At 42.4% G+C, this 72,089-nt stretch overlaps 1 protein-coding gene across 1 annotated transcript; it reads right to left on the minus strand.

The window, feature by feature from the left end:
• Positions 1 to 19,002: 19,002 nt before the first annotated feature.
• MYLIP (myosin regulatory light chain interacting protein) lies at positions 19,003 to 39,272 on the minus strand. Its single transcript, XM_080656056.1, has 7 exons — positions 38,924 to 39,272; positions 37,605 to 37,795; positions 25,750 to 25,935; positions 24,068 to 24,265; positions 23,426 to 23,590; positions 21,909 to 22,329; positions 19,003 to 20,566 (listed from the first exon to the last, which is right to left on the minus strand). The coding sequence occupies exons 1-7, from the start codon at positions 39,008 to 39,010 to the stop codon at positions 20,477 to 20,479; spliced, it is 1,338 nt and encodes a 445-aa protein (XP_080512182.1). The 5' UTR covers positions 39,011 to 39,272; the 3' UTR covers positions 19,003 to 20,476.
• Between the last annotated feature and the right edge of the window lie 32,817 nt (positions 39,273 to 72,089).

Below are 72,089 nucleotides of genomic sequence, written 5' to 3' on the forward strand. Positions count from 1 at the left end.
GAACTGTGGGCAGAAAGCCCACTCAGAGCTGAGTCCCTACATAGTCACCAATTTTCTTATAGAACAAAATAGAATTCATCCAACCTGTGCTTGCAGAGTCAAAAACTGAACATTGAAAATTGCAGTGGGAAATGGTGGCTGTTTTTATTATGAATGGCACCACCCAGAACTGGAAACTAATGCTCAAAAGTCCAAACTCCTTGGTGGTGTGTAGGTTACAGATACTGTAGGGCAAAATCACAAGACACCATGGGTTAGGGGTTCATGGTCTTACTGAGAGCTGATTGGCATCCCTCTGTCTGATCTCATGGGGAACTAGGGACTTGTTCCACCTTAGGGCTCAGGACTGAAGCATAACATAGGTCAAAATGTTATCTTTAGCCCTGGCCAGCGTGCTAAATGGTTAGAGCACTGGCCTGTGAACCAAAGAGTTGCTGGTTGGATTCCAGTTTAAGGCACATACCTGGTTCAGGTTCCCCACCCCAGTTGGGTGGTGTGTCAGAGGCAACCAATTGATGTGGCTCTCTCACATCAATGTTTCTCTCTCTCTCTCTCCTCCCTCCTTTCCACTCTCTCTAAAATCAATGGAAAATATCTTCCAGTGAGGATTAACAACAACAATAAAAAGATGTTATCTTTAGCCTGCCAGAGGTCCAGATCTTTAGTCAGATCCAGTCAGGTCTGGGCTACTATCTTCTGCTGCCTGAGGGGTAGCTGATTATCCAGAAAAAGGGAGAGAGAGAGTGACGAGGAGAGAGAGAAAGAAGCTAAATTAATCAAAGTCCTAAGGACCCTCAGTTTCATCTGGTTTAATTTTTTGACAATCTAAACCCAATCCAAATTATGTTTCCAGTTATTGTCTATCTCATCAACAGGTCTGAATCATTTTTCATAATTCATGAAAATGCTAGGTTTGCCTCAACTTCTGTTTAAATAATTTACAAAACAAAACAATCTGATAGACAACATTATTTTAAAAAAGTATAGAGCATTTAGATTTCTGATATTTAAAAAAAAAAAAGAAGATCTTACCTATTGGAAAGTCAAATAGTAGCTAGAGGGATTTCTTACATGTGTTCTCTAGAACATAGGTTCTAATAATAACATTTTCTAACTAGTGGCCCGGTGCACGAAATTCATGCATGGGGGGGTCCCTCAGCCCGGCCTGCACCCTCTTCAATCTGGGACCCCTGGGGGCATGTCCAACTGCTGGTTTAGGCCTGATCCCTTTGGAATCGGGCCTAAACCAGCAGTTGGACATCCTTCTCACAATCTGGGACTGCTGACTCCTAACCGCTCACCTACCTGCCTGCCTGATCACCCCCAACTGCCCCCACCTGCCAGCCTGCTCACCCCCAACTCCCCCCCCTGTAGGCCTGCTCGCCCCCAACTGCCCCCACCTGCCAGCCTGCTCGCCCCTAACCTGCCTCTGCCTCGGCCCCACCACCATGGCTTTTCCTGGAAGGATGTCCAGAAGGTCTTTTGGTCTAATTAGCATATTACCCTTTTATTAGTATAGATGTTACCATCATCAAACATTGTAAAGTTCTAATAATCTTTTGTTATATAATTAATTAAAATAAAATAATATTACAAAGCTCTAATAACTTTCACAAAGTGTTATAATTTCAGGGCTACTAAGAATCTCATTTATTATTCAGCCTTCTTATTTTGCTATCATGAAAAGTAAGGACCAGGGAAGTGAAGAGAGTTTCCCAATATCACATCACTAGACTCTAGTCTTTCTATTCCTTGCTGCAAGATACTTCTATTAGAGAACAAAAGAAGGAAATATCTAAAGAATATCTAAAAATAAGAAGTCTTCTTGCCTTGGTTCTCCCTGACTGGTGTGACTATGTTGGTTGGAGCCTTGTCCATACACCAAAAGGGTTGTGGGTTTGATTCCTGGTCAGGACACATACCTAGGGTGTAGGTTCAGCTCCTGGTTAGGGCATGTGCAGGAGGCAATCAATCATCGTTTCTCTCTCACATTGATATTTTTTTCTCTCTCTCCCTTCCTCTCTCTCTAAAATAAAAATAAAAATAATAAAAAATAACATAAAGCCTTAGCTCAAATGGCACCTCTTCGGAGAGGCCATCCCTCAACAGTTTCTTACTCATCCTCATTTATCTTTAAAAATTGAGCTCTCCCTGAGTTTATGGATTTATTATATTCTAATGTCCCTTACACTAGAATGTAAGCTCCAGGAGAGCAGGAGTCCTCTCTGTTTTCTTCACTGATATATGCTAAGCACCCAGAACAGTGCTTGCCCCCAGGTGATGATCAATATGTGACTGTTGAATGAATAGTGAATGAATGAGAAAATGAATGAAATGAAATCTGGCTGCCACCAGAGGTGCAAACTGAGGACTAAAGATAGAAGAAACAAAAGTTAGATGTGAAAGGCTGTATGTTATCATACTACAATTAAAAATAATAATAAACTGAGTGGACATTTTGAGAATCTTCATACAAATTCCATCTTCCTTCCTGCTCCACAAAGGTTAAGAAGATCCTGGATGTTGCAATCTCCTTAACATCCCCAGACCTTAACTCATTAGGGTCAAACTCCTGGCATTTGACTAATTAATTAATTTATGTGCTAGATATCCTATCTAATAAAAGAATAATATGCAAATTGACCATCACTCCAACACACAAGATGGCTGCCCCCATGTGGACACAAGATGGTTGCCACAAGATGGCCAGTAGGGGAGGGCAGTTAGGAGGGACCAGGCCTGCAAGGGACGGCAGTTGGGGGTGATCAAGCCTGCAGGGGAGGGCAGTTAGGGGTGACTATGCCTGCAAGGGAGGGCAGTTAGGGGTGACCAGGCCTGCAGGGGAGGGCAGTTAGGGGCAATCAGGCTGGCAGGGGAGCAGTTAGGCATCAATCAGGCTGGCAGGGGAGTGGTTAGGGGTGATCAGGTTGGCAGGCAGAAGCGGTTAGGGGCAATCAGGAAGGCAGGCAGGCAAGCAGTTGGGAGCCAGCAGTCCTGGATTGTGAGAGGGATGTCCGACTGCCCATTTAGGCCCAGTCAGGCCTAAACAGGCAGTTGGACATCTCTCAAGGGGTCTCAGATTGGAGAGAGTGCAGGCTGGGCTGAGGGACACCCCCCCGCCCATGTACGAATTTTGTGCACCGGGCCTCTAGTTTTATGATAATATTTTAAATATTAGAATGAAAAATGTCAGAGGTGTCATCAGGCAGAAGATGAATCAATGGACTAGAACCAGATAATCCACATCATAAATATTCAGCTCTTGACTGTCTTGAGTTGCTCGAATATAGATATTAGAATCTCAAGATGTTTCTAGTATTAATGTCCTTTCCTATGTGTTTTAAAACAGCCAAATTCATGCATGCTGCCTGTCATCTAGTAGTGACTATAAAAATTCAATTTGATTTAATTCAAAACAATTTAAGTTATTGAGTGTCTACTGGAATTATTACACAAGACATTTTAGGGAGCGATATATAAAGAAGGTCAAGTTCTGATAAATTTGGCTGCTTGATGTATTGCCTATTTGACACATTGCCTGCAGGATGCTCATGGCAGATAATTTTTTATCTTACAATTGTGGGCTGGAAGGATATGGGAGGATTCCTTTCTGTTGGATTAATAAGGGGATAATCAAATCTGAGTTAAGAAAGGACAAAGATGTTGAATCTGAAAAAGAGTTCAATAGCAATAAAGAGGCTTCCAATGACCTGGATGACAAGCATTTCAATCAAGAGAAAAATATGAAGAAAAAATTAAGGTGATGAAAAAGTAGTTTTTTAAAAGGGATAGAGTTTTTTTTAACAATGATTCATAAACATACATCTCAGTGGACAACATTGATTTGATGTCAGATCAAGAAAAGAGGGAAAGGAAGAAGAGTTTTTAGATGACGGTAAAAGCCAAAGCAAGATGAAGCTCTAGACAGATGAAGACAACAAAAGCTAGCAGGAGGCCCTGCTGAGAGCAAACTCAGCAAGAGTCTGCATATATGAGAAGCTAAATAAGAAGTATCCAGCATCAAACAGGACAAAACCTAGAAAAAAAGGAGAAAAAGGAAATTTATCATAAAATTGGAATAATAAAATAGAAAATAAGACAAACTTTGACAACTTTAAAGGCATCATTGGCTTAAGTTTCTAGCATTTGTTATTGGTTGAATTAGGTCTAAGTGGCTCCTTAGGTAGTCCAAGAGACAATTTCTGCAACAAAACAAGCACACAGTATGTTGGCCTTGGTATAACAGACACCTGTTTGTTATTGTGTGTTTGTTGTTGGCCTATAGGAGGATGCCTGACCCATTTATAAGAGCATGGGACCAGTGTATTAATCATGATGCTTTTGGCTGTAGCTAATAGGAAGACCAAATAAACCAGCTTCAACAATAAGAAAAATATGTATTCCAAAGTCAGGAAGAGGTAGGGATGGACTGGTTTCCAGGATCATGAACTCAGCTGCTCAACACTGGCAGTATGTCCTGGATTCCTTTTGCCTGACTGATCTGCTATCCTCTGCATGTGTGCTAGCTCCCCTTATTCACAAGGTTGCTCTACCAGCTCTGGGCATCACATCCTCGCACAATGCCAAAAGCCAGAAAAAAAGAGGCACAAGACTGCCCTGAGGCCCCCTTTTAAAGAGAAAACAGAACCTGAGCTGAAACTTCCAGACCCTCACATATCGGATTGGTAAAGATCCCATGAAATGTCATTCTTAAACCAATCAATGACAAGAGGAATCAGGTTACAAATTAGCTTAGCTAATCAAGATGTATCTCTAAGAGCCTGGAAGGGCCAGCCTCCCCTAAGCCAGATCAATGCTTGAATAGAATCAGGGTTTTGTTAGTAAGGAAGTGGCATTTGGGAGACAGGGTGTTGGGTAGGCAACAGTGGTGTCTGCTATAACCTCTCATTCTTAATCAATACACAATAAATATTCACTTTTGTGATGTACAGGTCTATGGGTTTTGACAAATGCATAGAGTTGTGTAATACAATCGAGATATAGAAATGTGTATTATGAAAGTGGGTGGATGGATTTATGATCAACCAGCATGAACTTACTATCTATACTAATAAAAGGGTAATATGCAAATTGGTCAGGACACCCTCACAGTAACAACTGAACAGCAGGCTGTGTGGGGCGACCAGGATGGCAAGCGGGTTAGTGAGGGGTGACCAAATGACCAAACAGCAGGCTGCATGGGGAAACCAGGCCAGCAGGGGGGGGCAGTTAAGGGTGACCAGGCTAGCATGGGGGGCAGTTGGGAGTGACCAGGCCAGTGGGGGGGGGCAGTGAAGGGCAACCAGGCTGGCAGGGGGGGCAGTTGGGGGCCACCAGGCTAGCAGGGGGGCAGTTGGGGGTGACCAGGCTGACAGGGGGGCAGTAAGGGGTGATCAGGCTGGCAGGGGGGGGGGCAGTGAGGGACAACCAAACGACCAAACAGCAGGCTGCGTGGGGTGATCAGGCCAGCAGGGGGGTTAGTGAGGGGTGACCAGGCCAGTGGGGGGGGGCAGTGAGGGGCAACCAGTCAAGCAGGGGGGGAAGTTGGGGGCAACCAGGCTGGTGGAGGGGGGGGCAGTAAGGGGTGACCAGGCCAGCAGGTGGGGCAGTTAGGGGCAACCAAGTCAGCAGGGTGGGGGCAGTTGGGGGCAACCAGGCTGACAGTGGGGGCAGTTGGGGCGATCAGGCCAGCAGGCAGAGGTGGTTAAGGGTGATCAGGCTGGCAGGGGGCACAATTAGGGGCAATCAGGCAGGCAGGCAGGTGAGCCGTAAGGAGCCAGCGGTCCCGGATTGTGAGAAGGATGTCCCTGCAGGATCAAGCCTAAACTGGCATTCAGACATCCCCTGAGGGGTCCCAGATTTGAGAGAGTGCAGGCTGGGCTGAGGTGACCCCTCCCCCGCCCCCGTGCACGAATTTCGTGCACCAGGCCTCTAGTTGTGGTATAAACAAGAGAGAGAGAGAATCATGGCTCTTATACTTTGTTTCTTTTGCTTTTATAGACTTCCAGGAGATCAACCAGGCAATGTCTAGGTCCAATATAGGAGGTACAAACAGCACATTATGGAGGCTTGAAGAAGGAAGAAACTCCCACTCTGGAGCTATAACCAGTCTTGTCCTGGTGACTGTTAATGATTCCCAGGTACCCACGCAAAAGGCCACCTCTGGTTGTTGCCCTGCAGTTGACCTGAGTGTTTCCTTTGCTCCCCAGGACTCACTACCCTTGCTTCATTTTGCCCACACTTCTTGTCATCTCTCAGCTAGCTGGCTGAGGCTGTGCAGGTCCTGTCCAGAGTCAGGTCCTGTTTTCAGCCTGAGTCTGCAGAGGGCCCCATTCCAGGGAGGACCGGAGTGTTTCCAGATGGTGTGGTGCTCACTTGGGTTTGCCTTTTGATTTTTATTATGGCAGGTACATGATGCTGACGGGCTATTGTAGGAGACAGGCATGGCCTCTGGAATGAGGTTGAACACTAAAATAATATAATAAAATTAAATAAAGAGTATAATAAGAACAGCAAACACAGTAGCTAACATTTACAAACCCAAAGACTGTCTAGCCGAGAGCAGCTTTTCAGCCCCGTTCAACAATACTTACAGTGTTTAGAGTCCCATGAATGAGCCCAACTGTGGCTGAAACCGCAGTCATCGAGCCTGGTTGCTTTCTTCCAGGGAGCTGGCGCCAGTGCTTGTCTTCAATCGCCCAGGGCCAGCGCTTGCCCGTATAGTGCCTTTGTGCAAAGTAGAAAAAGGCTTCTCTTCCTCCTAATCCTGATTCCCATCTATAAGAAAACCATTGTTATATGCAGTAAAATTGTAATAGCATACAAATCCTTGGGTCATGAACCTTGAACAGTGGCCATTAAGTGGCAGTCAGTGCTGCTGTAAACAGTAGTTTCAGGACCCAGTTGTTAGGGGGATGAGAAAATTCCTATTGTGTCAGGAATATAGTAGGGCTGGACCAGTAGTTTGAAGGTGTCTGACGATATATTAATTTATTCATTTGTCAGTTATGGAATGGTTACTATATTGTGGGTGTAGTACTAAGTGCTATGCAAGAATTATCTCATTTAATGTCCACAAAATAACTGTGGACAGGTATTATTTTTATCCCTACAGATGAGGAAATAAAAGTTTAGAGAGTTTCTATCACTTGCCCTAATTCCTGTGGTGAGTAGGTGACAGAGCTTGCCTAGACTCTTGATCAGGCTGACACTAACGCTACCACACTGCTTCTGAACACACACGCACATGTGTGCGTGCATATATAAATTGTTTTTGTTTACATATAACAGATCTGTTGGAATTTATTTTGGTAATCCTAGTGGATATTCATATTTCTTTCTTTTAATATATTTTTGTTGGGTTTCTCAAAAAAAGAGAAGTGGGCCCTGTGATACTTAAAATGCTACAGAAGATGATGTAAACACATCAAAAATTGCAAATATTAAGGGGGAAATATCTCTTTTTAGATGAAGTGATTGAAGACAATACAAGTAGCTGCTTTACCAACAGAGGTCAACTGAACAGTGCTTCTGTCGCTTGCTCAATTAGCAGGATCAGCTCTCCAAATTGGAAGCAGTTGGCATAGATTCAAGCCTCAGAGGCTGATCTTTTACAGGGATAATCCTTAAGATCTCACAGAGACAACGTGGCGGCTTCCTCTCAAACAAATGCCAAAGAGGAACTTGGTGGCCAAAGACCAGATTTTTCTTTCTTTTTGGTTTCTGTAGTCATGGGAGCATAGCGTTGGGTCCAATAAAACACTTGCTAAGTGCTGCTATCTCCCTGTCTTCTCTGAGGAAGCTGATTGGAGTGTGGGATGAAAAATTTTATCCAACAGCTTTTTATTTGGTTCTTTGACACCAAGGATTCTTAATGTAACTGATTTCCTCTTCCTAACTAGATGTAGCAATTAGAGTTGCCTGTAAGAGTTTAACCTAGAGTTTTCTTATGAGAGTCTCACCCTCATGTGTCTGCCTGCATCACAGCACCTCTGCTGTGTAACTGCAGTGAAATTCACATCTTTTTAAAGCAGAGGAGATATTCACAGCCAGATGCACGTAGCTGGCTCTTCAATCCCGCTGGATTCAAGAAGTAGGTGCAAAGCACTTTGCCGGCTACTCTTGGGTGATAGAAAGATGAGCAGGACAGTATGGTTGGGACTGCTAGACTCCCGTGAATCATTCAACAAATATTTATTGAGTACCTACTCTTTGCTAGGCACTGTTCTAGGCATGGGGCATAGAGCAATAAGCTAAACAGACAAAGTCCATGTACTTTCTGGTTGGGGAGACAGACAACGAAGAAAGAAGTAAAATGTATAGTATGCTAGGTAATGATAAGTATGACGCAGGAGTTATTGTAATCTAGGAATATGTATTAGAAACAAACAAACACCCTCTGATGCCATATGTTGCTGCAATGTGCTCTGGGATTATAAGGGAAGAAATTCGTTTTGATAGAGGAGGAGAGATTTGTGAAAGAATTTGTACAAGTGGTGAGATTTAATCTGGACCCCGAAGAAAGTTTAGGCCAGATAACTATAGCCACAGTGCAGGGAGGGAAGGAGGAAGCCTCCCCATTATGAACATTTCAGCACAGGTCCAGGAGTGACAAGAGGAGATAAAAGCACATTCAGAGAAGCTGAATAGCTTATTACATCCTCAACAGTGGGTGGGACGACACATGGAACAGGAACCTGGTCTGGAAAAGTATTTAGAGACCAAGTGATAAAGAATTTTGACTAAAGAGTATGGGTTGAGCTCTGCACACAATGGGGAGTTATTGAGTGTTTTATGTGGGAAGTGGTCTGAGCTGATGTGTTTGTGGATGACAATGTGTCAGCTGGACACTTGGTCCAGGTGCAGGGAGATACCTGGGGTGGTGCTGGTCCTGGTGGCTGGCACCTCATGGGATTGAGACAAGAGTCTTTGGTTTCTCTTAAAAAGCAAGTGGCACTCTCCTATTACTGAGATGATTTCATAATAACAAAAATGTGTTCTTTCTCAAGCCACTTACATTCAAGTTCAAGGATAGTAAATTGAGGCTCTGATAGGTTCACAGATGCATCCTTTTATAGCTGTAGTTGAGCAACTTGGGAGCTGGAAAGCTTGAGAGTTATCTTGTATCAAACTTCAGTGAAGGCTTATGCAGACACACCTTAGAGATATTGAGGGTTCAGTTCCAGACCACTTCAATAGAATGAGTATCACAATAAAGCAAAATCTTTTTTTTTTAATATATATTTTATTGATTTCAGAGAGGAAGCAAGAGAGAGAGATATAGAAACATCAATGATGAGAGAGAATCATTGATCGGCTCCTTCCTGCATGCCCCACACTGGGGATTGAACCCACAACCTAGGTATGTGCCCTTGGCCAGAATCGAACCCGGGACCTTTCAGTCTGCAGGCCGATGCTCTATCCACTGAGTCAAACCACTAGGGAAAAGCAAAATCTTTTTGTTAGTGGAGTGTCTTGCTTTCAATTTGTAAAATAAATAAATAAATAAATAAATAAATAAATAAATCTATATAATAAAAACCCAGTGGTCGTAATGCTGTAACGACCAAAGACCAGTCAGCAGGAGGGACTTGATGCTGGGTCCCACAACCCGCCAGGTCTGGGTCTTGCGCGATTTCATGCGCTGGGCCTCTAGTAAATAAATAAACAACATCTGTAAAGTGCAATAAAGCACAATAAAATGAGATATGCTTGTATAAAGAGGTGTGTCTTCTCTTGACAAATTGCATGTGGATAATTAGGTAACTTTTGGAAAAGAGTGAATTCTACCATCTTCACTCTCCTGATATTGTGATTTAACCTGATACATCCATAAGTATTACAAAGCCTTAAAAAGAAGAGAAGCAGCAGATACTTCAATTTCACTGGTTTATTTCACTATCATTCCTCAGTTGACTCTTCTTTGCTAACTTAGCCAACAATATTTGGTTCACTTGAGTTTAAGGAAAAAAACATTTTTCATTTCCTTGTTCTTTCTCTTCTTCCACATTTTCCTTCTCTACATTTATTAGGCTCATTTCCATCTCCTCTCTTTGTTGGTGTTTAATGGCGATGCTTACATGGTGGGGGTGCGGGGGGATTTAGACATTTTTGCCAAATAGTGTATATAATGTGATTCTTTCTCCATCTTTCATCAGTCTTGAGTGAAGTATCCATTTCTCAGAAATGCGTGTGGAGTTGGCTGTAGTATTTTAGCCTATTTCCTGGTGGGTGTGGACCTGGAACAGGGCTGCTCTTGGGGGGTCTGCTGTCCTGGTTACAGAAAAAGGATGTGATGCACTTTGTTCTCTCCCCAGGGATTAGTAGTAGACATTTGAGGAGGACTGGCAAAGAAATGGGTATTAACATTGATACTTTGAAAGGACAAAGGCTTACCAAGGCTTAAGTCTTTGAGTTGTTTTTGAGGATTGTTTCAGTCAGTCAAACCCACAATGCTGGAAATCCCAGAATCCTAATGCCATTTAGCTCTACCTGCATACCTTCTCAGTCTTTGTTTAAAGTTTTGTTTCTTTGTTTTTCCCCTTGAAAAACAAGTGGTAGTTAAAAAATATGTAAAATTGCTTCATAGGGTGGAATTAGGCTGCTTCAAAATGGAACTGTAAGAACCATAAACAGTGAGGATTATTGCAACCAATAACTGTATCCTCAAACTCAAGGGCACTGGTGGAGAGAATTTGAGTTGTTAGTCACACTCCTTAACACAACAAGCAAAACAGTTTATTTGCTGTTCTGTTCCTTCAGATGTTCTGCATGAAACCATCTGAGGCCATGTGTGATTTTGAAGCAGCATTCGGTGAGACCCAAGAGCTCCAATGGCCTGTGTTTGTAAATTTGCTCTGGTACCAATTCCAATGTGGATGTTGGGGTGGGGGAGTCTTCCCATACAACACTGGGCAATTCTGACACCATCTACCCAGAGAGAGCATCCAATTTTGCAGATTAAGGGTTCAGTCCTACAAGACTACCCTTCCCCTCACCCCCAGCCTAAATACCAATCCAAGTCCAGGCTGTGACTTATGCTCCTCACTGACTGGCTATAAACCAAAGGTTCCCATAACCTCTTCCTCAGGTTCAATTAATTTGCTAGAGTGGCTCACAGAACTCTGAGAAACATTTTACACACTAGATCAAGTATGTCAAACTCACGGCCCACAGGCCGCATTCGGCCCACAAAAAAGGAATATTTTTGCGGCGCAGCCAATATAACAGTATGTAAGAAATGTTTTAATAAAAATTTCATAACTTGATTTTTACAATATCCTGTTATACATCATTATTAATAACGAACTACAACGTTTGCTAATGACTGATTACTATAATCATGTTGCATTCATTTCCCTTATGCACTTTATGCACAGGTGCACCACTCCTCTCCACTAATACTAGCAGTGAATATTTTAGCAGCCAATTGACACGTCATTAGTCTTGGACTGACTTGTTTGGTGTGTGCAACAGGAAATATTTCGCTTTCTGAGAACAAGAAAAATAGGTTTATTTACATTACACTTATTAATTTGTGCAGTTATTCAGTGTCTGTTAAGTTAATGTTCAAGAAAAAATATTAATTTTTATTAAAATGTTCTATTATTTTAATGATTACTCATTTATTTCAGCCCTTTATATTCAGCATGTCTCTCTTGAAATAAAGCTACGTTTCTATGAAAATTGAAGCTTTTGCTTTTTTGCAGCCCACATAAACTTAAACCTTGTTTATTTGGCCCATGTTAGCCTTTGAGTTTGACATGCTAGCACTAGATCACTGGTTTATTATAAAAGGATATAACTCAGGAACATCAGGTGGAAGAGCTGTATGAGCAAGATATGGAGAAAGGGCATGGAGCTTCCACACTTTCCCAGCACCTCCCTGTGTTCACAAACCTGGACACTCTTTGAACCCTCTCCTTTTAGGGCTTTATGGGAGCTTCATTACATAGACATGAGTGGTTAACTATTAGTGATTAATTTAACCTCCAGCCCTTCTCCCTTTCCTGGAGGCTGGGGGATGAAACTGAAAGTTCCAACCCTCTTATCACATGGTTGGTCCTCGAGGCACCAACCCCCATCCATAGGTTCTGTCCCAAGTCACTCATTAACATAACAAAAGACACCTTTATTACTCTCATAATTTAGAAAATTCCAAGGGTTTTAGGAGCTCTGTGCCAGAAACAGGAACAAAGACCAAATATATGTTTCTTATTATAAATCAAGATGGCACAATTTGATTCCTGGCTCTCCCTCTCTCTGGCTCTGTGACCTTGAGCAGTCACTTCACCTCTCTGTGCTTCAGGTTCTCATCTGTAAATGAGGTCAACAAGAGCACCTTTTTCACAAGCATGTGGTGAAGATAAAATGAGTTAATTCCTGTAAAGCCATTAGAACAGCCTAATATCTAGTGCTGGACTTTTATTAACAGCGCCGCTAAGGGACCCTAACAGAGTCTTACGTACTGTTATAAAACAAAATTCAGCTGAGTTAATTTGAAGATCTAATTGGATTTATTCAGTGACTCATAAATTGGGCAGCATCACATTTAGCAAATAGAAAGGAGCTCTTAGGAGCTGTACAAAATGGAAGACTTGTAGAGGCCGAGGGGAGGAAAGGAGTTTCTAGAAGAGTGGATTATTTCAGGCAAGATCATCTTCCTTTGGGAGAGGGTGGGGGGTCTACTCGGATTACGTCACTAATGCAGACCAGGTAATTCCAGATTGACTGAGTAAAGGTCACATTTCCAGGGGACTGAAACTGCAATTAAATCTTAGTTTGCTGATGTAGGGCTTAGCCCAAGTGCTCCATCTTGGGCCTGTTGTTCCTTTTTTAACAGTACCGAGTATAAATGCAGGTTAAATAGCAGAGAGAGAAAGGGAAGCATGGCTTCTTTTCTAAAGGAAATAGAGCTTTCAAGCATAGGGGTGATATGAAGTGGGGAAAGCTTTCTAGAATCAATTACTGAAATGGGGGCTCCCACAGACTTTCTCCTTTTTCACAATTATTGATTCATTTGTATTACGCTTGCTTTTTGTAGAGCTTATAGAACTCAAACCCAGAAAAGTAATGGTTATACATTTGTGGGGACTTGGGCTTGAATAGATAACCCGAATGCCATTTCAGTAGGCACTGCCTAACTCTAGGGGTGTCATCCACAGCCCCCACCTATGACCAATGAACTGCATGTGTAGGGTGGCCTTTGGAGAAGCTTAGATATGGTAGCTTTGTCTGTCTGTCTTTCTTTTCTCTACCCCCTAACTCTCTTCCATGTTACACTCTCCTGCGCCATATCAGCAGCAGCCTCTGGTTTGGAACACAAGGACTTGTGTTGCTTGCAATCATTTTATAAAGCTGCCTGATTTCCATTATAAATAATCATGAAATTGGGGGTGAAGGAGAAAGGTAACCACATTTTAAGCTACAAAAAGGTGGTGATTCAATTTTGTTCTCTTTATTAAGAAGCCTAGTCTCAGTCAGATAATTTGCAGCTAAGTTTTACCTGGAGCATGCTTCCTCAGTCATGTTAAATTCATGGGGCAAATCCTCCTAGGATTTAGACAGTTTTAATAACAGAAATGCTGATATAAAGAGCAGGGAAAGGCAGCATGTTCCGGCCATTAAGGAGAAAAATGGGTTAAGATGTTACTAATAAGCCATGCTATATTTTTACCCTACTATTTTCTTCATCTGAAGGAATATTGAGATGAGATTTTAAATTCCAAATGATTATCTGACAGTTCCTATCTCTAGGATAAATTATTGGCAAGGGTTTTATTTTGTTATTAACTTTACTGAAAACTCAAGAGGACACAGGTTTACCAGAGCCCAGAGGAAGAAGTGAAATCTATAGACAAGAATGCCATGAACATAATGCCATGAACTTCTAGATTCCCTTTCATAACCTGTGTGGACATTGACCTTCAGAGGGGCTGGGGTAGAGATTGGCAGGGCCGATAGCACCTTCCTGGATATGGTCCCGACCTACGTCTCATCTTCATCTCTCACCATTCCACCCAGCCCATCTCACTGCATGCTCAATATCCCAGTTGTGCCAAACCACCCACTGGTGCCAAATAGGCCACGTTTGGAACAGTCTCCTTCCACCACCTTTCCTATTTGGGTAAGAATTGACTCATCCTTTTCTTTTCATGTTACTTTATTTTCCTTTTACAAAACGAAGCATTAAAGCCACCCAACATCTAGATATTCCTATGGTTCCTTACACACTTATTCTACCTAAAGTTAGGTGTGAACATATGGAATGTTTCATGAATTTGTGTCTCATTCTCACATAAGGGCCACGCTAATCTTCTCTGTTTCATTCCAATTTTAGCATAGGTGCTGCTGAAATGAGCACGACTCATCTTTTAAAACTTACCTCCAATGCGACTTTATCCCAGAATTTTTTCCAAGAGAAGTTAGTGGCAACTTTTTCTGCCTTTCCATAGTAGCCAATACGTACTTCATTGTGAAGTTTAGTCTAATGCAATATTAGTTTAGTGTATCAACTCCCCTTGGTAATCCAGAGAGGGCAGGGGCTTAATCTTGAATATCTGTATCCTCTAGCCCAGGGTTTCTCAATAGCAGCAATATTGACATTTTGGGCTGAAAAATTTTGTGGTTGGGTCTTGTGTATTGTAGGATGTTTAACATTACATCTGGCCTACGCGTCAGTGTGACAGTTAAAAACTGTTTGCAGACATCGCCCAATGTCTCCTGTGGGGGAAAACTGCCCCTGACTGGGAAGCACTGCTGTAGCTCTAACACAGCCTGATATATAGTAGGTGCTTAATAAATATTTGCTGGTTAATAAATCAATGCCCAATTAATGAATAAAAAACTGAATTAACAGATGAAAAAAGACCTTACTGTGGCTTTTACAAACTCATCAAACTTAAAACCGTTATGCCAGCAGTCAAGTCTCTATGAACTGGCTCTATTTCCTTTCTTGCTCTTCTCTCATACACTTTGCTCCTTACCTGTAGGCTCTTCTGCATTATCATGCTTTGTTTTCTTCTTGCCAATCCAAACTCTGTTCTACCTTTAAGTCAAAGAGCAACTTATCTATTCCCAAAAGCCTTTCCCAGTTCACCTAATCCAGTGATCTCCTTACTTCACATTCTCTAAATATTTATGAACAGGGTCTCTGATGGAAAATTACAATACATACATATATCTTATATATGTACTAGAGGCCCAGTGCACAAAATTCATGATGGGGGAAGGGCGGTATCCCTCAGCTCAGACTGCACCCTCTCCTATCTGGGACCCCTCAGACATCCCTCTCACAATCTGCGATCGCTGGCTCCTAACCACTTGCCTGCCTGCCTGATTGCCACTAACCACCTCTGCCTGCCTGATCACCCCTAACTGCCTCTGCCTGCCAGCCTGATCGCCCCCTAACTGCTCCCCTGCCAGCCTGATCGCCCCCAACTGCTCTCCCCTGCTGGCTTTATTGCCCCCTAACTGCTTGCTCCCTTGGGCCAGCCTGATCTCGCCCCTAACTGCTTGCTCCCCTGTGCTGGCCTGATCTCACCCCTAAATGCTTGCTCCCTTGCCAGCCTGATCTCCCCTAACCGCCTCTGCCTTGGCCCCCACCACCATGGCTTTGTCCGGAAGGAAGTGGGACGTCTGGAAGAGGTCTAGTTGACCCAGTCTAATTAGCATATTACCCTTTTATTAGTATAGATTATCTGTAATGTATATGCAATACATATATATGTACACACATCTACACATTTACATCTACATGTATATACATACACATGCAGTATTGTTTTGGTCTCAGGACTATTTATATTTTTGTTTCACAAAGTTGTATAGAAATTTTCCTCTCAACTAGAAGAGTCACCCCTTGATAGAGGCTCACTGGTGCATTTGAGGTCTTTCTTCTCTTCGCATCAGCACAAGCTTTATGAACAACAGATGTTGAGCTTTTACTTGAAGTGAAATTTTTCTTTAAGCAACTGGCAGGTGTGATAAATCTGTGTAATTTGTGTGGTCCTGACATTGTTTTGTTTTTAAAAGACATAGGGCTTTTTAATATCTTGCAATTTTTAAACAAACACATTTCAAGGAGATGCAGCAAGTACGAAAAAAGTGATTTGCCATGTTTTCGGGTTTCTGTGAGAAGGCACCATATATGATAAGCAAAGAGAAAGACAAAGTGGCTGCATTTTGTCTTAAATTCTGACTGTGGTCCAACTCCACTGAGGCTTTTTTTGTTGCTTGATGAAACTATTAAAAAAGTTGGCCTGCCAGGTTGACTCAGAGCTCTCAACACCAAGCATCCCTGCACCCCTCCTTCCTCAGGCATTCTTTTTTTTTTTTTTAAATATATTTTATTGATTTTTTACAGAGATGAAGAGAGAGGGATAGAGAGTCAGAAACATCGATGAGAGAGAAACATCAGTCAGCTGCCTCCTGCACACCTCCCACTGGGGATGTGCCCGCAACCAAGGTACATGCCCTTGACCGGAATCGAACCCGGGACCTTTCAGTCCGCAAGCCAACGCTCTATCCACTGAGCCAAACCAGTCAGGGCCCTTCCTCAGGCATTCTTGCAGTGACCTGTACAGACAGCTTCCCCTATGCTTGCATTTGGAAATTTGCCCAAACTTCTGTTCTGCAGGGTATTTCTCAAGTTTATCTTGGAGAAGTTCATATTTTACACAAGAGTAGTCACCTGTGGGGCTTCACTGGCAGGGGTAAGGGACAATCCCAGAATTTACCAGCCTTGCACTTGACCTCCTACTGTGACAGGATAGAGAACAGACATAGTGGGAGGGGTAGAGTGGGGTTAAACAGTCCTAGCATCAGCACTAATTTTTAGAACCTTTAAAAAGAGATAAAAGAATGTTTTGTTTTTTTTCAAGTCTTGTAAATCGTGCCTTTTGGGAGAACAGCCTCTTGAGGCTTCAGGCTCTCCATGTATTCCTCTCAACTGTCTTTTGTGACTCACCCTCCCCATGGCTCTCTCCTCCATGCTCACCTATGGCCTCCCACTGAAAATACAAAACCAAAACACTTCTCTTGACCATGCCTCCTCCTATGATACATAAATGACAGAGGAAGGGAGAGGGAGAGAGAGAGAGAAACATCGATGATGAGAATCATTGACCAGCTGCCTCCTGCACGCCACGCACTGGGGATTGAGCCAGCAACCCAGGCATATGTCTTGACCAGAAATCGAACCATGACCTCCTGGTTCATAGGTTGATGCTCCATCACTGAGTCATGCAGGCTATGATACCACCTTTATTTATTCCACCTCATCACCAAACCCATGTTGGCACCCATTTTTCACTTCCACAACCTCGTCTCACATTTGTATTCAGCTCACCACAATCCCCACTTCTCATAATGCACTCACTCTTTCTTAGAACCTAAGATGTCCTAATACTGCCCCGTCTATGGCCCTTCCTCGGTACTCCCAGTCTTTGACTCTGCTGCAGTCTTTGACGTAGCTGACCTGCTTGTTTGAAGTTGTCTCCTGGTATAGATTTCAGTCTCTTGATTTTTCTTATCCCTTTCTTTTTCCATCTGGTAAAATCCAACTAGAGTGTAAGGGCTCAGCTCAAAGCTCCTGTGTAAAGCACCCTTATCCTTGGTCCGTAAGCAGAATTAATCTGTACCTCCATAGCAGTTTCCTTATAGTTCTTTTATACCATCTTGTAATATGGCGGTTTTCATGTTAGCCGCTAAGCTTAAGGAGTCCAGGGTCTAGTAGGGTTAATAATATCTTACCCATTTGTTGGCTAGCCATCAACCTGGCTAGCATTTTGAAACTTACACACTCTAGGTCTAACCCAGTGCTAATATTCTATGACTTTTGAATATTACTTAACTTCTCTATATATAGAAAACTAGAGGCCTGGTGCACGAAATTTGTGCACAGGGGGCAGGGTGCCCTCAGCCCAGCCTGCACCCTCTCCAATCTGGGACCCCTTGGGCGACCCCTCTCACAATCCTGGACCATTGGCTCCTAATCGCTCACCTGCCTGCCTGCCTGGTCACCCCTAACTGCCCCCCCCCACCCCTGCCGGTCTGATCGCCCCAACTTCCCCCCCTGCTGGCCTGGTCGCCCCCAACAGCCCCCCCTGCTGGCCTAGTCGCCCCTCATGCCTCCCCCCCCTCCCCCCCACCAGCCTAGTCGCCCCACACAGCCTGCTTGTTCAGTCGTTTGGTCGTCCCTCACTAACCCCCCTGCCGGCCTGGTCATAGGCAGCCATTGTGAGGGTTGATGGTCAATTTGCATATTACTTCTTTATTATATAGGATAGTGTATGTTACAGGTTAAGTACATGATACCAGCATCGTGTGTCATTCATGTCTTGACCACTGTTCAATTTCTAGTGCTCAATAACTTACTTAGTAGGGGCTCAATAAATGCGTTGAATGAACAAATGAGTCAATTCCTAGAAACTGATGAAAGACTGACTTAGGTATAGGAAAAGTAGAGAACAAATCCCTGTCTTTCAATTTTTTAAAAATTCTGTCCTTGAAAACACTGTACGTGTACTGAACCAACCTTGTGTAGCAACTGAAATTACCTTCTTCAACTGCTACAGGTAATTATCAGTTACATCTGTTATATGCAGTGTTCTCTACTCCACAAAGCATTTCCTGAGCAACACGAATTAGCACACGTTGGCATGTGTAGAGCAGTTAGGTCCTAGCAGCAGGCTAGTCATTCTGTAAGATACAGACCTAGTAGCCCGTGTAGAATAGCTTCTGTAGTAGCCTGCGACCATTACTGCTAGAATCTGGACAAGTACTTACCTGTCCTGACTAGGCAACTAACCAGCAGCAGCATCCTACAATCAGAAAACATAGAAGAGTGAATAACTGAATGTTCTCTTCGATTAGGGCCAATACCTGAAAGAAATTGTCTATATAGGGCCAAATTAGATACAAACTATGATATTATCAATGCTCTTTTAAGTAAATTATACTGGCTTAAATAACAATAACTGTGATGATACAAACACCGAATTTGCTTTAAAGTCTTTATTATCCTGAATATAAAAGACAGAAGTCCTCTTAGGATATAACAGAGTTCTTTATGTGGAAACATTATTTTTTTTTACAAGTGAAAAAATAAATACCTTTTGGAATAAAGGCTTATATGCTAATATGTGCCATAAAAAAGTAGAGTTTTAATATCTGACAAAATGTCTGTGCAAAGAAACAAATGCTTAAACACATTACTGCTACATTAAGGCAATATGAAAAGTATACTCAGAAATCTCAGTAAAGTGACAGTGTAGCTTTCTAGCTTTAACTCAGCTAGTATTGCACCCAATACGGTCATCTAGGTTTCCCGACGTCCTAGAGAACCTACAAGCTGACCAACGTCCAAAATGCCCAAGTGGGAGTGGAAAACATGGCTACGAATATAGAAACAAAACACCTGAAACCCCTCTAAGACCTAGAGAGAGGACAATCACAAGTTAATGCTTAAGCATTTACAAAAAAAAAAAAAAAAAAGCATACAATATTTAGATACTTATAATAAGGCTGTGAAAGGCTTGATGGCTCAAGCAAAAGTGACCCCTGGGTGAAGCTGGGGTAGAGTGCTTGGGAGAACGGAAGAACACCCTTGTTTGTACTCCACAAAGCTTCCTCTCAGTGAGCAACACTCTCCTTCCCCAGGAACATGCTCCCTTTCTGATCTTAAAATATTCCCCCAACTCAAGAGGCCCAAGGAGTGCCGATTCCTCCACTGAAATCTTTTAGCCAAATTGGTAGCATTTATATTTGGAAGCTTGTGGGTAAGGAGGGGTGGAAAAGGGACAGGAAGCCACCCACATTGAGTTACCTGTTTTCTACTAGCCTGACTGGTTTAAATCTGACAACTTGGTTGTCAACTTTTTAACAGTCAGATGATTGATTTTTAAATGTCTGCCTTCTAATCATTCTTGAACAAGTTACAAAAACAGAAATGACATTAAAACGATGACTATGTCTTTTAAGAAAAAATTTCCTAATAAAATGTTCAGAGCTCTGTGACCATACCAAAAAACAAAACAAAAAAGCCCCCCCACCCCGCCCCAAAGTAACCAGGTAAATTCTTAAAACCAATTCTTACAAAATTGGCTGCAGGTAGGAAACTTACCTTGGGATACATTAAGAGACTTACAACATCACTTCCTAAAAGGTACCCACTTTTTGGCTATGTTGCCACCTAATGACATCAGAGGTTTTACTTATTCCTTTACTTGATCATAAAAAGAATGGAAGTCCGAGGAATGTGTCCATGTTTGAGCTCTCCCTGGTCCCCACCACTGGAGCTGCTGATGGCATGTTTTGGTGGTGAGGAGTGTTGTATTCTTTTTATTCTTCCTTTTTTTAAAAACGTTGCATGGCAGATGGGTGTTGGAGTATTTATTTTCTCCACAGTCTATCATCCTCCTAGTTCGTAATAGCGCAGCTCATGGAAACACGGCCTGTGCAATAAGTGCACAACAGATCAGATGACGGTGAGGTTGAGGAGACTGGTGTGAGTTGGAAGATAGACGTGCTGAACATGCTCTACCCGCGACCTGCAGACAGGACACGACTGCAAAAGAGAAGCCAACAGTACCTGTTAGGTGGATACCTCCGAACCTGTGGCACCCAGTACATTCTGTTCCTAAATAAGCTGCGGTCACAATTGTTTCTAGCTTTCAACTGGTAGAGATCTTAGTTTTCCAACCAGTTTGAAAGTTTATACTTTACAGGGGATTAAAAACAAATATTATGAAAAAGGATAAACTGAAGGAAATGAGGTTTTTCGTCAAACTCTAAGCAAGGCACAATGAGTCAAGTGATTTCCAAAGACTTCTTGCTGTGCAACGAGGCTGCGGTCCCCACACAGGCAGATTGCCCCCCCACCCCCACCCTGGCAGCGATGCAGGGGTTTCGTCCAGAGATTGTGTGCTGGCTCAGCTAGCTGACGCAGGCCAGCGTCACTTGCTTGATGCCACCAGGCCAGCGAGTGTGGCTCTGCTCCCAGGCCCAGTAAGCATGGCCCTTCCTAGACCAGAAAGGGAGCCTTAGGCACGTGAGCAGAAAAAGACAAATCTAGGACCACACCTGGGGAAATAATTTGTCACAGCAGCACTATCTACTCAAGGACACAGGCATTCTGTTGGCTCATGTAGCTCTCAAAACAGCTCTGAAATGAGCACTTTCTGAAGGATTAGCCGTTACTTAGGACTAGTTTTACATAAAACCATAGTGAAATTTAGCAAACAGTTCTCAGAAACGAAAAAAGTTAAAAGAAATTATCCTAAGAGGAAATATAAGGTATAAGAAAGGAAAAAAAAATACTATATATGAGTTGCTTTTATTTTTTGAATTAATACTAAAATTAGTTCGACTAGCTAAGTAAGAGCCACTCCAAGGGGTCCCTAGAGGCAAATGCAGTAATAGGAATAAATTAGTTATAAATAATCACAAAGTAAACAACCTACCCATGGGTAACTGAGAGTTAACTATAACCCAAAACTCTTAAGTATTCTTTCTCAAATATCTTAAGTAAAGACCATCCTCTCAAGTGTCAGCAAATGGGAGGCAGCGTGACACAGAAGGGGGAGCCTGGGCCAGCCCTCCAGAGGCTGGATTCCAGCCCTCAGCTCAGCACCAACGAGATGCAGCACCTTGTGAATCTGAGCTTTGCTTCCAGCACTTGAAAAGAGTCCAGGGCTTAGAGTAATTACACTGTGGAAAATAGTACCCTAATCCAAAATGTTTCAAAGGGCAATGCCTTTCAAGTCCCCGAACACAAAGACCCTTCCAGGTGCAGGTGGACATTCCCGGTTTGTATGTTACCCAGCCAGCACCTGGCAGGTAGCAGTGGCTCACTATGAACCAGAGGGATAAGTGAGGCTGTGGGGAGAGCAGGCCGACGGACCCCTCACCTGGAGCTGGGCTGCGCAGCTCTCACAGCACACAGTGTGGCCGCAGGGGCAGAAGGCGGAGTTGATCTCCTCCTCACAGCACAGCATGCACAGCATGGCCTCCTTCAGCTTGCGCAGCTTCTCCTGCAGCACCCGGGTCTGCTGGCAGCTGAGGCCCTCGCAGCTGCTGCAGTTCATGCTGCTCTCCGAGGCCTTCAGGGGCGAGCTGGGAGGGCTGTGCTCGCTTCTGGAGACCAGGTCCACCACGCCGGCATTGTACAGAGCCCTCCTGGCGTGGTCATACACCTCCTTCGATGTTCTTTTAATGTCGAAGACATACTTCTTGCCGAGATTAATGTTCTCATTCAGAAACAGAGATGCCAAGTGGCCCTTCAAGTCTCGACTATACTGCATCATGACGGCACTGGTCACTGTATCACACCTGCAGGGAGATTGAACAGCCACTTTAGCACAGACAAGCCCGCCATTCCTGAGATTCAGACCATCGGACATTGCTGGGACGCAGAATTTTCATGTCAGCAGACATTCAATATTCCTACTTGCATGCTTGAAAGTATATACTTCCAGTTTCATGAGTGCTAAGGATAAAGCAGTCATAAACGTCGGGGACAGCGAATGTCCCCTCCACCTGCAAGGACATGAGTGATAGACAAAGCAGCTTGTGGCAAGAAAAAGGACATTTTTCTTTGAAGTGTTGGTTTTATGTTAAAAATTCCTACAAATTTTGCCAAAACCGGTTTGGCTCAGTGGATAGAGCGTCGGCCTGCGGACTGAAGGGTCGCGGGTTCGATTCCGGTCAGGGGCATGTGCCTTGGTTGCGGGCACATCCCCAGTGGGAGGTGTGCAGGAGGCAGCTGATCGATGTTTCTCTCCCATCGATGTTTCTGGCTCTCTATCCCTCTCCCTTCCTCTCTGTAAAATATCAATAAAATATATTATAAAAAAAAATTCCTACAAATTTTCCATCCTGTTCCACAATTTGCATGTCTATTTTCGCATAAAAAAAAGCTCAGGGTGCCTGCCAATTAAATTTCTTAGCTCCAATTTTCCAAATATTTGTGGGAAACTCTACTTTAAATCACCCTCTGTAATGAGGGTATCAAAATTGTTATTAAAAACCCTTTAGGATCACAGCTCTGCCAGAAAGGAGAGGACTTAGGTCATCCTGCTGGGAAAGGGCAAAAGGCAGCACCAGGGCGGTGGGGCGGGGGTGAGGGGTTGGGGAAGGTGTGTGTGTCGGGGGGAAAGTGCTGAGAGGAGGTACTGGGAGGAGGCAGGAAGAGGTGAGCTGGGGAAGGGAGTCTGTAGTGATACACATGCACTTTCTGTGGGAAAAGCAGGACGATGTTGCTAAGGACTCCTCTGCTATAGGAAAAGTGAAGTGTTCTAAAGCAGCTGATTTCTTAAATTTGGTACACGGTCTACTGACACAACACCACCAGAAACTGAGGGAGCCTCACTGCCACCTGCAAACCTTAGAGCTGAGGATGGACGCTAAGGTTAACTGCGGTACGTGCCTGTAGAAAGCATGCGTCTCCGTGATTGCTCGGTAGAGCCCGCTGGCAGCCCTGGTGCTGATCATCTTAAACAAGAGCACGATGCTGTTCCCAGACTCCTTGGTGACTGTCAAGTACACATTCTTTCCCGACTGGGTGGCCATCTGCACCACGGGGTACGCTATCCTGGGAGACAGGAAGAGAAAAGTGAGCAAGCCCAGAGGAGAGATCTGTCATCGCGTGCACCTTCATAGGATTCTCTCTCTGTGCTCATGCCCCAATAACAAAATCAGGTGCTCATTCAAGTACTCGATTCCTAGTTAGGAAGGCAACTGTGGGTCAGTGGAGAGAAGTGGTGGAGCAATTTTTTTTTGGGGGGGGGGGAGAGGGGTGTGTGTGCGTGTGTGTATAGATAAAAATGAGATTTTTTATAGCAGTGAGCAACTTATTTGAAAAAAAAACATTCAGCCTGTCACATCAATACACTTGAGTTAGTATTTTAAAAAATAGTTATCAAAGCCTGAATAAAATGAATGCTTGTACCAAAATGAAACACTTCCATTCCTAAAGGATGACTGTTCAGTAAATCCCACTCCATGTTCATGGTTAGAGCTATGAATGTATACATATATGTAGGTCTAAAGAATTCAAGACTTGAATTACCTATTAATTGGGGTAAAGTCATCTTTACAAATTGAGATTCCTTCAGGTCCAACCCCAATGAGGAGCTTCTGCCCTTCGCTGTCCCTCACAGAGTGCCATTCGATGCCGTAGTTTTCCATCGCCGACACGATCTGCAAGACCTGGTATTCCGCCGAGGCCTGGCTGGTCCCCTCCAGCTCCTTATGCTTTGCAACAATGCTGCAGGCCACCCAGAAGGCAGAGAGGTACACAGAGAGGTTAACTTACGCAGCCTTTAGAGAAAAGTCCATCATTTTCATTAGTGAATTCTACTGACACTGTCATTTGTGAATCACAATAACTTAAACCTGTATGTTACTGCTGTTTCTTTTATTTAGCAAATTTACTGTAAAATACTTCCAAGACACTAGTCAAGATCTTGGCTATTAAATATTCAGTAGAAAGACTATTGGGGATGTTGGATGACGGTGAATTGGAAAAATTATGAAAATCTCTAAAAATATATGTAAGAAATTTCTATGTAAGAACTTGTTATGCATTTGTCTACATTTACTTGGTAAATTTCACTAAAACATAGCATTGTAAGAGACTGATTATATTGTTTGCAACTGAAAAAAGACAGGATTTATTTGATCTACTGTGGCAGATGCCCTCTAATCTAGATCCCCACCTATGGGTGCTCTCCCCCTTGGAAATGTCCTTCCCCTGAGTGTGGGCTAAATCGATGACTTGCCTCTAATAAACAGCATATGGCAGTGATGGGATGCCACTCACTTCTGAAATTAAGTCATAAGAAGACTGTGACTTCCATCTTGGTGTTCTCTCTTGCTCTAGCTCGGGTTGCTTGTCCTGCGTGAAGCCAGCTACCACATAATGAAGAGGCCCATGTGGCAAGGAACAAGGCCTGCTGACAAGCCACCTGAGTCAGCCTGGAAGCGGATCCCTCCCTCCTCCACCAACAGCGTAACAGCAACCTCATGAGGGATCCTGAGCCTGAGAACCCAGCCATACAGGACCAGATTCCTGACCCACAGAACTGGGGGATGTTTATTGTTTTAAGCCACTAAGTTTTGGGGTAACTTGTTACTGAGGAATAACTAAGACACCTGTGTTAGGTGTCCTGGTTTAATCCTCGCTGGGATGAAGAGGATTCCAGCATATAGGACAGGCTTTTGATTTTAGGAAATTTGCAATCTTAAAAGGTCAGAGATATTTTTTTAAAACTCCTGTTATATAGCATTTTATATAAGGGCATTTATTTGTGTGAATTATATGCTGTGTTTATAGGTTTCTCAAACAAAAGGCTAAGAATTTTTTGAAAATAACTGGTTAGCCAAAACCGGTTTGGCTCAGTGGATAGAGCGTCGGCCTGCGGACTGAAAGGTCCCAGGTTCGATTCCGGTCAAGGGCATGTAACTTGGTTGCGGGCACATCCCCAGTAGGAGGTGTGCAAGAGGCAGCTGATTGATGTTTCTCTCTCATCGATGTTTCTGACTATCTATCCCTCTTCCTTCCTCTCTGTAAAAAATCAATAAAATATATATTAAAAAAAAAAAAAAAGAAAATAACTGGTTAAATCGGACAACTGTCTAGTCTTAACCTCACAAATTATCTATACATACCATAGATTCATTTTCTCCTGGAAATGCATATACAGTTGCTAGGTCTATGGGCACAAACACCAGCTTTAACTGCAGGCTCACCTGTTCCAGGCTGCACTGGAGAGCTCCTTGGCACACAGCTCCTCGTAGCTGTACTTGGCGGTGTTCTGGTTGAAGTCTCCAAACTTGGTCTGGGCCAGGAGGGCGCTGAGCTCCACTGCCTGCTCTGGGGAGCATTGGAGATGGCCGGCCAGGAGGGCCTCCTTGATGTGTAAGAAAAAGATATGCCTACGAAGCAATGCAAGAATGAGGTTATGCTGGGAACTTTATATCAAACTCAACCTGCTTAGCATTTTCACAACCCCTTTTAAGTATGGAAAACAGCAATTTAAAAAGCCACCCTTAAAATGCTTACATTGAAAACCTTTTTAAATCACGAGTATCCAAGTACAATAAGTCTAAAGACTAAGTTCTCTGGAAGAAAAAGTATAACCCAAACAAAAACAAATCTAAGACAGTTTGGTAATATTCAAGTTACAAAATGTGAAATAATTACACCCAAGTTTCTGCATTATAGTTTTTAAAAAGAAATTACTGTAATAAGAAAAAAACTTTATCTTGATATGGAATCGGTAGCTTAAGCTCCTCACCTTTATTGAAATGACCCCCACATCTCTACTTTTAGCCCAAACTTCTCTCCTAGGAATCGGATTAAAATGTCCAGGTGCCTGTAGATTTCTCCACTGGGATGCTCCCCAGTCTCCCAATTTTAGCTCATTCAAACCAAACTCACCATCTCCTTTCCCAAGTCTGCTTTTCCTCCCAGTGGAAGCCACAGTCTGATTTGCTATTTTTCCCAATAAACTCACTTTTGACTATTAATCTTATTTCCACCTACTTGCTATTTCTGAAAACTCTTTAAATCCAGCTCTATTCTTCCCACTTTTACCTCTCCTGCCCTACTTGCACCTTTACACCTTCAGAGACTTTACAAATCCTCTAAGCGGATCTCGCTTCTAGACTCTGAGCTGATCCACTTTCTAAGCTGCTTGCTCTGGCATGTACTTGTCATTTCTCTGCTCAGAATTCTTCCAGGGGTCCCACGGTTTCCGAAAAAGCAGGCTGTCAGCATGGACCGAGGCTTCTCCACCCTCCTGCCCCACCTTCCTACCCATATCTCCTGTCATTCCCTCTAGCCACTCTGCCCGGGGAAAGAGATACTTCCTCTCCCTGGAAAACCCAACTTGTTCATGCCCGTATGGCCGGTCTTGCTGCTCTCTCTGTCTTGAAGGCCATTCTTTCTTTCCCCTCATTTAGCTACCCTTTCATCTATATCACTCGAAAACTATTTATTCCTCTATTACGGCATTTGACATATTCTAACTTCTTAAGTGCCTCTAATATCAGAGAGCTCCATAAGTGCAAGTAAAACTGCATATAGTCTGTAATTAGTTTATATTAATTCCCACCTAAGTTTCATCCCATTTGACCTGCCCTAATTCTATACAATAGTATCTTCTCCATTTACTAAAAGGTCTGCCATACTCAGAAACTCGTGGGAAACTTCAGGTATTGTTGACTGCTAACCCACATTGCCAAAGATTCTCAAGAGAGCATACGAATGTCCACAGACAGATTGGCCTAGGTCAGTGGTCAGCAAACTGCGGCTCGCGAGCCGTGGTTTACAGCTCTGTTGACTAATGAGTTTGCCGACCACTGGGATAAGGGCTTAATCACAAGGAACAACAACAACCTGTAATTATTGGAATCAAGAGTCTAGGTCAGTGGTCGGCAAACTCATTAGTCAACAGAGCGGCAAACCGCGGCTCGTGAGCCGCATGTGGCTCGTGAGCCGCAGTTTGCCGACCACTGGCCTAGGTTATAAAATTGGTCTCTGGCAAATGTGTGAGTATAACCTCCCTTTGATGACTTGTTATAGCCTCTCAAACTAAGGAGTTGTGACCACTGGCAAAGCTCTGAATACTGTTCAGAACAGAGCTCAAATCAGCTCCCACCTCAGCTGGATACCCCATTCCTGCCCTCAACACTGCTTTTATTCATATACTAGCCCGTGTTTGATGTTCCAGGTAGAGGGCGCAACATGAGCTATGCAAGAAGGTGCGACTAGAAATATGAGGAGGAGCTCTTCTGAGAGTCTTGTCAGGTTGACAAGAGCCATTAATCTCCCGTTAAGAACTGTTTAAATTTAATGTTCCATGCCTTCTATAATGACAGAGAAATGTTTAAAATGATCAGATTCTGCCAAATACTACAGTTTTTTCCCTTTATTCCAAGTCCCTATGAAGAAGTCACAGTAAGAATGCGTAATAGCAATGAAAGAAGATAAGCATGGTTTTTATTAACCCAAACATCTGCTAGTCTTCAAAGTATTTCTGACATACTGCTAAACTGAGAGGGGTTCCCTACTGGGGCAAAGAAATAACCACAGAAATAACTTGCTTTAAAACAGCTCTCTGAGGACTGAGGCCTAACAGCCCCATAAACGTCAGTGTCACAACACAATGTCAGCCCTCTGAAGGCTTTTCAGATGACGTTCAGTAAACTTCACCTTGGCTCATGCGCCTCTGTCTCTGTACTCCTCGGGGGCATGTTAGTAGAAATGAGATCTGAATATATGCTTATATTAAAGAAGGAAAGACGTGCTGAAAGGTTGTAAGGGTATCACCACAAGCTAACTCTTGAAAGTGTCTTTTAAGGTGTTTACCAAGTATCAAGTTAGAGACTCATTTCTGCTTTATTAAAGAGCAAGTATAGCTTGAAAGAGTTTCAAAATCAGTCCAATTTCTTTTTCCAAACTATGCATGCCTACTTCTGAAGAGACCGCTGCCAAGACCAGAGGCGAAGCAGCAGGCACAAAATAGTAACAGGTGGTCGGCAGCCCGAGAGTAATGCTGGTCCTCTCCCGGCCTGTGGGTCGGAATTAAAAAAGGGGTTAGGACAAGTGGCCTTTTCTACACACTCCACATTCCAGGCTGGACGGCAGTCATTACCCTGCAGGGTAGGCAGAACTCTCCTTACTGTTGACATAACTTTCTGACAGGGCCCTGCCTGCATTTTTCAGTTTCACGGCTACAAAGCAACCTTTCATTTCAAGTCAACAAATATTTGCTGTGCATTCCCTCTGTGCCAAGCCCTACGCTGGGGTTACAGGGTGAACAGTCTGACTGTTCCTCTTCAGATGAAACTTACAGACTTTTAGTGTGAAGGAACACATTCTGGCTTTTGGTGGCCACTTTATGCTGTCCAGGAGAAGCACACAATGGAGCAGTGACAGCAAAGGTCACCAGCTGTGACAAGCCATCAGCAGACTATTTAATGTGCTCTTTCCAAGAGGGAGGATGGCAGAGCACGGAGACATGTTTCCAATAAGGAACCCAGTGATGGCTCAATAGTTAGGGACAGTTCTATTACTTTATCTTGAACCATCGGGCCTGTAACTGTCTGGCTCATGGATTTCCCCCCTCCGTTTTTTTGTATTGTGTGAAAAGTTACCAATAATATCAATAATAAGCAGATGTGGTCAAAGAAGCCATGCCTGCAGTGAATTATTTTTACCTCAAGGTCAAAAGTGGTTAACATATCTAATTTAATTTAGGCTACATTCTAGAATCACAAACAGAATAAAAGCTTTTGGAAAAAACTCTTTTCTTTGTCTTAGCAAAGGTCTATGAATATGTCCCATAGACATAAACTCAAAGTGTATTTTCTAAACATTCCCTGGTTACATCTTAAAATTCATGATTCTTCAAGTTTTACCCAGTTACTAAGAAAATGGATATATTCAATACTTGGATAACATTTTGGGGGCCACAGTGAAACATCCTGGATAACTCATATCTCTGCATCATGGGTACATATGAATTCCTACTTACTGTAGCATTATAGAAGATTAAAAAGTGAAGTGAATATAAGGATATACCAAATTTTAATTAAATAAAAGAATCACATATTCTTGATCTATTTTTGTTTCAAAGTACTTCAAATTTCCTCTGTTCTAAAAATTAATTTATTTCCGTAGCTTTAAGGAATTAAGGCATTTATCTTTTACGAATTGTAACCAGAGAATCTTCCTCTAAACACTGGCTTGACTGATAAAGAAATCACCTGAAAATCAAAGTAGAACTTTCTGCAGACCAGTTGGGAGTCGGGAGTCGTGTATCTGCTCATCACGGATGGTTACTCTCAATTACTGCCCCCCAGGCATCTTTCCAGTTACATCATTTTAAAGAGCTTTTTGTCACACAAATATAAGATAACTATATCTCTGCACTATTAAACTCAAAATTTAAGTAACTAACCTAAAACATCTTTCAAATGGCTAACTAGCTATTTTTAAAAACTCTTTAGTGCCAATAATTGAACTGTATTTTTGCCTCCAAAGACCTGACTGACCCTGGCCATCTGTTATTAATGGTTGGTTTGCCCCTCACCTAGTTAGACCCCCATTGAGATCACCAGTATGCCTGCCTCAGTCCAATGAGTCACTTAACCACCATCAGTTTATTTTAAACCAAAGACTGCCAAGTTATACTTTAAAACCATCAAATCAAAACAGAATTGCTGTAAGAGTTTTTTGTTTTGTATCTTAAATTCCAGGGAAACAAAAATCATTTCAAGAAGGACCATAGGCCTAAACATAAAAGCGATAACCATAATGCTTAAGAAATGAAACAGAGGAGAGTATCTTCACGACATGGGGTAGGCAAAGGTTTCTCATAACAATCAGCAAAAATTACAAAAGAAAAAAATGGATAAATTAGACTTTACCAAAATGAAAACCTCTACTCATCAAAAGGCATCAATAAAAGAAAATATAGTATTTACAAAACACATATCTGACAAGCATCTGGTATATGTAAAGAATTTGCAAAGCTCAAAAATAAAGGCGCCCAGCCGGCAGGGCTCAGTGGTTGAGCGTCGACCTATGAACCAGGAGGTCAAAGTTAGATTCCTGGTCAGGGCACATGCCCGGGTTGTGGGCTGGATCCCCAGTCTGGGGCATGCAGGAGGCAGCCAATCAATTATTCTGTCTCATCACTGATGTTTCTATCTCTTCCTTCCTCTCTGAAATCAATAAAAATATATTTACAAAAATAATAAATAAGGCAACAACTCAAAAATGGGTAAATGACTTCAACAGATAATTCACAAAAGATGTACAAAAGGCCAAAAAGCACACGAAAAGGTGTTTACTACCACGAGAAACATACATATTAACCCTGAAGGCGGGGAGGGATGTGGAGGCACTGGACTCCAATACATTCTCGATGGAAGTGCAGAATGGCACATACAGGGTTTTGGGAAGAGGTCTGGCAGTCAGTTATACAACTAAGCGTCTGCCTCCTCTATGATACAGTTATTTCAGTCTTAGGTATTTACTGCAATGAAAACACATGTCTAACCCAAAGACTTGTACTTGAATGTTTATAGCAGCTTTATTCATAAGAGCTAGAAAACAAGTCTTCATTAAGAGGAGCATAAACAAACAATAGTATATTCATACCATGGAATACTATCCAGAAATAAAAAGGAACAAACCACTGATATATACACTGGCTTGACTCATAAAGAAATCACCTAAAAATCAAAGTAGAACTTTCTGCAGACCAGTCGGGAGTCGTACATACAATGTGATAGATCGCATAAATTTATGATGAACAAAAGTGTGCACACTGCATGATTCCACACATGAAGCAGGACAGGCATAATTAATCTATGCTAGAAAAACATACCACCCAGTTGTACAGCCGGTGGGTGGGGGAGGGTGGGGACTGACTGCAGAAGGGCATGAGGACACTTTCTGGAGTGATGGCAATATTCTAAATCTTGATAAGGGTTTGGACTACACAGGCACATCCACTTGTCAAAAACCCATTAAATGGTGCAATTAGAATTGATACATTTCATCATAAGTAAATTTTATATCAAAAGGAAAAAAAAAGAATTGTAGGCAAATATTGAGGTCTAGTTAATGGTATACATACTGAAATATTTAGGGGGAGGTGTACTTACACCCAATTTATTTTGAAAAGCACCAGAAAGAGTGATAGAAGGTAGAGGGATCAATAAATGGATAAAAATGCGGTAAGTTAAGTAAAGTAAACTGTTGATAGTAAAATTTAGAGCATTGGGTGTTCACTGTAAAAATCTTCAACTTATCTGTATGCTTGAAAATTTTCATAATAAAAGACTGAGGAAAAAAATACTAGCGGAAATCCCTTAGGGTCTAGAGGTTCAGAATTCAAATGAATAGCTAGCTATACCTAAAATGAACCATCAAACCTACACTTCATGGAAGGCTTGCAATTGAGAAACCTGTCACAGCCAAATAATTACGAAGTCAGGTCTCCATTCAGGCTTAAGGAAATCCTTCTCAAAACCCAAAATGCAAAATGGGAATCACTAATAAATTTGCTCCTCCTTGAGATCCAAGAAGTTAAATGATATGGAGGTGGAGGGGTGGTGCTGGTGGTGAAGACATTCCCAACTTCAAAAGTGATTACAACCCACACCAGAAAAATACTATTACTTGGAAGCCTAAAATCTGCATTTCTAAAGAATATGATTACTCACCATAGATATCTGTCCTTGACAAACAACAACTCAGGCACTCCTACAATCTCTGTAACAATCTAGATTAGTGGGGAGTGCTGGCAGGCCCAGGAGAAGTCTGGCATCAGGCTGCAGTAGGATACAACTAAAGATAAAGACACCTGGTGCCCCTGGAGCTATGCACCTCTGGGCATCCTGAGTCTGACGCTAAGTGCCAACTAAACCTTCAAATTTTATTTACAAATTATATGGTCAAGATTAAAAGTTCAGTTTGATTACATAAACACTGATTCCTCAATGTTTTTTGGAGATTTCATATAAATATACTAGTATAAGTATCAGAAATCCATAAAGAGACTGAATGAAGGTGCCCAGATGGGAGATCTGTGGCTAAAATAAACATATAATAACACAAACATCCTGTATTCTGAGCAAAAAGAAAAACAGAGAAGTTAGAATTCAAATTAATACTTTCTTTGGCAATATCACACATGTCTGTTTTTACTATTTGTACTTTCCTGGAGCCTTTTTATGTTTGGGCATAAAAAAAATACCACCCAAAGAAAACAATAAACAAATGGCCTCTAGGGTGAGGTGAAGGGGGTGAAGGAAGCAAAAGAATGCTGAACACAGCAAATTCTTAACAGAGAATAATCACTACAAACATATTTTAGTGGTGAGATTTCTTTTAGTCTCAAACTCCTCAGTTTATAGAAGCAAACTGGCAAAACATTTTAATTTCTATAAGAAAATGTGTATCAGCAATATAAGCTAACCTGATTTTTATTTATTTCCAAGTTCTGAATTCATTGACTCAACAAACATTTAGGCCATTGCTAGACTCTGGGGATACAACGAGGATCAGCTTTCATGGAATTTAGGTTATTAGAGTGGCTGACAATAAACAAATTGTCACATTAGTAAATGCAGCATTATATGCTCATTAAATGCTATAAAGGAAAGTTACACAATGTCTTGGGAGAGTTTAGCCTCCTGAATGGGACTGGAGGTGGTTTTCCTGAGCAGTGGTGACTGAGCTGAGGTCTGAAGGCAGGTGGATTTAACCAGGGACAAGTCACTCATCACTTGCCCTAATCTCTGGTTTTGAAAATGTTGACAAAATCTGGTCTGAATTGCTATGAATACTCAAGGGCCTCTGAAAGGCAAGAATTTCAAAGATTATTATTTCAGACCTACTTCCAGAATACATTAGTTTCACTTTTAGTTTGAATCCATAGCATGGCAAACATCTGCTGAAAATACCTGCTGTCTCCATCTCTGGAATGTGCCAGCTGAATCTAAACAAGACTCTCTGGTTACTTTCAGATTCAAGAGCAAACATAATAATCTGTGTAAAGAACCAAATCTAAAATTAGGCCAAATCAGAGACCAATGAACTCTATGTATCAACCGTAGCAGACACGTGATAGGTTTTTTTCTGTTTTGAGAGAAATGTATTGGGGAAAATTATATAGAGAGGAAGCAGAAGCAGAAACAAAACAAAATAAAAACACACAAACCAACAAATCCATTGCTAGAATAGGCTTTAGAGACAATCTAGTCCCAGGCTTTCAACTGAGATAAAGAGCTGTCTCAGTCTTAGAAGTCGGCACACACTGGTAGTTGGTGGCAGAGCTGGACCTAGAATGCAGGGCTTCTGCCTGGACCCCAGTACCGTCCTATTACAAACAGGCTTTCCTGGCTGTCAAGCTCACAGCAGCCTCCCTAATCCAACGCAAATATATTAACTGGCCCCCAGTCAGGCCAGCTCTATTATGAGCAGACTACTTTAATTGTCCACCGAGGACAACTCAGCCAGGATATTTCAGTACCACTTAATAAACAGGCCAGACACTTTCAGTACACTAAGTGTACCCTGATGACTTGACTTGGAGACAGTAAACAATCACCTCTCATAACTGGACTGGTAAAACTGAATTTACTCACTACATAAACACATCTATTTCATTTTTTGTGTTATTTTATATGAATATTTTATAATGAATAATTAAACAATGAAAAGTTTATCAACCAGCTTTATCTTGCTAACATAACATTAGGAAAAATAAGTATTTTTGTTCTCTAGTATGATGCACATAAAAACAATGCTAATTGTAACTAAACTGGACCCAGTATAACTTCTGGTCCCAATTAAAAGGTACAAATGCTAATTACAAATCACTTTTGTTATTAAGGCAGAATGCTATATAAACTATAGGTGGCATTTTCTTAATATTCTGTGTTTCAGACAACCCCACAAAAACAACTAAAATGCACTAACGTTTTTTTAAAGATTTAAAAAGGAGCCTGAAACCTGGTCATGTGCCCTGACCAGGAATCCAACCATAACCCCCTGGTTCATAGGTGGAGGGTCAACCACACTAGCTGGACTAAAGATTTTTTAAAATTGACTTTTAGAGAGAGAGGAAGGGAGAGGGAAAGAGGGAAACATCGATGTAAGAGTGAAATGTCGATCAGGCATTGAGCCCACAAGCTGGGTATGTATCCCAACCTTGAATTGAACTGGCAACCCTTCAGTGCACAGGACGATGCCCTACCAACTAAGTCAGAGCCACCAATAGTTTAAAAGTAAGTCAAAAGCCTAGATCACACTAATCCCATATAATAAAGAGCTAATATGCAAATGGTCATCATGCCCTCATGCTGTCATGCCATAATGGCTTGGACACTCAACACTGGGGAGAGAGGAATGGGGACCAGCCAGGCACAAATGAGCTCGCAAAAGAGGAATAGGGACCAGCAAGGGTGCGGCCCAGGAAAGGGACAAGCCACTTGCCCTGCTGTCCCACCCACAGTCCCGGGCGCCAGCGGCTGTGCCTGCGGCCCAGCCCATGAGAGGGACAAGCCGCCTGCCCCTCAGTCCCCAGCAGCTGCCCCTGAGGCCCAGGAGAGGGACAAGCCACCCGCCCTGGGGTCCCGGGCACCAGTGGCTGCACCTGCGGCCCAGGAGAGGGACAAGCCGCACATCCTGCAGTTGCAGTGCCAGCGCCTGTGGCCCGGGTGAAGCCGCCCGCCCAAGTTCCCCTGTGGCTGCGGCCAGCCCAGGCAAAGCTGGCCTGGGTCCTGGGTGCCTGCGGCCAGCCAGAGGGAAGGAAGCCTGGGTCCCGGGTGCCTGAGACTGGCCAGAGGAGGGAATCCTGGGTCCTGGGTGCAGGGCGAGGCAGAGGCGTTTAGGGGCGATCAGGCCAGCAGGGGAGCAGTTAGGGACGATCAGGCTGGTAGGGGAGCAGTTACGGGCGATCAGACAGGCAGACAGAGGTGGTTAGGGGCAATCAGGCAGGCAGGCAGGAGAGCGGTTAGGAGCCAGAGGTCCTGGATTGGGAGAGGCAGTCGGATATCCCCCGAGGTTGAGAGGGTGTAGGCCCGGCTGAGGACCTCCCCCCCACCCATGCACAAATTCCGTGCACTGGGCCTCTAGTCTATATATATAAAAATCTAATATGCAAATTGTCCCCTCAGGAGTTTGAACGGGAGATTGGGAGTTCGATCACTTGCTATGACCTATGCTGACCTCCAGGGGGCGGCACAGAACAAAGGAAGGCCCTGGCCGGCAGCCAGAAGGCCCCGATCAGCCCTGATTGCTGGCCAGGCCTAGGGACCCTACCCATGCACAAATTTTGTGCACCGGGCCTCTAGTTTTTCAGTAAGATTCCAAAAGGATCTAAAATCAATTAAAATGACATAGTCTAACTAGGTAGGTACATTCTTTAGATATTAGGCATGAATCTCAAGAAACAAAGTCAATTGAGTCAATAAAATAGGAAATTTGATTCCAAGTCTAATTCACAAACTGTCTCTATTTCTTGTATGAATAAAATAATTCAAATATTAGAAAGCACAGGTAAAGACCATTTTATAGTAAAATTTAAAGTCTATAAGCATTCATTATACAAATGTATAATGTACTACAACTACAGTCATTGTTTAAATGATGAATTTGTTCCTCCAAGCTCCTGCAGATTTAAAAAATAAATCTGTGCAATCAAAATAGATTTGTATCTGGAGGCCCTGAAATGATTACAAAATCATGATAAAAGTACACAATGAAAATAGCAAAATATTGTGCATATATATATATATATATATATATGTTTTTACTTGATAGTTGGAACATTGAAGTGAAACAGAAGTTTTCACAACCCAGTTTTTAAGTAAACACACACACAAAACCATTCTGATTCACATAGTCAGCTAAAACATCCTTAAACATGCAATCACTTGAATATTTTGCAAGACATTTTTAGGTGCACTAAGAATTCCAATATACCAGTTACTTCAGAAACAAAATTAAACATTTATCTCACTCTTTAAAGCTCCACAACAAGGCAAAACAGAGATTTCAAATGCAAATGAATAGTATTTCAAAATATGTTTCTATCAGTCCTTGGGTAAACACACAAAAATATGACATGTTAAAAACTCTTAAGGTAAATTGCTTATTCATCATTACTCAAAGTTTTCTCACTCACATTTTTCATGTGCATGGCAAATTTCCAAGCCAAAGGGTAATGAAAAAAACATTAGAACTTAGACCAAAGTTTGCCATATTTAGAATTAGTTGTTTTTCTTTTTCTGACATGCCACTATAAGATTTAGGTCTCTTGCATATCAGCAATAAACATGAAACACTGGTTCCCAGTTTGGCTCATCCTTCAGAAAAGTATTACAGACAGTCCAGAGGAGAAAACATTTTCAGATTGAAAGGAAACCACATGCTCCAGTTGTCTACCACTACTGGTGGTCTTCTAGAAGTAAACAATCTAAACTCAACAATCACGTGTAACATATCTGTGGGTCAAAGTTGGATTACATTGGCCTTAAAAGAGTTGCCTTACTAAGTTTTCAAGAAACTTCAAAACTTTAAAAATTCTGCATGGACAGAGCTCTTTACTATACATTGTAATCTGACACTAGGTTGAAGAAGTTGACCAAGTTTAAGTAATCCAAGGGGAACTGTTTCCTGCTTTCAGTTAGAATGTCTACAATGACCTATAATAACCTCTGAGGCAGAGGTTACCCAGGGGTATTAGATGCTACTGTCTGGAAGTCAATTGGGTTCTCTCCCTCTCTCTCTCAGCACTAACCTCAAGTATTTGTAAGAATTCATCCCTGTTCTTGCATTGTGTATAAAGAAAGGCAAGAGAAACCACAAGCAGAGTTGGAAAATGTACCTCAGGCCAACTACATAGCTCCCTCTTCACTTCAATAAAAGGGCTGTGCCACAGAAAACTTCTAAGTTATCACCCAATTCACCCTCTATCAAACAAATGTGCTGTGAATGAACATCTCTGGGAAGGCACAATGACCTTTTCTAAGAGAACCAAAGGTTTATTTGACATTGGTTTATTTTAGCATCACTTTACCGAGTCTGCTCCTGTAAGATGAGATGAGGCTCCACGAAGAACTTGACTCTCAGTTTAAGCCGGTAAGGGGCTAGCCCATCCATCTGCTGGGAGATCCGGTTTCTCAGATTTAGCCATAAACTTTCACCTTTGTTACCCGTAAACTGCAGTCCAAAATAATCAACTTCTATAATTCCCAACCGCCTGCACACCTAAAACAAAAATGAATGCAGCATGGATGAGCACATGGTCCATGTAAGTCAAAGCAAACCTAAGGACTCCATGTGAGTCTAAGATTCCTGCCTACTTTTTACAGAGTTCAACAGTGTTACAATTTCTGTTGTAAACTGGAAGAACAAAGTTCCTAGGCTCCAGTAGTGCTAAACCACTAGGTGAAGTAGACAGGCTTGTCCTTCCTTTAATAGCTATGATGGCCAATGGCAGTAAAGAAAAATGAGTCCTCAAAAGTAGTCTTTCAGAAAAGCTGAGGATTACCATTTTCCTTCTTATTCCAATCATCAGAATTCCCTTCACCAGCACAATTGACACAGCTGATTTGGCAGCTTAGTATCTGGGCAATTTTAACCATCTGGACTCAAAAGAAAAAAAAAAATGAGGAAACACGCCACAAGTGTCACTAAGCTTTACAAGAGGTTCCCCAAACATCTCAGGTGTAGGAGGTTTCAGGGTACAGCGTTTCACTTGAGATCAAATCTGCTTTCTGCCATGCCAGTATCCACTGTTTGGAACCATTCCTCACTCTTAAGGAAGCGCCGCGTGCTTAAAGACAACTGCGGAGTAGATGACCAAAGCCTACAGTCCTCGAATCCCCAGCAAATCGGTCCTCGAATCCCCAGCAAATCCCGAGATGCAGGTGAATGGTCCATTTGAGAAGCAGGACACAAGCGCCTGGCTTGTCTGCCAGGCAATCCGGGACCTGAGACCTCATCTTGAGACGCAAGTGTCATTGCCAGACCCGCGGGGGACCAAACAAGCGGCATCATGCACACACCTGCGGCAGGTGTGCTGGCCCGCCTTCTTCTGGGAAAGTGCAGAGCTGGAGGACTGGGGGTGCTGGATGGCCCGCCACCGCATGCGTCCTCGGTGCCCCCCACCATGCGCTCCCGGCGCGGCCGTACGCCACACGCCCGAGAGGTGGAGGGGGCAGGAGCCGGGTGCCTGGGGTACTCTGTCCCGCGCCGCGCTCCCCCCACCCCCGCCGCCGCCTCCGCAGCTCCGCCCGGCCCCTGGCAAGCGGTGCGCCCCAGCTCCTGGCGCTGCCACGAGGCCCCTCCACCTTAGAGGACCAGTCAGGTCCTCTCTTGGCCCTTCATCCTCACCTGGTTGAGGCAGTCCTCGCCGTTTGCTTTCGCTTCCACCTCCACCTCCATCAGCACCGCGTCCGGCCTCGTCACATAGCACAGCATGGCTGGGGCCGCCGCTGCCTCCACAGCCGCCTCCTCTTTGGTGTGCGCCGGGCTGCCGCCTCGCCACCAATCAGACCCAGTTCCGGGCTCGGCGAGGCTGGTCCTCGGGAGGCTGCCGCCCTGCAGACCGCCGCCTGCGCCCTGCGGCCGCCGCACCCTCCCGCCAGCTGGCTGTCCGGGTTTCCGCGGCGGCGCCGCACTCCAGCAGCCCGACTGCCTGCGCCGCGACAGGGACTCCTCTGATATAGCGGCCCCGCCCCCTCCGGCTGGGGGCCCCGCCAATCACGACGGCTCCGCCCCGCCTCCGCCTCCTCTGCCCCTCCAGCCAATAGCGGCGCCCGCTCAGTCGCGGCCTCACCTCCCAGCGCCGGCTGAGTTCCCGGGCCGCCCCGGGAGCTGGCAGCTTGCGGGCGCCGAGTGCTGCGGGAGGAGGGAGGCTCCCGAGTACACCCGCCGCTTCTGCCCGCTGGGTGACGCTGCACCGAGCCAGCGACCGCCCCGGGCTCCGAGGCGGAGGACGCCTTTCTGTTGGGCTTGAATTTACACTGATTGCACGCCTCCAAGCTGCCGCGGTTCTTCAGAAACCGTGGGTCTCTCCCCAAAAACGCATTTCGAGAAGTGAAAAGGAGCAACCCCAAGGCTAAGGAAAACTATTTTCCCCTGGGATTTGCCACAGTGTGTTGTTGAAGGCGGCATGTTCCTCATTTTAGACTTCGTCATTGAAAAAGCAATCTGAGTATAAAAGTTTTTGCAGCTGACCAATGAGCCACGGAGCTTGATCCAGGGCTTCTGCATGGATTCTCGCCAGCGTCTTCTCTTTACCTGTTGTGCTGAATCAGAACACCTTGTAGGGCACAAAGGCCCTCTCTCAGGTTGCCCACTCTAGCTCACGTCTTACCTCCATTCATTAAACATTCATTAGGCACCAGCTGTGCTGCCTGACCCTTCTCTCCTGCACCCAAATGTTATCCTCATCTTAAAGACAAGGGACTCAACTCAGCACCTAGCAGGTGGTATAACCTCAGTAGTAGCTATTACTAATTAAAGGTCTACAACTCTTCAGTCATTTACTGTTTGTTCCTCTCTGCCAACACAATGCTTAGCCCGGCTCGTTGGTTTCTTGAAAGGAAAGGAGAGCAGATGTGGACCCTTTGAAAACTTAATTCATTTCTCTGAAGTTCAGTGTCTTTAACAGTAAAATGGAGACCACGATATCTGCTCTGCTTTCCTCCCAGGCCCCCAGCATTGCGTTTATTTCTGAAGTAGGGAGGATCCTGTGCTGTAGATGGACATGTGCTCTCTCACCTTTCTATGTCTGATAGATACACCTCACAATATTGTGCTGCTGAGTGGCCCCTTCTTGTATTAACTCCTGTTCCCCATTTCTTTAATTTCAGCTTACTGACCTGGGAAATTCATCTGGGAGATAATATTTGGATGACTGTTATCTAATCTATGATTAATCACTAGAAAATTTAGAACAGGGAGAAGAGGTAAGGCAAGGTACAATGGTTAATATTTTTGTTTATTGAGAGACTAAGCTGGCTAAACCAAAGCCAGCTAATTAAAAACTGGATAACTTAAGCAAAAAGGAATTTAGGGCACAAGTTTGGGGAGATCACAGAATCAGTGGGGATTAGACAGGAAAATGAATAGGAAGGAAGACTTATTGGTTGGCCAAGAACAAAAACAAATAAACAAAAATAAAACAATCAAAAACCAAAGCCAAATACTTGTTCTGAGAAGAAACTACTTTAAAAATAAATTATATTTTTTGATTTGGCAGGCATATTTTAAATCCAAGCCCAGATTATGCTCCTGGTTAGGATGGCTGGTCCAGATTTTAGTTGTTTTTGAAATTAAGAAATATCAGATAAGACTGAGGAGAAGGATTTCTTAAAACAAAAGAAAGCAAAACTAAAAAAAGAAAAAGAAAATGGCTTTTTGGAGGGGAGAGGAATCCTGATAACAGGGGGAAAGAATACTCCTTCTACCAGCATATATGGGAAATAGGGGCCCTAGTTAGTTAAGGAATGAAAAAGCTAAGTTCGCTGCTGACTGGGTGGGAAAGCAGAGTGCTGCTCAAAGACTTGGTTGGGAACTAGAAAGGCCACAGTAGAATTACTTCCTAGAGGATCCCACCATCTGGTAATGCTGCTAGATGCCTGGAGCCAGTTTCAAGCCCCAGCTGGGCCAAACTCCAAAATAAGAGACTCTGAACTCAGCCTGGGGGGTGGTAACTGAATTACATCCAGAGTGACTGAAGCAGTTCTGAATTAGCCAGAGGGACCTGGAGGGTATTATGCTAAGTGAAATAAAGCAGTCAGAGAAAGATAAGTATCACATGATCTCACTCATATGTGGGGTCTAAAGAACAAAATAAACTGGTGAACAAAATAGATCCAGAGACAGAAACATGGAACAGACTGATGAATCTCAGAGGGAAGGTGGGTGTGGGTGGTAGGTGGGAAGAGATTAACCAAAGAACTTGTATGCATATACTAGTATACAAAACCCATGGACACAGACAATAGTGTGGTGAAGGCCTGAGGCAGGGGGAGGGAGCGGGCTAGAAGGAGTCTATGGGGGAAAAATGGGTACCTCTGTATTACTTTCAGCAATAAAGATAAATTTTTACAATTAACCAACAAAGTACAAAGGTCAGCTCATGAAGGTAAATTTTTAAAAACCAAAATCATAACTAAGTGGTAGAGTCGGCTGAGGCACTTCAGTGCTGGCTGATCAAACACACCCAGGCACCACACTTGTTCTCTACGTCTCAAATGCTAGGGCTAAAGACTGAGCACTAGATGATATTTGTAGAATGTGATGCGATGATTGTCTGGCTTAGAATTTTTTCTCCTGCTTGAGCCCTAGGTCTAATCTGGCCGGCTGGATACCTACCCTTGCTCATTCCTCTCTCAACACTGCACACACTACTGCAGAAACCCTGTGCTGGGTCTAAGGAAAAGCCTTCTCTTTCCCTCAGTGTTCATTTATAAGAGCATGGAGTGAAGGACACTTAATGACTGTCTGAAAAACTCTCTGTCTGCTTTCACACGCTATGCAAGGTAATTATTTGCATAAGCAATGTTTCATTTTGCACAAATGTGTTAGAATGCGTCCATTGAGCTGAAATCTCTCATTTGAAATACTGGACTTGTGAAATTCAGAAGTAATTTCATTTGACCCTGGCCTACCATCAAAGTAGAGTGTCTCATTTTCAAAACTGGCTGTTTGAAGAGTGAAAGAAGGGATGGAGAAAGAATAGGCAAACTTCAGAACATTCAAAATCGCCATGTCTTCATTAGCAGACAGTTTAAATGATTTTTTTTTTCCTATTTGTGAGAATAGTTCATGGCTGACTACTTGGAAAAGACTGAAAAGTACAAGAGAAAAATGTACCTGTAATTTCATCAGGTATTTCTAGTTCATATTGATGTTTTACTTTTGTCCTTTGCATGCAGTGCTCTAAGTTTTGATTGTGATATAAACAAATGCAGCACATGAACTTCTGGAGACATAGCAAGACAGCAAGAGTGTTATGAATACTAGGAAAGAATGTTATAAATCCTAGGAAAATTATAAACAGAAAGAATGATCACCACAAAAAAATCCAACTGGTACTGTTTCTCAGCTGTCTTTTTTTTTTTTTTAAATTCTGAAATACCACGTTCCTCTGTTTTTCTTCTCACTACCTGTAAGCCTTGAAATGTCAGATTTTGCGATATGCTTACTTCTTTTGCACATGTTATTTAGTTGAGAGATGCTCAGAACTGGGAAATCATTTCCAACTTGGCACATTTTGTTTAACAACAAAACAATTTTGTTTAACATTTTGATAACTGTCTTTTGCTTATAGAGATGATCAATAATTAGGCCTGTGTTGCTACAGTTGCTTCTCAAATCTGGTGATATGCAGGTGCTGATCCACCCACAATAGGGTTTGCTATCATTCTCATCTTGAATGAGGTTGGGTGGATGCTGGGGATGCAATAGGGAGCCATGGAACAGAAGATAGACTCAATCTGCCAAGCTCAAACTCACAAACCTGTCCTAACAGGTAGGTGTCCTAACCCGCTGATCTGTGTGACACCTCTCCCTGCCCCTCACACCATGTCAGAGCATGCCTTCTGTAAGGAAAGGTGGGGCCAACATGATACATTGTGAGGATGGGTGTGTGACACAGAACTTGGTGGTGGAGGTGGGGAGGGGGATTTGAACATTTTTCAAATCAGTGGAACATTATGGAGTACCAACTTTTCAGGGAGAAATTGAACAACTGTTAGAAAGGCTGTAGCAATACCAAAAGGACATGAAATCAGCTACATATGTAGGGAAAACCACAAGCTTTAAATAAACAAGATAGAACAAGATAAAACCATGAGTGCTTTGGAACAAGGTAACTTCTCACTAGACGTGACTTACCTAATTTCTGCCTGGCTCATTTATTGTTGCTGACATTTGTAGAGTTTGTATCACTTGATGTGAAAATCTTACCCCTCCTTCAGTTATTCCATATTTTGTCCTTGCTGTATGCTCAGAGATTATGATTCTTTGAAAATGACTTGACAGCAAAAGTCGACTTTCTTCCTGACGATCTCTCTGGCTCTAAGTACCCTGTGCTCTGTCAATTGCTCTCTCCTTCTTCTCTCACCTGGTTCAGAATTCCTGGAAGAGGTTCATCAGGAAGCCACCTGCACCCCAGGGTGAGAGAGACAGCCTTGTCTTTCCCTACTTGCCCTGATGGGTCTGGACTGAGACCCTTGCCCTATGTTTCGGTCCGTGTCCAAAATGTCCAGACATTTCAGCTCCCAGAGCCCAGGAAGACAGCAAGGATTAGGTGGGGGTTGTGGGCATTTCCCAGATGGACACAAGCAGGAGATCCTGCTCTTCTTTGGGCCTGGACTTCTAGGAGAAAATGAGTCTAAGCATGTGGTCCTTGGTGGTTGGTATGAATCTGGTGTCCACAAAGAGTTAGGCCTGCATGGGCACTGGAAAGCCAGGGAGCAAATCAGGTCTTGCAATGACATACTTAGTGTTTGTGTAGTTGCCCATGGTTACTCCTTAATCACTTGCAAACACTTGCCCAAACTACCCAGGCCTGTCTTAGCTTTCTACAGAGTTTGGTGGGAATGGCCTCAGGACCTCACTTGGGTCTGAGTTTTAAAGTAAATAGCCCAGGGAGAAACCAAGATGGCGGTATAGGTAAACACCTGAACTTGCCGCCTCGCACAACAACTTCAAAACTGCAACTAAAAGACAAAACAGACATCATCCAGAACCACAGGAAGGCTGGCTGAGTGGAAATTCTACAACTAGAAGGGAAGAGAAAAGCACACTGAGACTCAGAGGAGGTGCGGAAGTAAAGTGCAGAGGTACAGAGGCATGCGCGAGGGGAGAGGGCTAGCAACTGAGTATGCGGCTGGCTTTTTCAAGCTGGAGGGAGACACCAGCTCCTGACTGCTCTGAACTCCACCTCTGGGCGAGACTCTGGGGACCCAGACTCATACGGGGAGAAACTGGACTGTCTGGCAGTGGGCGGAACTGGAGGGTGACTTTCTCTCAGAGGTGCTTGCAGCGATTACCAAGGGACACTGAGACCCGGGGGCCTCTTAGGGCAGGCCTGATGGGAAGCCATTGCTGTTTGCTCTGCCCTGAGACTCCGCCCCATCCAAGTTGTGCGCAGAGGCTTTTGCATATGAATGGCCTAGTCCTTTGAAATCTAAACTTACCTATCAAACTGCAGCTGAGTCAGAGAGACCCAGAACATCCAAAAGAAGACCCAAGGCCCCACACAGCTTGCATTGCTTCACAGCTGGGCCTCATCTGGGCACCTCCAAACCCCAAACAAAGAAGAGGAATCTGCATATCTCTCTGTAGCTCCTGCTGGGTGGCCTCAGCCAGAGACTAAATTGGCACCTCCTTGGAGATCCAAGAGCCGGTGTACCCATGGGTCAGAGTAGGACCATCCAGATTACAACTCCTCAGATCCATAAGGGACACACTCAGGGGGCAGACTGAGTGATCACCAAAGTCCCACTGAAGCAAGTCTTGCCTCATAAGGGTGTCTCCAGCACAGAAGTTCTCCCAGCAAAGACACAGCTGATCCTCACAGCCAATTGGCCTGGAGGTCAATTCCTCCCAGTGATACCAACAACAATCAAGGCTTAACTACAACAAGACTGTGCACACAGCCCACAAAGGGGTGCACCAAGAGTGTCCACCTCAGGTAACTGGGGAGGCTGAGCAACTAGGCCTTATAGGACACCTAGCACACAAAGCTACTCTATCAACTCAGGGAAGCAACCAAAATGCGAAGACAAAGAAACAGATCACAAATGAAAGAAATGGAGGAAAGCAAATGACTGGATAGAGTTCAAAACTATGGTTATAAGGTTTTTCAAGAATTTTCTAGAAAAAGCCGATAAATTCAGTGAGACCCTTGAGGATATGAAAAAGGACCAACTAGAAATTAAGCATACACTGACTGAAATAAAAAATAATATACAGAGATCCAACAGCAGTCTAGAGGATAGCAAGAATCAAGTCAAAGATTTGAAATACAAAGAAGCAAAACACACCCAACCGGAAAAGTAAAAAGAAAAAAGAATCCAAAAATATGAAAATAGTGTAAGGAGCCTCTGGGACAACTTCAGGCATACCAACATCAGAATTATGGGGGTGCCAGAAGAAGAGAGAGAGCAAGATACTGAAAACCTATTTGAAGAAATAATGGCAGAAAACTACCCCCACCTGGTGAAAGAAATAGACTTACAAGTCCAGGAAGTGCAGAGAACCCCAAACAAAAGGAATCCAAAGAGGACCACACCAAGACACATCATAATTAAGATGCCAAGAGCAAAAGACAAAGAGAAAATATTAAAAACAGCAAGAGAAAAACAGTTAGTTACCTACAAGGGAGCACCCATATGACTGTCAGCTGATTTCTCAACAGAAACTATGCAGGCCAGACGGGAGTGGCAAGAACTATTCAAAATGATGAATAGCAAGAACCTACAACCAAGATTACTCTACCCAGCAAAGCTATCATTCAGAATTGAAGGTCAGATAAAGAGCTTCACAGATAAGAAAAAGCTAAAGGAGTTTATCACCACCAAACCAGTATTATATGAAATGCTGAAAGGTATTCTTTAAGAAGAGGGAAAAGAAGAAAAAGGTAAAGATAGAAATTATGAACAACAAATGCATATCTATCAACAAGTGAATCTAAAAATCAAGTGAATAAAAAAATCTGGTGAACAGAATAATCTGGTGAATATAATAGAATCAGGAGCATAGGCTCTGACCGGTTTGGCTCAGTGGATAGAGCGTCGGCCTGAGGACTGAAAGATCCCAGGTTCGATTCTGGTCAAGGGCATGTACCTTGGTTGCGGGCACATCCCTGGTAGGAGGTGTGCAGGAAGCAGCTGATCGATGTTTCTCTCTCATAGATGTTTCTAACTATCTTTCCCTCTCCCTTCCTCTCTGTAAAAAAAAAATCAATAAAATATATTTTTAAAAAAAGAATCAGGGGCATAGAAAAGGAGTGGACTGACAATCCTTGGGGGAAAGGGGTGTGGGGGGTGCAGGAAGAGACTGGACAAAAATCATACACCTATGGATGAGGACAGTGGGGTGGGTAAGGGCATGGGGTGGGGTGGGAACTAAGTGGAAGGGAGCTATAGGGGGAAAAAAAGAGGAACAACCATAATAATCTGAACAATAAATATTAAAAAAATAATAATAATAAAGTAAATAGCCCTATCCCACCCAGAACCCCAGGCCAGTGTGGGGCCAATAATAATTACAAGGAGTAATTCTGGATAAAGGTGAGAAGTTCATCTGTCTACACTACAAGGAATATTTACTTATTTCTCATTTTGGAATATCTGGCTTTTAATTTTACTCTGTGTCTTAGCCTGCTCAAGCTAACAAAATAACCATAGACTGGGTTTAAATGACAGAAATTTGTTCTCTCACAGCTCTAGCAGCCAGCAAGCCCAAGAGCAAGGTGTCAGCACGGTCAGTTTCTGATGAGGTCTCTCTTCCTGGCTTGCAGATGGCCACCTTCTCCCTGTGTCCTCACATGGTAAGAGAGAGAGAGAAGAAGCAAGCTCTCTGATGTCTCTTCTACAAGGACACTAATTTCATCATGAGGGCCCCACCCTCATGACCTCATCTAAACCTAATTACCTCCAAAGGTCCCACCTCCAAATACCATCACATATAAATTTTGGGGGACACAATTCAGTCCACAGTATTCTGGAAGGCAGCAGTTTCATATACTCTAACTCACATTTCACATTTATTTTCTATATAATGGATAAGTTCAAATATATATTTATTATTGTTGACCTGGGGAAGGAACTATTAATAACTCATTAAATGAAACTCAGTTCATATTTTCCCTGAGCACCATAGTAATTTATTAGCCCAAATCAAACTCTTTGCAACACATGCTACTCCTCTGACATACACTTACTGGATATGCAAGTGTTGACTCAGGTGAAGGTCTGCTTTGGGATTCATTAGTATTGTGAATTTTTTTTCTCTTTCTTTTTGTTTAGATTTCACATATAAGCAAAACCAGATAGTATTGTCTTTATCCTTCAGACTTATTTCACTTAGCATTATATCCTCAAGATCCATCCATATTGTCACAAATGGCAGGTTTTTATTCTTTTATATGGCTGAGTAATATTTCATTTCATATATATGTGTGTATATATATATATATATATGTCTTCTATATCCACGTCTTCTATATCCATTCATCCATCAATGGACACCTAGATTGTTTCCACATCTTGGCTATTGTAATTAATTCATCAATAAACATAGGGGTGCATATATCTTTTTAAATTAGTATTTTGATATTCTTAAAAGGTAAATACCCAAAAGTGGAATAGCTGGATCATAAGGTAGTTCTATTTTTAATTTTTTGAGAAATTTCCATACTGTTTTGATAGATCCTCCCTTCCCCCAACTGATGGATGGAGTATGACATAAACTGCACCTGCGGCCTGGACATTCCTGAGCACCTAACCAGGAACCTTATATGGACTATACATTGAACCACCAATCAGCACCTGCCAAATACCCTAAGCCCTTGATTCCTAAGTACCTAAGTGCCTAATCATGTGCCTTATATGAAACCACCAATCAGCGCGTGCCGAGTACCCTAAGCCCCATCCCTTCCCATTCCTCCCCTCAAAAGGCGTGTTCCTCTCTGCACGTGTTGCTACTCTCCCCTTGCGAGACAGCCTGGCAGGGTCCTTCTCCTCTAATAAAGCCTGTAGTCCTGGTTTTCGGCCCTCTGTCTCATCTTTCATTTGGTGCCGAAGTCTGGGAGAGGTGCACGGGAGCGTGGACGATCCTCAAACCTAGTAGCTCCGAGCTTCTGACTCCTGATCTGGCTCTGCTCAGCGGCATGGTTCTGAGTTGATTGGCCCGCTCCGGACACCTCTTGAACCCTGCCGTACCAGGACACGTGGGGATCTCGTTGCTTTCTCACCGGTAGGCTTCAGGGACTTCCCCCCCCGCCCCGCCCCCGCACCCCATCGTTCCCTTGACCTGGAAGGGCCTCAGAGTTTTCCCGTCTACTCGGCTACATGTTCTATGTTCTACGAAAGCCCCTTTCATATCACTAGTGAGGCAACTGAGACTCCTACTCTTTTCCCCCTAAAAATAACATCTAGGTCTCAGTTGTATTTCAGCGCCAGGCCCAGAAAAGCAGCAAAACCAGACAAGTGATGCTGTGGCAGCCTCAGGACCAGCTTTTACCTCCCAAGTGACTCAACAGGATCGCTCTCGAGACTTTACCAACCAGTTCCTTGGGGAAATCATGCTACTACACCTCTCGTCCAGCACGGAAAACACTACCTGTTTTTTGCTCACTTACCCCATGGCTCCTCCCATCATTAGGCCCACTGGTATCTATTCCTTTAATTTTGTTCTTTGGCCCCTGTCTCATACGCTGTTTCACTAGTTTTTTGCAGAACAGAATGCAGGCGTTCACCAACCAGAAGGTGGGAGAGATCTATCTGGCCTTGAATTCAAAACCTAGAGACACCTAGCACCAGAATCCTTGAGACCCCGGGTAGACACCCCTGATGACACCCCCTCTCAGCAGGAAGTAGCTATGGAAGACAGACCTTCACCCCCTGACCTTGCCTGGACTCTCAATTTTTTTATTATTACCAAAAGTCTGGAATGATAGATCCTCCATTCCCCCAGCTGATGGACGGAGTATGATGTAACCTGCACCTGCGGCCTGGACATTCCTGAGCACCTAACCAGGAACCTTATATGGACTATACATTGAACCACCAATCAGCTCCTGCCAAATACCCTAAGCCCTTGATTCCTAAGTACCTAAGTGACTAATCATGTGCCTTATATGAAACCACCAATCAGCATGTGCCGAGTACCCTAAGCCCCATCCCTTCCCATTCCTCCCCTCAAAAGGCGTGTTCCCCTCTGCACGTGCTGCTACTCCCCCTTGCGGGGCAGCCCAGCAGGGGTCCTTCTCCTCTAATAAAGCCTGTAGTCCTGGTTTTCGGCCCTCTGTCTCATCTTTCATGTTTTCCATAGTGGCATTCACGATTGTGAAATTTGAACATAGTCTTTTATTTGTCCATACTAAAAGAAGTAAAAAAGTAAAGATAAACAAACCAGAAAACAAAATACTTATAATTGCTTCGGCAGTGCACAGTTCATAAAGTTGCCATTACTATTAATATTATTTCTCATTGCTATGAGCCTTTATTTGGTCTTTAGCATTTACTCATTCATTTACTCAAAAAATAAGTGACATGCCAGGCATGTATTAGGAACTGATGATAGAGCACAGAACAAAACTGCCTCATGAAACTTACATTCCAGGAAAGAAAACTGACCATATACAAGATAAAGAAGTAAACTGTAAATGCTAAGCAAAATAGTAATAAAAATAAAACAGGGAAGGGGTATATATAGGAAGTACAGGAATTAGAGGTGGGTATAATTTGCAGTTTTGGATAATTGGCCATGGAAGGCTCAAGGCAAAAGTTAGAGAAGCAAGATACAAGGGACAGACAGATGGCAAGCTGTGAATGAATATTTGTGCAGAAAAGGAAATTGCCAACACAAAAGCCTTTGAAGGTGCCTTTTGGCTGCTGCAGGGGGTAGAGGAAATGAGCTTCAAGTAAGGGGAGAGTTAGGCAGAGGAGTGACATAGGCGTCTGGATTGTATCCATTGTTAAAAATTACTGTGTTTACTTTCCACATGTTTTTGTAGATGAAGTCCAGTTAGATTATTAAACATGTGAATAATTGACAAATTGTCTCTTAGAAATCCTTACATTTGAACCTACCTCCCCTTCAAAATACTAAAAGTTAAAATTCATTATCCCTCCCCCCCCCCCCCCCCGCCTCCCCTCCCTCCACCCCATCAAGCTGATAATACAAAGTTCTAGTTAGCTTCACTGTAATAGATTAGGGCAAATTTATACTCATGAAAATAAGATTACATTTGGGTTAGTATCATTGTTCTTGTCATGACTAAAAGATAGTTTGGTTTGTTATAGACAGATTGCCCAAGACAGGGGATTAGGTTTCAGGATTGTGATAGGTGCTTTGAGAACCACACAATCCTCCTTCCTCTCCCCTTTCTAGCTCTGATCCAGTCAATGAATCTTTCTCAGACTGTAGTTATTTTTAATCAGCTTCAAATATATATTTTTAAACAATCCCATCTAGCTGTGAAAATGTTTGCTTGAAAAAAAGCAAGTTCAATGTAGTACTTGAATGCAATGTATAAAATGAGATAACATAGGCAAAAATACTTGGGAAAGAAAAAGTGATATTCAAATGGTAAAGGCATGTTATTCCTTTAAATCACGCACACCTGTGTTCTGTGGCTTTGTCTCCCATTTGGGACCCTGCTGTGTAAATCAGTCCTCTGTGGGGACAATTCTTTGGGGGGATGAGGATGGGATTTGCTGCTCCTGGGATATTCATATAGTAAAATCAGTTAGATCATTCCTTATTATAAATGTAAAATTATGTTTTGCCATTACAATTTTAGTGTATGCCATGAAAAAAATACATATGATCAGTAATTGAACTATTCTAAGTATTTATGGTGGTGCCTTGAAATATTTGTATAATGTTGATAAGACCAGGTCAAACATTTTTTAAGATTTAAAAGCTATCTTTTACTATTTAAATTTTACTTAAAATAATTTTAGACTTACAGGAAAGAATAGTGCAAAGAATTTCCATACAGTTCCACACCAAGATCCTCAAATATTGACATTTGATCACACTTGATCTCACTCTTTATGTATATAATCTTTTCCTGAACTGTTTGAGAATAAATTGCAAAAATGATGCTACCTTTATCCCCAAATACTATCAGATAAGTATTATTCCAAGTAAATATCCAAATATCTCTATATATAAAAGGCTGTGACCAACCATCCATCCATCGACCATCCAACCAACTGACCAGCACATACATATGACACGCACTGGCAATTTAAAAATAAATGTTGACTCCCACATGTACAATACATTAAAGCTCTTGCTGGCACCAATCACACGCATGTTTCAATTTTATAATGCTATATTATATATACTATTTTGACATGTAATTTTTTGCAGTAACATTATTACTGCAGGAATCTTTCTTCTAATTAATTTCCTTTCAATGTGCATGAATCTGTGCACCGGGCCTCTAGTCCAAAAATAAGGATATTTCCAAAACAAAAGGTCCTTAGTAGACTCTGAATAAACTTGGCTTTAAATCCTAGCTCTAGAAATAATCTCTCTCTATATATATATACCCCTCAGAGACCTAACCTTTCCCCTGGATAAGAAGCAACCCCAAGGCAGGAGAAGACAGGAGCCTGGTTCTGACTAATGATCATAAGCTTCAGACCTCTGGCAGGCTAAAAATAACATTGTGACCCAAGCTATGTTTCTTGAGCCCTAAGGTAGAACGACCCCCTGGCTATTTTCTCATAAAACTAGACAGAGGGACACCAGAACAGACCTCAGAGCTGTCCTCAAGACCTGAATAAATCATTTATTATCTCACCTCCAACCAATCAATTCCTCACATGACCCCAAACTCCTAACCCATGGTGTCTTGTGATTTTGTCTTTTGTAATCTATAACCTACACAACATTGGGGAATTCAGGCTTTTGAGCATTAACTCCCCATTCTCCTTGATGGCACCATTCATAATAAAATAGCCAATATTTTCCCATTACAATTCTCGGTGTCTAGTATTTGGTTCTGCTAATGCCAGGTGGACAAACTCTTTCTCTTCTGTAACATAGCCTTACATATACAATTATCATAATCAGGAAATTAGCATTGATGCAATACTATTACCTAATATCCAGACCTTATTTGTATTTCACCAATTGTTCCATTAATGTCTTTTATAGCAAAAGAAAGCCTCTGGATTATCTATTGCAATCAGTTGTCACTCTTTACCCTCCTTTGATCTGGAATGTTTTTCTTTGTTTTTTTATGACATTGATATTTTGAAGAGTACAGGTCTTGTAGACTATCCCTCAATTTGAGAATAATCATTTTAAGGTAAAAGCAAATAGAGCACAAAGTAACACACACATTCCAAAGAAGTTCAAAAGTTTTATTAAAAGCCAGACCTTCACCATGACATCCCTCACATACTCTTGCTGGTTTCTAATTCAATTGTCATACCTGGAATCTTTCATACCTGGAATCTTATATGGAGGTCATAAAGAGAAAAGGCTAAGACATATGCCTTTAGTTGCTATGACATTCTTCTCCCCCCCTCTCCCCGCCCCCATTAAATTTCAATTAGATAGTTTGAAAGTCAACTTTGTTAGGGGTTGGCCATTCCTCACTGGCCTAGCCTTCATGTTTCAGGTGTTTCAAAGCTATGCAAGCCCTCACTGGATGGTGTCATCAAGCGAAACTAAACTATGAAGAGTTCACTGCTCAACATTCCTTCCCTCATCCATTGCGACTATTAGTTCCTCTGGCCTGCTTACTGGTTTGCAAAGCCTTTCTACCTTCCCTAACAATGAGACTCTGGTCAGTCTATGGATATCACTTTGCTGTCTCTCAGCTCTCCTGCTTGTGCCCCTGTTTTCAGCTCTCCTCTACCTCATTGTGCTGATGGAAGATGAGTGTCATATTGACCTAAGTAGCAAAAGTGTGTCAGCATCAAGTGGTACATGGTAGGCAAGTCCTGCATATATAGTTTTAATACCTGAGCCCACACTGACCCTTAAGTGCTTACCTTCAAGGTACTTCCAGCCGTTGTCTCCATATGTCATCCAATAGGAAAGGAAGATTCTCCTGTAGGCCTCTGAGAATGAGCAGCACCCTAGGGCTCAGCATCCTCCATAGTCAGCAAAAACAATATAAGAGGAGAACAGAGAGCAGACAGAGAAGCCTTTAGAATCACACCATGGCTCCTCCTCTTCTTCCTACTTCACTGCCAATTAAAGTTCAAGAATCAGGGGAGTAATATTACTAGAATGTAAAATAGACACCAAATCTATGCATAAAAATACCTGGAAAGAAATACACCAAAACATTTCCTGTGATTGTTTGGGTTGGCAGGAATTTATAAAAAGAAATATTATAAGAGACACTTAATTTTCTTTATTTCAGAGCTTTATTTTAAGGGGTAACCATTGCTTTTATTATCTAAAACTAATGCCTCAAAATAGTCAAGTGTTTTGGTTCCTTAAAACATCAATGAGGAATTTTAAACTAACTTAAGAACCTCCACTATGAATAGACTGAAACTTCAAAGGATAAATGTTAATATTATTCTACTCACTCTGTCAATTCAAATTACTAATTAACTATTCAGGTTATTTCCCCAAATAATATTTAGCAGGTATTTATACTTAAGACTAGTAGGTTACTGGAAAAATAGTAGGGAGTTCTGATAGTCTTTAAATTTTATTAAACCCACATTTCTTATTTTTCAAAATACTATAAAATCTAATTACTTGCAAATCCTTTGAACCTTGTTAATATAACCAAGCAAACATTAAGGCAGAACCTTTTCAAGGTTCTTTCTTGAAAGGAACACCAACATATAGTTTCAGATATAAAGAAAGAAACAAATTTAACTTAAGGAACAAGCTATATCATGCCAAAGAGATGTTCTTATAGAAAGATGTGTCTTTATGTATACACACATGAAGTATATATTTTATTTATTTATTTATTTATTTATTTATTTATTTATTTATTTATTTTTCTGTTCATCAGATTTTTTTTATTCACTTGATTTTTAGATTCACTTGTTGATAGATATGTATTTGTTGTTCATAATTTTTATCTTTACCCTTTTCTTCTTCTCCCTCTTCTTAAAGAATACCTTTCAGCATTTCATATAATACTGGTTTGGTGGTGATGAACTCCTTTAGCTTCTTCTTATCTGTGAAGCTCTTTATCTGCCCTTCAATTCTGAATGATAGCTTTGCTGGGTAGAGTAATCTTGGTTGTAGGTTCTTGCTATTCATCACTTTGAATATTTCTTGCCACTCCCATCTGACCTGCATAGTTTCTGTTGAGAAATCAGCTGACAGTCATATGGGTGCTCCCTTGTAGGTAACTAACTGTTTTTCTCTTGCTGTTTTTAATATTTTCTCTTTGTCTTTTGCTCTTGGCATCTTAATTATGATGTGTCTTGGTGTGGTCCTCTTTGGATTCCTTTTGTTTGGGGTTCTCTGCACTTCCTGGACTTGTAAGTCTATTTCTTTCACCAGGTGGGGGTAGTTTTCTGCCATTATTTCTTCAAATAGGTTTTCAGTATCTTGCTCTCTCTCTTCTTCTGGCACCCCCATAATTCTGATGTTGGTATGCTTGAAGTTGTCCCAGAGGCTCCTTACACTATTTTCATATTTTTGGATTCTTTTTTCTTTTTGCTTTTCTGGTTGGGTGTGTTTTGCTTCTTTGTATTTCAAATCTTTGACTTGATTCTTGCTATCCTCTAGACTGCTGTTGGATCTCTGTATATTATTTTTTATTTCAGTTAGTGTATGCTTAATTTCTAGTTGATCCTTTTTCATATCCTCGAGGGTCTCACTGAATTTATCGGCTTTTTCTAGAAAATTCTTGAAAAACCTTATAACCATGGTTTTGAACTCTATATCCAGTCATTTGCTTTCCTCCATTTCTTTCATTTGTGATCTGTTTCTTTGTCTCCGCATTTTGGCTGCTTCCCTGAGTTGATAGAGTGGTTTTGTGTGCTAGGTGTCCTATAAGGCCCAGTGGCTCAGCCTCCCCAGTTACCTGAGGTGGACACTCTTGGTGCACCTCTTTGTGGGCTGTGTGCACAGTCTTGTTGTAGTTAAGCCTTGATTGTTGTTGGTATCACTGGGAGAAATTGACCTCCAGGGCAATTGGCTGTGAGGATCATCTGTGTCTACGCTGGGAGAACTTCTGTGCTGGAGATACCCTTATGAGACAAGACTTGCAAAAGCCTCTGTGCTCAGCTTGGATGGGGCGGAGCAGACAGCATTGGTTTCCCGTCAGCCCTGCCCTAATAGGCCCCTGTGTCTCAGTGTCCCATGGTAATCGCTGCAAGCACCTCTGAGAGAAAGCTGCCTTCGAGTTCCGCCCGCTGCCAGACAGTCCAGTTTCTCCCCGTATGAGTCTGGGTCCCCAGAGTCTCGCCCGGAACTGGAATTCAGTGCAGTTGGAAACTTTTGTCTCCTTCCCGCTTGAGAAAGCCAGCGATGCACTCAGTTGCCAGTCCTCTTCGCGCATGCATCTCAGTACTTCTGTCACCTGCAGCTCCTCTGAGTCTCAGTGTGCTTTTCTCTTTCCTTCTAGTTGTAGAATTTCCACTCAGCCAGCCTTCCTGTGGCTCTGGATGATGTCCATTTTGTCTTTTAGTTGTAGTTTTGAAATTGTTGTGTGAGGTAGCAATTTAGGTGTTTACCTATGCCGCCATCTCGGTTTTTCTCCCAAGTATATATTTTAATAGGGCAATGTCTGAGATCTTTTCAGAGAAAAATAAAATGTTGCTTTCTTAGTTTAACATTTGTTACCAGCCTCCAATATTTCCCATTCCTCCCTTATAAGATTATTTTGCTATAAGTTCTCATTCAACATCCACCCAGGCAGAATGGAAATGTGGTCAGTGAAGTTATCAACTTTCAGCTTGATAGGCTAGAAAAGTACTCTCATTTGGATTTTAATGCTGACCTTGCAAGTCATATAAGAGTTACAACTGAGGTTCAATTTTCAGAGCTGTAAAATGGAATAATACCTGTCCTCTGTACGCACTGAGTTGTTATAAGATTTAAATGAAATAAACGAAAGCACTGTCAAAATATAAAGCAGATATGTTTTCCTAATGTACAATAAGGTATATACTTCATTTTCTGTTTCTTAAAGTTCAGAGGATTATTAAATTATATAACATAATAAAATAAAATAATATGAAATTATAAAAATAATGTGCTATGCAATGATAGGATCCATGTGTGTTTCCTTTCAAGAGTCATATTGAAGATGGGATCCTTTCTGCCCACTCTCCATGAGGCTACCATAAAAGTATCAATGATCTTCAAAGGGAGCTCTACTGTCTCCCTCACTGGCCAGGAAAGGAAAAAAAGTACATAACACTATACAAGATATGAATAAGACTTGTTTTGATGTTTGAAGGAAATGACCAAAAAAAAATTTTTTTTTTCAATTTTAAAGCAAATACAAACAGACCTAATTTCCTTTTTGATATCGCTGGGTTTCATTTTAATATATTATGTAAAAGATTTTTGCATCGATGCTCATGAGGACATTGACTATAGTTCTTTTGTAATATCTTTGTTGGTCATAGTATCAGAGTAATGCTGGACTCAAAGGTGGGCTGGGAAGTATCCCCTTGCCCTGTGTGTTTTGGAAGAGTTTCTGCAGAATGGGTGTTAATTCTTCCCTAAATGTTTGGGAGAATTTACCAGTGAAACTTGAGTTTCTTTCCTAACGAAGGCAAAATTCAAAGTCTTCCCACTGTGTCATGGCAGCCAGGCTTCCCCCCGACAGGGTTGAGCACACAGCACCTACTTCTTTTCCAGAATGGGTCTACTCCAGGGCAGAGCAAGTCTCTCTAAACTTCAGGGATCTCGTGCCCCTCTTCCTAACAGTGTGCAGTTAGGCCACAATCTTTAATCTCACTGTCTGTTCTCTTCCCTTTAACTCTAAATTGGAGTTTAGCAAAAATTGAATTTTTAATAAATAGAATTTTAGATTATTAAAATGATTCTAGTTAAACTGAAAATGTACAATCTTTTAATAAAATCATGCCTGATGTACAGTTTTCCTGTAGGTAAGGGTGAGTTCCCCCTACTCTGCCACTATCTATGTGATTATGTGGAAACTAGAGGCCCAATGCATGAAATTTGTGCAAGAGTAGGCCTTCCTTCCCCCTGCTGCCAGCACCAGCTTCCCACTGGCACCTGGGACCCAGGCTTCCCTTGCAGCCTTGGCTTCATCTGGAAGGACATCTGGTCTAATTAGCATATTACACTATTATTATTAAGGCCCAGTTATTTTTATTGAGGCTGAGTGCACGAATTCGTGCACGGGTGGGGTTCCGGCTGGCCCAGCCCCAATTGGGGGTGGATCTGAGCTGGGCCTGTTGGGAGGAGGAGATGGTGGGAGGTTGGCTGGATGGCCTGCCCTGATTGGGGCACAATCTGGGCGAAGGTGATTGGCTGGTGGGCCCTGCCCCATTGGGGTGGGGGGCTGATTGGGGGCAGGGCCAGACATGAGGAAGGGCTGTGAGCGGTGGGCCAGCTGGCCCCGCCCCTGGATGGGGTGAGGGGGACTGATCGGGGGTCAGCGACAGGGGGAGGGGCCGTGGAGGTTGGCCAGCCAGCCCCACCCCCTATTTGTGTGTGGGGGAGCTGATCTGGGATGGAGCTGGCTGGGGTGAGGGGCCATGGGCTGATCAGGGTGGTGGGGGCTGATCAGGGGTGGGGCAGGCCATGGGGAGGGGCTGTGGGTGGTGGGCCGGCCAGCCCTGCCCCTGATCAAGTTGGGGGGCCAATCAGGGGCAGGGATGGCTGGGGGGAGGTGCTGCGGGGGTTGGCCGGCTGGCCCCCCGCCCCAACCTGGCTGGTTTGCTGGCCACAGTGGGCATCATAGCAATCAGTCATTCTGGTCGTTAAAGCGTCTGGTCACTGGTTTTTATATATATAGATTACTTGCATCCCTTAGCCTAAGATTCCTAATCTGTGCTTGCTTGTCTAATTTTGGTGAGAAATAAGTGAGATTATGTAAGGTTCTTGGGGCCCAACAAGCCTACAGTAATTATTGGCTATTATTATAACTCCTTTGGCCTCAGTTTCCTCAGATTGCAAAAGGAGGCAGTTAGATTAGATTATGTGCAAACTCATTTAAAAAATTTCCTGTGCTACCTATGAAAGAATTTGCCTCTATGTTCATATCTAGTGAAACTTACTTGGTAAATGATTAAAATCATTTTTGTCAAGTGTATATCCTATCTAATAAAAGAGTAATATGCAAATTGACCATACCCTCGCTACACCCAAAGCCACGCCCACCAGTCACGCCCACCAGCCAATCAGGAGGGAATATGCAAATAAACCCAACCAAGATGGCTACAGCCACAGAGAGCAGGAGGGAGGCTTGGGTTTCCCCGGCAATGGAGGAAGCCAAGCTTTCTGCCTGCCCTTCCCGGCCCAGGCCTCCACTCAGTGCTACAAAGTTTCAATTGTAGAAGATAAATAAAGCCCAACAGAAATGGAAGCAGCCACGAAGCTGGAGAGAGCAGGAGGCTAGGGTTGCCTGCGGCGATGGAGGAAGCCAAGCTTCTGCAGCCCTGGCCTGCTTTGGCCTCCGCTTAAGGCTACAAAGTTTCAATTATAGAAGATACATAAATCCCAATAGAAATGGCTGCCACCATGGAGCGAACAGAAGGCTTGGCTCCACTCCAGGCTACAAAGTTTCAATTGTAGAAGATAAATAAATCCCAGATACCAGGGCCTCTGCTTGGATCTCCGGGGGCATGGCCGGCCTGCAACCCACCACAGGCCCCTTGCCCAGGCCGCCCCTTGCCCAAGGAAACCCCCACCCTGATCCGGGACACCCTTCAAGGCTAACCAGCTGGCCCCCACCCATGCACCAGGCCTCTATCCTATCTAATAAAAGAGTAATATGCAGATTGACCATCACTCCAACACACAAGATGGCTGCCTCCATGTGGTCAAAGATCCTGCCCCCATGTGGACACAAGATGGCCACCACATGATGGCCAGCAGAAGAGGGCAGTTGGGAGGAACCAGGCCTGCAAGGGAGGGCAGTTGTGGGCAATCAGGCCAGCAGGGGAGGGCAGTTGGGAGGGACCAGGCCTGCAAGGAGGGAAGTTGGGGGCAATCAAGCCTGCTGGGGAGGGCAGTTAGGGGTGACCCGGCCAGCAGAGGAGGGAAGTTGGGGGTGACTGGGTCTGCAGGGAAGGGCAGTTAGGGGTGACCAGGCCTGCAGGGGAGAGCAGTTGTGGGGTACCAGGCTTATAGGGGAGGGCAGTTAGGGGTGACCAGGCCTGCAGGGGAGGGCAGTTAGGGGCAAACAGGCTGGCAGGGGAGTGGTTAGGGGGTGATCTGGCTGACAGGCAGAAATGGTTAAGGGCAATCAGGAAGGCAGGCAGGCGAGCAGTTGGGAGCCAGCAGTCCTGCATGTGAGAGGGATGTCCGACTGCCCGTTTAGGCCCAACCCCAGTGGGATATCCCTTGAGGGGTCCCAGATTGGAGAGGATGCAGGCTGGACTGAGGGACACACCCCCTCCCCGTGCACGAATTTCGTGCACCGGGCCTCTAGTATTCTATAATTTCATTATAAAAATTCTAATTATATTTCATTTTTAGTTTAATTCTACTGGTTTCAAATTTATATTTTTTCTTTTATTTTTTATTGACTATGTGACAAAATATTTAACATGGGCTACATTTTGTTATTTTTGTTGAACTCAATTTATCATTTTATTGAACTGGGTGCATTGTCCTAGATAACCTCTGCCTTGGGCTCTTGGAAAGTAGGTCTCTCAACACTATCCTCCATGGTGACCACAATTTATTCAACACAGTCATGGCTACCAATATAATCCAAGGAGTTGGTGACAGCTGAACAGCAGAAAAGCACTTCTCGATCACGAACAGATGCTATGACTCAGTCTAGATAAGTGTAGATGGTCAAGCGTGGACTAGTTTTAAATCAGGTTATTTCTGTCTGCCATTTTGTATTGCTGTATAACTACTACTAGTAAAATATCACTAAACTATTATGCTGACAGTTTCACTATCATTTGACTTGATAAACTTTTAACTTAAGAACTAACTTGGGTCCCAAAAAGGACCTATTAGCCAAACTGGCTTATGCCAAATGGTTTCTTTGAGTTAGCAGTACTGATTTTGAGAATAAATGCAGAATTTTAAAATTATGTAATTCTTTAAAATTATGCAGGTCCTGAAATTTTCTCCTATTTTATCCTTTTATTTCAGTAAAAGAATGTCATTCCTCTTTTAGTCTTCATATTCTTGATTGTGACTTAAATAGCATGAGCTGACATAGAATCTAAAGTTATACAGATTCGAGGAAGCAAAGAATTTTATCTTTGTGATTTTCATAAGTGCTTAAAAAATTACTTTCCCCTTTCTTCATGAAAAAGAATCTAATAGCGTGCCCTTTTCTCCTCAATCAGAGGTTATTTTCCAGGTCATCAATCCAACTTTTCAATAGTTAATATTCTTCAAAATTCCTCATTTGAATAGAATCATCACTGATTGTTATTTTCATGATTTGGTTTCCTCCACTTACAACCAAAGCTTTCAAAAACTTTTCTCCTCTGGTCTTGAAAGTAGAAAATGGATGTCATCTGGGCTGATATAATCTGAGTTCCCTTTCTTTAAAAACATTTTTAGCAGGTTAAATTAGTCCTTTCAGGACTATCTGACAAATAGCAGTGGTACATTAAATACTTTTGAGTTAATAAATGTTCAACTTTCAAAGCAACCTTATGAATAGATTTATATTAATGGGATTATTTTAGAAATAAACCTTTTATTTTAGAATAATATACAAAGAGTACAGAGAGATTCATCTACCTTTCATCAACATTCTGCTAACATTAACATCTTGCATGACCATGGTACATCTGTCAAAACTAAGAAACTGGCATTGGTGCATTACTATTAATGAAACTATACACACTTAAAAATTTTACCAGTTTTTTTTTTTAAACTAATGTGTTTTTTTCTCTTCCAGGATCAACTCCAAGACAACACATTACATTTGATTGTCATGTATCCTTAGTCTTCCCAGTCTGTGACAGTTTCTCAGACTCTCCTCATTTTTCATGACCTTGACAATAATGAAGCATACTGGTTGAGTATTTTGTAGAACGTCCCTCAATTTGAGTTTGTTTGATGAACAGAAGTGAATGTCATTCTCATTGCTTCATATGAGGGAAAACAAGACAGCAACATGACTATTGCCAGCCTTGATCCCTTGGTTAAGCTAATGTTTGCATTCCAGGTTAATGTAATTATTTTTAATTAAAAAAATAAAACTATCAATGCAGCCTCAAGATATAGCAAAGTTAGATATTTACAAACATGAACCTGATACATAGAAAGTATTGAATTTTAATTACCATTGCATAAAACATTCAAATAATGACTATTTATTTATCTCAGTGGTATTTCTTTCTCTCCTTTAAATGAATTATTAAATGTATTACTTATCTTAACATATTTGGGCAGTGACTGCATGGGAATGTACATTTAAATTATCTCTGCATTTTCTTAGTCATATCAAAGTAAAAAACTTTAAACATAAACTACATACAAATAAAGATATTAATCATCTTTACAATATTGTTGAAGAAACATATCAATAATCCCAAAGCTATAGCAAGTCACTTTAGTTGTAATCATTTGATATATATAATTATCTTCTACTTTTCTAATTATAGTACCTAAAATATTTTTGATATTGCACCATAACCTATAAGGCATACATTCTGAAATTGAAACTATGAATAGCAATAGAACACTGAAAATTTAGTACAGCTTGGTAATTTTATTTTCTGATCCAACTTATTTAAATTTGTAAATATACAACCTCAAACTTTTAAACACTTTTCCTTAAACACTTACTTTCTTCAATAGCCAATATCCTTAATTTTTTAGGCAATCAAGTAGAATATTTGAAAGTTGCCCCTGTAAATTTTGAAATAATTTCAGAAATGCCAAAAGTTGTAAGAATAGTATAAAGAGGTCCTCATAAAGGAATTTCTATATGCCATTCATCCAAATTCCTCAATTGTTAACATTTTACCATATTGGCTTTATTACTCTCTCTTTGTGTGTAATATTTTTCTATACTATTTGACAGTAAATTGCAGACATAATTCCCTCCATCTGCAAACATTTCAGCGTGTATTTCCTAAGAACAAGGGCATATCTCTTAAATAACCATGGTATAATTTTTAAAATCAGGAAATAAACACTGATAAATACTATTATCTAATCAACAGACCATATTCAAACTTTGCCAATTATCCCAGTTATGTGCTTTAGAGCAAAAATAAGATAAAATAGAGGAAGAAAAGCATCCGGTCCAGGGTCTATTCTGGGATCACACATTGCCAGATCTCCTTAGTCTTCCTCAATCTGGAATAGTTCCTCAGTCTGTCTTTGTCTTTTATAACCTTGATAATTTTTACAAGTACAAGCTAGTTATTTTGTAGAATGTGTCTCAGTTGGGAGTGTCTGATGTTTTCTCAGATTAGATTGAGATTATGCATTTGGGCAGGAATACCATAAAATGATGTTGTATCCTCAAAGCATTTATCTGGAGGTAGGATGCCCATTTGTGCCATTGTGGGTGATGCTAACATTGGTCACTTGGTGAGGATGGTGTCTCCCCAACTTCCCTCCGTAAACCTACTATTGCCCCTTGTGTGATCAATAAGTACCTTGTGGGGAGATGTTAGGAGATTCTGTAGATAGTCTACTCCTCACCAAACTTTCACCCAATAGTCTTTAGCATCCATTCATGGTTTTTGCATGAATTATCATTACTATGATGTTTACCAAAACCAATTTTCTCGTTCTATCATTCTTTCTACATTTATTTGTTGATATCTTACTATAGGGAAGAGATTTTCCTTCTCATTCATTCATTCATTCATTCATTCATTCATTTTTTCATTGATTTACTTATAATGATATAGACTGTATAGACTGGTGGATTCTCATTTTATTCAGTTGTACATAATTTGTTACTATCATTATTTTTTTTATGTTAAAATTGTCCCAGATTTGGCCAGTGAGAACCCTTCAAGCTATTTCTCATATCCTTTTGACATGGCTCAATTCTTCTTTGAACAAACACTTCTTTTTGATGCAAGATGTTTCAGGTTCATCTTTTATTTTCTTTGTTCCAATCCTTGAATCAGTCACTTCTCCAAGGAGCCCTTGTTTCTTTTAGTGAAGAATATTATTTGGGCACTAGGTGTGCTCATTGCTATTGGCAAGACTTTGTTTCTAGGCCCTTTTAGCAGACAGAGCTAGGATGTGAGTGCGTTTGTGCGTGTGTGCACATGTGCGTGGCTGGGTTCCCTGAGAATCCCCCAGAAAGACATTAGTGAGCAGAAAGTTTATTAGGAAGCATCTAGGGTTGAACTCCTGTAGAATGCAAAGAAAGGAAGCAGAATTGGGTAAAGGGAGAAGATTAGCTCTAATGTGGTCTCTACAAAGGCCTCTGCTGATCCAGTGGGAGCTCTGGTGCTAGATGGTTCTGAGTTGGGATGAGAGATCAAGGCCTTTATATCCCTGCATCAATCATTCATTGAACAGGGGCTACTTGGAAAAAGGGTCAGGAAGTTGGGCAAGATGGGTTTCTTCAGCTGAGGAAAGTCCACAGAGGGCTAACAGCTGACATTGGTCTAGGCTACATTAGTCAACAACTTTCCAGCATTTTGGTAATAAGTCCTCCAGTCCTGAAAAGGGTCTGGGCAGCATAGAGTATTCATGGCAAATCTACTCACATGCTTATCTCAGTCTATAGATCTGTCTATCATCCATCCACCCATCCATCCATCCATCCATCCATCCATCCATCCATCCATCCATCATCATCTATCCAGCCACCCACCCATCCATCCATGTGTCTATCTACCTACCTATCTTAAAAACCAGGAGTTTATAGTGATACTTCCAATTCCAATTCAGCACCACAAGTTCGTGCTCTAATTTCTCCTTTCTGTATTTGTAGCTCCCATTACTGGTAGTGAAAATCCTGGCACCCACTGTCAATCTAGGCTCAATCCTAGAATTCTCTGGAAGTAGTTTTAGAATTGTTCTGCCATTTCATTGCAAAAACAAACATAAGTAGAATTCAGTATGTGTTTAGAGGTTTTTTTGGTCTTTAATCTGAGAGTATAGAATTGAAACACTGTGTTCTATAGTTACTTTGGTTGGCTCTTCCTTCCCCCCTTCCCTCCAGAGTGGTTTGTTATTAAGTTCAAATGCAATTAGGTTCATTTGTTTCTGTGTGCTTTCCTTATTAGGGATTGCCCCCATTTGGGTTGATTTTATTGTTATTATTTTGGAGGGAGGGGCATGTAACACATTTAGTGGCTCAAATACCTAACTATATAAAAAGATACAAGCAGAAAAGTGACATTACTCTCTCATCCCTTCCATCCAATTCCAGTAGTAACCAATATTATTTATTCCTGATATGTCTTTCCTATATTTATTTTTGCAAAAATAAGTAGATTCATAGATATATTTACATTTTCTTTATTACATAAAAATTACCATACTATAGAATATAATTTTTTACACTTTGCTTTTTTCACTGAACAACATATCCTGGAAATCACTCTTAATCAGCTCCTAAAGATCTGTATTTATTTGTTTGTTTGTTTGTTTGTTTATTTATTTATTTATTTATTTATTTATTTATTTATTTATTTTTACAGCTAGCTAGTTTTCTGTTGTGTGGGTACACCATTGTTTATTTCATCACTCCCCTGTTTGAACATTTGGATGTCTCAAAATTTTGCAATTACAAACAAGGCTGCAATAAATAATCTCATGTACTCCCACAGTGTGGTAGCCTTCTGAGGTATTGAAATAATATTTGTTCTCTTTACTTTCCCCTCTATTCTATTTATGGTACTACTAGAGGCCTAGTGTACGAAAATTCATGCACTAGAGGGGGGTCCCTCAGCTCAGTATGCCCCCTCTCAGTCTGGGAGCCCTCAGGGGCAGGAGGCGACCCAGGGATCAGGGGAAGGCGATGCCCCATCACACCTCTGCTGCTGCCACTGCCGGCCCTGCTTACCTGAGCCTTGGGTGGTCCTGGGCGGCTGGGCAGGGCCATCCAAGGCTTGCCTGCACCTTGGGCCAGCCCTGGGCAGCTGGGGGGCTGAGGGGACAGGGCGCTGCCATCTTGTGGCTATGGGCACTGCCGTCTTTGAGGACGTGGCAGTCAATTAGCATATTCCCTCCTATTGTCTGTGGGTGCCACCATCTTTCAGGGTGTGGTAGTCCATTAGCATATTCCCTCTTATTAGATAGGATTAGGCTATCATTCCTTAATCCTAGGCTGGACGACAGTCTCAAGTGGCAAGCGTATTAGAACTTCTGTTTCCAAGAGACAATTCCCTGGGGAAAACTGAACTTTGGTGGAATACTTGGCAATCAACCATATGCAGATAAAAGTAGCATATTAAGGATACAATATTTGTTTTTATTATATTATATTACTATTATTAAACTATTTTATATATTTACTATTAAAATGTCTTTATTATTGCACCAAGGAACAGTCATTTTTTATCTTTATTTTTTTAAAATTTAATAAGTCTTTATTGTTCAGATTATTAAAATTGTTCCTCTTTTTTCCCCCCATAGCTCCCCTCCACCCTGTTCCCACCCCACCATGCCCGTACCCCCCACCCCCAACTGTCCTCATCCATAGGTGTATGATTTTTGTCCAGTCTCTTCCCGCACCCCCACAATCCCTTTCCCCCCGAGAATTGTCAGTCCACTCCCTTTCTATGCCCCTGATTCTATTATATTCACCAGTTTATTCTGTTCATCAGATTTTTTTATTCACTTGATTTTTAGATTCACTTGATAGATATGTATTTGTTGTTCATAATTTTTATCTTTACCTTTTTCTTCTTCTCCCTCTTCTTAAAGAATACCTTTCAGCATTTCATATAATACTGGTTTGGTGGTGATGAACTCCTTTAGCTTTTTCTTATCTGTGAAGCTCTTTATCTGACCTTCAATTCTGAATGATAGCTTTGCTGGGTAGAGTAATCTTGGCTGTAGGTTCTTGCTATTCATCACTTTGAATATTTCTTGCCACTTCCTTCTGGCCTGTATAGTTTCTGTTGAGAAATCAGCTGACAGTCGTATGGGTACTCCCTTGTAGGTAACTAACTGTTTTTCTCTTGCTGCTTTTAATATTCTCTCTTTATCTTTTGCCCTTGGCATTTTAATTATGATGTGTCTTGGTGTGGTCCTCTTTGGATTCCTTTTGTTTAGGGTTCTCTGCACTTCCTGGACTTGTAAGTCTATTTCTTTCACCAGGTGGGGAAGTTTTCTGTATTTCTTCAAATAGGTTTTCAGTATCTTGCTCTCTCTCTTCTTCTGGCACCGCCATAATTCAGATGTTGGTACACTTGAAGTTGTCCCAGAGGCTCCTTACACTGTCTTCATATTTTTGGATTCTTTTTTCTTTTTGCTTTTCTGGTTGGGTGTGTTTTACTTCTTTGTATTTCAAATCTTTGACTTGATTCTTGCGATCCTCTAGTCTGCTGTTAGATCTCTGTATAATATTTTTTATTTCAGTTAGTGTATGCTTAATTTCTAGTTGATCCTTTTTCATATCCTCGAGGGTCTCGCTAAATTTATCGTCCTTTTCTAGAAAATTCTTGAAAAACCTTATAACCATGGTTTTGAACTCTATATCCAGTCATTTGCTTTCCTCCATTTCTTTCATTTGTGATCTGTTTCTTTGTCTCCGCATTTTGGCTGCTTCCCTGAGTTGATAGAGTGGCTTTGTGTGCTAGTTTTCCTATATGGCCCAGTGGCTCAGCCTCCCCAGTTACCTGAGGTGGACACTCTTGGTGCACCTCTTTGTGGGCTGTGTGCAGTCTTGTTGTAGTTAAGTCTTGATTGTTGTTGGTATCACTGGGAGGAATTGACCTCCAGGCCAATTGGCTGTGAGGATCATCTGTGTCTACGCTGGGAGAACTTCTGTGCTGGAGACACCCTTATGAGACAAGACTTGCAAAAGCCTCTGTGCTCAGCTTGGATGGGGTGGAGTCTCAGGGTGGAGCAGACAGCATTGGTTTCCCGTCAGCCCTGCCCTAATAGGCCCCTGTGTCTCAGTGTCCCTCGGTAATTGCTGCAAGCACCTCTGAGAGAAAGCTGCCCTCTAGTTTCGCACGCTGCAAGACAGTCCAGTTTCTCCCTGAATGAGTCTGGGTCCCCAGAGTCTCACCTGGAACTGGAGTTCAATGCAGTTGGGAGTTTTTGTCTCCCTCCTGCTTGAGAAAGCCAGCTGCGCACTCAGTTGCCAGTCCTCTCCGTGCGCATGTCTCAGTACCTCTGCCTCCTGCAGCTCCTCTGAGTCTCAGTGTGCTTTTCTCTTTCCTTCTAGTTGTAGAATTCCACTCAGCCAGCCTTCCAGTGGTTCTGGATGATGTCCGTTTTGTCTTTTAGTTGTAGTTTTGAAATTGTTGTGCGAGGCAGCAGTTTAGGTGTTTACCTATGCCGCCATCTTGGTTTCTCCAGGAACAGTCATTTTAATTTTTAATGTTTGCAAGTGAGACCTTGAGCAAGTCACTTAACCTCTTTGTTCCTCAGTTTCCTCATCTGCAAAGTGAAAACAATAATTTTATATCTTATTAGACTATTAGTCATCTCAAGCATAAGACATCCACAAAATTCCTGATACCCACTTTCTCCCACTCCCCCGTCTGAACTGCTCCTTCCTCAGTTTCCCCACCTCAGTAACTGGCAACTTTGTCACAACTGCTCAGGCTGAGAGCCCTGGAATCACCATGGCCTCCTCTCCTTTTCACACACCCCACATCTAATCCATCCCCCAATCCCTTCTATTGTCCTTCCTGTTTCTGTTTTTATTGTTCCACAGTGTATTTCCCATAAACGGCCACACTCATCATTTTGAAAACAAATATTTTAACCTGGTAGAGGTCTTGGGGGCCCCAGTGCACACACAGAAATTTTATGTCCCATGTAGCAAGCACTTTTCTAGAGGCTGAGAATAACCATCTACTGACTTCCAGTCTCACTCAGAATAAACGCCAGGAAGTGGGTAATGACCCTACCTGGTCTGCCCCCTGCATGCTCTGACCCATCTCCTATCCCTCTTGCTTGTTGCTCACTATACTGCAGCCACACTTGCCCCTTGCTGTTCCTGAACTGAACACTCTTGTGCCTCAGGGTCTTTGCACCAGCTATTCCTTCTGCTTATTCCCATGACTCACTTTCTTACCTCCTTCAATAACAAACTTAAAACTTTCCATGACCCCCCTGTTTAAAATGCAAGCCCTAAATCCAACACTCCATACTCTCTTTCCTGCCTTACTTATTATTCTCCACTAGAAGCCCGGTGCACAACATTCATGCACGGGGGTGGGGGTGGGGGTGGGGGGAAGAGACCCTCAGCCCAGTCTGCACTCTCTTGCAGTCTGGGACCCCTCAGGGATGTTCGCCTGCTGGCTTAGTCCTGACAGGGAGTGGGCCTAAGCTGGCAGTCCCCCAAGGGGTCCTTAGCGCTGCCTCGGAGGCGGGAGAGACTCCTACCACTGCCGCTGCACTTGCCAGCCATGAGCCTGGCTTCTGGCTGAGCAGCGCTTTCCCTGTGGGAGCACACTGACCACCAGGGGGCAGCTCTTGCATTTAGCATCTGCCCCCTGGTGGTCAGTGCAGGTCATAGCGACAGGTCGTTCCACCATTCGGTAGATTTGCATATTAGGGTTTTATTATATAGGATAGCACCTCTTACCATCAGGCACATTGTGTAATTTGCTTGTTTATATTTTATTGCCTGACTACTTTCTCATCTTTCTGTCTTCCTTCCACTCCCTCCAAATCAAATGTAAGTTCCTAGGGGCAGGTACTTTTGTTTTCCTCATTGCTATATCCTCAGCTCCTAGAAAAGTGCTTTTATTTTTATTTTATTTTATTTTTTTAAATATAAAGGAGCTTGAGTTTTATTTTTTAATTTTTTTTATATATTTTTATTGATTTTACAGAGAGGAAGGGAGAGGGATAAAGAGTTAGAAACATCGATGAGAGAGAAACATCAATCAGCTGCCTCCTGCACACCTCCTACTGGGGATGTGCCCACAACCAAGGTACATGCCCTTGACCGGAATCGAACCTGGGACCTTTCAGTCCACAGACCGATGCTCTATCCACTGAGCCAAACAAGTTAGGGCAAAAAGTGCTTTTACATAGGAGAAAATACTTGTGTGTGTGTTTGCCCACGTGCGCACGTGAGTGATGCTAGGCCCCCCAAGACTGCTCCCAGGTTTGGGGATTCTCTAGGAGGACTCACAGAACTCAGCGTATCATCATACTCACAGCTAGGATTGCTCACAGCGAAAGGATACCTGGCTCAATCAGCAAAGGGAAAAGGCCTGAGGGGTAAAGTCTGGGGAAACCAGACACAAGCTCCCAGGGTCCTGGCCCTAGGGTGTCACATAGGACACCATGAAAGCATCCAGCAGTGCAGTGTGACAATCCAGGTGCAGTGTTGTCTGCCAGGAAACTTCATCAGACTCGATGCCCAGGGTTTTCATTGCAGGTTGGTCACACAGGTACCTCTGCCCAGCAGGTACCAGAATTTCAGACTCCCTACAGAAAGCAGGTGTTTGGTATAAACCACACTATTTGCATAAACAGTTTAGGCACATGATTCATTCTTATCAGTCTGGGGATGGTAGGAACACTCCCCAAATCCTGATTCCCAAATGCCAGCCAAGGGCCAATGCTACAAGTAGACCTCCCTAAGAACAGTAAATCTGGGCCTGCCACACTTTTCTGCAAAGTATGTCTGAATAAGCTGTCACTTTTTCATTACAAAATGAATCACTTTAGAACTCAAGAGCAAGGTAAGATCAATTAAAGAAAATAAAGTTTGTTTTTTTGCACATTGGAATCCTGCTGCATAAATTTGGACCTTATTTTCATACATCAACACAGTTTACATGTTTTTAAAGTGGCCTGGCATGGAAAGAAGATATGGTTATAAACTCACACATTGCTTGGATTCTATACATTTTTGTAACGTGTTTCTTTTTTTAAAAAAATATATTTTTATTGATTTCAGTGGGGAAGGGAGAGGGATAGAGAGATAGAAACATCAATGATGAAAGAGAATCATTGATTGGCTGCCTCCTGCACACACCACAACTGGGGCATGTGCCCTGACTGGGAATCAAACCATGACCTCCTGGTTCATAGGTCAACACTCAACCACTGAGCCACTGCGGTTGGGCTAAAATGTGTTTCTTAAGGTATTGCCAAGAAGCAAAATCTAGATGAAATATGTCTATGATGTGGTATCTTGTAACTGCCGTTAGTATAATATCTTTATTTTTTGGCTTTTGCTTTGGCATATACAAAGATCTGCATATATCTTTGTATAGTGATAAATAACATCACTATAAATGTGAAAAATGGTTCTCTTTTATAGGTATGTGAATAAAAGTCAACTCATATTAAAAATAAGTGTGACTTGTAGCAGATGCTGACTATAACCTGAAGACTGTTATTATAGCCACTGCCCTAAAACAGGTTAAAATATGTTTATTGAATCTCAATTAGGTATTTAGAATTGTAAATAAATAGTTGGCATGCACTGTATTTGCTTGCTTAAGCTAAAAAGAGGGGAGGAAACATGTGAGCACACACAGAGAAACACACAAACACGTACACACACACACACACACACACACACACACACACACACACACCCTGAAAACCATCTAGAATTGTTTAAGGTTGAGGAAGAAAGGTCCTAGTTTTCAGAATCTAGACTTGCTTAGAGCAGCCTTCTTAAATGGGAGACTTTTATAATACTATTGAGACTGTGGGGTGATTGCTAGGACAGACTTGCCAGGAAATTTACGCCAAGTCATTTTCCAAGTAGCAGGACTAGTGACAGTAAAGCTGGGGTTCTAGGATCTGAAATGAGACAGGTAGAGATTTAAGGAAAGTGTTTAACATTTTGATTTGAATATGATATCTTGTGGTTTTAAAACCTTTGCCCACTAAAGTTTTTTGTTATAAATATCATGATATGCCTGATAGATATTTCTAGAACATTATTTAAGTGGAGTATGGTAATTTGCTTTTAACTTTTGATGACAATTAATATGGTTTATATATCCTATATAATAAAAGGCTAATATGCAAATCGACCAAACAGCAGAATGACTGGTTGCTATGATGTGCACTAACCACCAGGGGCAGATGCTCAACGCAGGAGCTGCCCCCTGATGGTCAGTGCACTCCCAGAGTGGGAGCGCCGCTCAGAAGCTGGGCTCATGGCTGGCAAGCACAGTGGCAGTGGCGGGAGCCTCTCCCGCCTTTCTCTGTGGCAGCGCTAAGAATGTCCGACTGCCGGCTTAGGCCTGCTGCCCCCCCTCCCCCCTGCCAAGTGCACGAATTTTGTGCACTTGTCCTCTAGTATATATATATATATATATATATATATATATATATATATATATATATTATACACACACACATATATATATACTAGAGTCCCGGTGCACAGGGGGGCGGGGTGTCCCTCAGCCCAGCCTGCACCCTGTCCAATCTGGGACCCCTTGAGAGATGTCCAACCACCCATTTAGGCCCGATCCCACTGGGATCGGGCCTAAATGGGAGGTCGGACATCCCTCTCACAATCCAGGACTGCTTGCTCCCATCCACTTGCCTGCCTCTGCCTGATTGCCCCTAACTGCTTCTGCCTGCCAGCCTG

Source organism: Plecotus auritus (assembly GCF_963455305.1).
Source record: "Plecotus auritus genome assembly, chromosome: 2".
Lineage (NCBI taxonomy): Eukaryota > Metazoa > Chordata > Mammalia > Chiroptera > Vespertilionidae > Plecotus > Plecotus auritus.

Bases quoted from the DNA above. Each gene is read 5' to 3' on its own strand.
- MYLIP (XM_080656056.1), bottom strand. From the start codon at position 39,010: ATGCTGTGCTATGTGACGAGGCCGGACGCGGTGCTGATGGAGGTGGAG. The intron at 23,591-24,067 runs GTAATTCAAGTC...CCTGTCTCCCAG, and splicing joins GACTTTACCCCAATTAATAG to GATAGCGTACCCCGTGGTGC. The intron at 20,567-21,908 runs GTGAGGGGTCCG...TCTCTTTTGCAG, and splicing joins GCTGCGCAGCCCAGCTCCAG to TCGTGTCCTGTCTGCAGGTC.